This window comes from Trichosurus vulpecula, chromosome 4 (genome assembly GCF_011100635.1).
Source record: "Trichosurus vulpecula isolate mTriVul1 chromosome 4, mTriVul1.pri, whole genome shotgun sequence".
NCBI classification, from domain to species: domain Eukaryota; kingdom Metazoa; phylum Chordata; class Mammalia; order Diprotodontia; family Phalangeridae; genus Trichosurus; species Trichosurus vulpecula.
The window spans coordinates 363,079,297-363,151,385 of record NC_050576.1 but is presented as its reverse complement, the minus strand read 5'-3'; positions in this window follow the sequence as shown (position 1 = coordinate 363,151,385).

Sequence of the window (72,089 nt, the reverse complement as noted above, 5' to 3'; positions counted from 1 at the left end):
AGAAGAGTTAGACATGACTAAATCAGCACAACAACAACAAAGTAAGCTGCCATGGCAGAGATCCACTATGTGAAAAGGCAGCATGGTAGAGTAGAAGAAAGAGTAATAGTATTGGAGACAGAGAACCTGGGTTCAAACCCTGACTCTGTCATGTGGCATCAGTCTGACCTTAGACAAATTATTTAATGTTCTTGGGATTCAGTGTTCTAAATTAGTAAAATGAGAAGGTTGGATTAGGTGCTGTCTGAGGTCAATCATTTAATAAACATTTGTTAAGTGTGTGCCATGTGACAGGTACTGTGCTAAGTGCGAGGATGTAGAAAAAGGCAAAAGATAGTCCTATTTGTGTGTGTGTGTGTGTGTGTGTGTGTTTGTTTAGGATAAATAGGATAAAATTAAGAGAAAGAAGGCACTACGATTAAGAGGGATTGGAAAAGACTTCCTGTAAAAGATGAGATTATATTTAAGACTTAAAGGAGGGAGAGGATTTCAGGTATTGGAAAAACCAGAGAAAATGTCCAGAGCCAAAAGATGGAGTGCCTTGTTTGTGGAATAAAAGGGGGCCAATGTCATCTCATCCAAGGGTATGTGGTGGAGAGTGAGGAATAAGAAGACTGCAAAGTCAGGAAGGGGCTGGTTTGTGAAGGGTTTTGAATGCCAAACAGGGATTTGTATGTGATCCCAGGAGCAACTAGGAGCCATTGGAGATTACTGAGTTTGTGTAGGGGAGGAGGGAGAGAGAGGATGTGTGTGTGTGTGTGTGTGTGTGTGCATGCGTGACGTGGTTCGACCTTTGCTTTAGGAAAATCACTTTTGTGGCTGAATGTAGGATGGACTGGAGCAGTAGTAGACTTGAGCCTGGCAAACCCCACAGCAGGCTACTGTAACACTTCAGGCATTAGGGCCTGTGCTAGACTGGTAGCACTAGGAGAAAGAGGAGCATACTAGAGAAATGTTGTTATGGTAAGAAGGGTGGGACTTTTTTTTCCTGCTTTCTCTTTTGGAATGCTAAGGTAATCAAGTACCTTTGAGTCTTGCCTTTCAAATGTAATGGCAAGCAAAGTGGGACTTTTTGCTGTTTTTTGTTTGAATGCTTCTCAGCACTGAGGCAATCAAGTGCCTTTTATGAGTCTTGCTTTTGTTTCTTTGATTGTAACAAGAATCTTGGATGATCTGCTTAAGAAACAAGAAAGACTAGCTCACATGGATTTGAGTTGCATGTTTGTGATATCCTCTGACCCTGAGAAGTGTATATAAGATCTGAGGTTGGTGTTTTGTTTTAGGTCTCTCATTCACTGGAAGATTGTCAGGTGATTTGACCAGAGGAGATTCTAGGTAGCCATCATGGAGCTCCCCGAGCTTTAAAAAACACAAATATTGTTGCTTTTCTTTCTGGTAACTATGTGTGTATTGCTGTGGATAGACTGGTTTGTGTTATTTGTTCTGTTTATATAATTTCGAATTTTAATTTCTGGTTGTATTCTCTCTGAAGTTGAGGGTACTGGCTTTCCCCCCCTGTATTAAGTGAATAGTACGTACACATACATACACACACACACTCACACACATGCACATATATAAATACATACATATATGTGTATGTATGTATGTATACACACACACATATATATATACATATATATACACATATATTTAATTAAAGTGAGATTATAAACCCCTTAAAGTTGCTTTCCTTAAAAAGCAGATCAAAGGACATGTGCTAGCAGCTCTCCTGTGTGCTGGTGTTATTGGCTTTAGGCCTCCACAACAGCTGTTGTTACAAATGTTTCCAAGGTGAAAGTAACAGGCTGTGTCAACAGATTGGATGTGGAAGTCAAGTGATAGTGAGAAGTCATGGTTAAAACCTAGGTTTTAAGCCTGAGGGCCTAGGAGGATGGTGTTACCTCAAAGGTGGGGGAGGGTGGGGTTAAAGGAAAGTTAATGAATATGATTTTGGAAGTCCTGAGTTAAACATTCTACAGGACAAGTTCAAGATATGTGAAAGGTAGGTGCCGATGCGGAACTGGAAGTTGGCAGAGTAGCTGGGGCTTGATAGGTATATTTGAGAATTGTCTGCGTAGAGACGGTGATTAAATCCATGGGAGCTGATGGGATCACCAAGCGAAGTACTACATGGGGAGAAGAGAAGACCAGCCAAGATTGAACCCTGAAGGACACTTACAAATAGAGGGTATGATTTGGATGAGCAAAGAAGACTGAAGAGGAGTGGTCTGAGAGGTAGGAAGAGAACCAGGAGAAAGTAGTATCTGAAAACCTAGATAGAAAAGAGTATCAAGGAAGGCAGTGTGATCAACATTGTCAAAGGCTGCAAGAAAGGTCAAGGAAAATGAAGACTGTGAAAAGGCCATTGGATATGGCAACTAAGATATAACTGGTAACTCTGGAAAGAGCAGTTTCAATGGAATAACTTCAGAAGCTATATTATAAGGGGCTAAGAAGAGAGTAAGAACAGAGAAAGTGAAGGTGTCTATTGTAGATGGCCTTTTCAAGGAGTTTAGTTAGCCGCAAACGGGAAAAGAGAAGATGCTAGTGAGAAGGGATGGAAGAATCAAGTGAGGGTCTTTGTTTTTGTTCTTGTTTTTGGATGGAAGAGACAATGATATGATAGTAGGCAGTAAAGAATGAATAAGTAGAACAGGAAAGAATAAAAGTAAGTGATAGAGGAGTGGAGCCAAGACGGTAGAGAAAAGGCAGCCACTCACCTGAATTCACCTCAAACCCCCTCCAACAACTTTAAATAATGCCATAAAACAATTCCTAGAGCAGCAAAACTCACAAAAGTCAGCAGGAAAGGTCTGTCACACCTGGATGAAGTGTGTGAGCCCAATCTAGTGCAAACTGCACAAGGCAGACCCACCCTACCAAACTAGGAGAAGGCCTTGAAAGTCATGGATTCAGCAGTGGCAACAGCTGCTTCAGGAACTCTCAGCACATAGACAGTAAGGGGGTCAGAAGGAGATTATAGGGGTCTCTTTGCTAGGACTGAGGCAAGACTCCATTGCTTTGCATATACTCTGATATGGGTGGCAGATCTGGGTGGCAGTCTCAGGGCAAGGAGGAGCACTAGCACAACAGAACTTGCAGGAATGGTATAGCTTGGACCCTCATCCCAATTCTAGGGCTGAAAAGAGTGCTTGTGGTCACTCAGCCTACAGAATAAACCAGGACAACAGCAAATACATCTCTCCTTTGATCCTACCACCTTGGAAGAACTGAAAACTTACAGGTTCCTAAAAGTATCTCTGAAAATGGCTGCACAAAACCCCTCAAAGTTGGAACAGTGCAACCTCCACCCTGGAAGGAGAGCCCTACTTTAACAAAGACTTAAAAGTTGAGAAATTGGCTGGGAAAATAAGCAAACAACAAAAAAAACTGGATCATAGAAAGTTTTTGCAGTGTCAAGGAAGATCAAAGCACACAATAAGAAGATGACAAAGTTAAAGCTCCTGCATCCAAAGCCTCCAAGAAAAATATAAATTGGTCTCAAGCTATGGAAGAGCTCAAAAATGATTTTGAATATCAAGTGAGAGACATAGAGGAAAAATTGGGAAGAAAAATGAGAGTGATGCAGGAAAATCATGAAAAATGAGCCCACAGCTTGGTAAAAGAGACACAAAGAACACTGAAGAAAATAACACTTTAAAAAACAGATTAGGCCCAATAGTAAAAGAGGTACCAAAAAACCAATGAGTAGAAGAATGCAATGAAAGGCAGAATTAGCCAAATGGAAAAAAGGCACAAAAATTCACTGCAGGAAAGAAAATCCTTTAAAAAGTAGAATTGGCAAAATGGAAAAAGAGGTACAAAAGGTTACTGAAGAAAATAATTCCTTAAAAATTAGAATGGAGCAAATGGAAGTTAATGACTTTATGAGAAATCAAGTAACAACAAAATGAAACCAAAAGAATGAAAAAAATAGAAGACAATGTGAAATATCTTATTGGAAAAACAACTACCTGGAAGACAGATCGAGGAGAGATAATTTAAAAATTATTGGACTACTTGAAAGCCAGGGTGAAAAAAAGAAGATAGTCATCATATTTCAAGAAATTATCAAGGAAAACTGCCCTGATATTCTAGAACCAGAGGGTAAAATAGAAATTGAAAGAATCTACCAATCATCTCCTGAAAGAGATCTCAAAATGAAAACTGTCAGGAATATTATAGCCAAATTCCAGAGCTCCCAGGTCAAGGAGATGTTGCAAGCAGACAGAAAGAAGCAATTCAATATTATGGAGCCACAGTCAGGATAGCATGAGATTTAGCAGCCTCAACATTAAAGGACCAGAGGGCAAAGGATCTAGAAGTACAACCAAGAATCATGTACCTAGCAAAACTGAGTGTAATCCTTCAGGGAAAAACTGGATATCCAATGAGATAGAGGACTTTCAATTATTCTTGATGAGAAGACCAAAGCAGAATAGAAAATTTGACTTTCAAATACAAGACTCAAGAATAGCATAAAAAGGTAAACAGGAAAGGAGAATCATAAGGGATTTATTAAAGTTAAACTGTTTACATTCCTACATAGGAAGATGATACACATAACTCATAAGAACTTTCTCATTATTAGGGTAGCTAGAAGAAGTATATATAGACAGAGCACAGGTGTGAGTTGAATATGAAGGGATGATATCTGAATATACATATATATAATTAAGAGGTGAGAGGGAATGTATTGGGAGAAAGGGAAAGGAAAAAGTAGAATGGGGTAAATTATCTAATACAAAAGAAGAAAGAAAAAGCTTTTACAATGGAGGGGAAGAGGAGGGAGATAAGGGGGAGTGAACGAACCTTACACTCAACAGAATTGGCTCGATGAGGGAATAACAATTGGGTATAGAAATCTACCTTACACTACAGGAAAGCAGGAAGGAAAGAAGATGATGGAAGGGAGGACAGATAGGGGGAGGGGGTAGTCAGAAGGAAAACACTTTTGAGGAGGGACAGGGACAAATTATAGAGACAACAGAATAAACAGGGGAAGGGACAGGATGAAGGGAAATACAATTAGCAATAGCAACTGTGGAAAAAAATGAAGCAAGTTCCTCTGAGCCTCATTTCTCAAACGTAGAAGACTGAGTCAAATTTATAAAAATAGGAGCTATTCCTCAATTGATAAATGAGGAAGCAATATGAAGAGTTTTCAGATGAAGTAATCAAAGTTATCTATACCCATATGAAAAAATGTTTTAACTCAATATTGACTGGAGAAATGCAAATTAAAAAATTCTGAGATACTACCTCATACCCTTTATATTGGCTTAATAGCACAGAAAAGGAAAATGGCAAATGTTGGAGGGGATGTAGAAAAAATGAAACATTAATGCATTGTTGGTGGAGTTCTGAACTGATTTAACCATTCTGTAGAGCAATTTAGAATTATACCCAGAAAGCTATGAAACCATGCATAACCCTTTGACTTAGCAATACCACTACTAGTCTGTATCCCAAAAGAGATAAAAAACAAAAAGGAAAAGGTCCTATATGTACAAAAAATATTTATAGCTGTTCTTTCCTAGTGGCAAAAAACCTGGAATTTGAGGAGATGCCCATCAATTGGGGAATGACTGACCATATTGTGGTATGTGATTATGATGGAATACTATTGTAATATAAAAAATGATCAGCAGGGTGCTCTCAGAAAAACCTGGAAAGACTTACATGAACTGATGCAAAATGAAATATACTGTGTACAAAGAAACAGCAATACTGTGTGATGATCAACTGCAAATGGCTTAGCTATTCTCACCAATACAATGATCCAAGACAACTCTGAAGGACTTACAATGAAAAATGTTATCCATCCCCAGAGAAAGAACTGATAGTATCTGAATATAGATTGAAGCATGCTTTTTTTAACTTTATTTTTCTTGAGGTTTGTTTTGGCTCTTGCTTTGGTTTTTGGTCTATGTTTTCTTTCACATGACTAATATGGAAATGTTTTTCATGACTACACATGTATAACCTATATCAAATTGCTTGCCTTCTCAATGAGGGTGGTTGGGGATGGAGGAAGGGAGAGAATTTGCACCTCAAAGTTTTAAAAACAAAACTTAAAAGGTGTTTTTACATATAAATGTGGGAAAATAAAATACTAAGTTAAACTAAAAAGTCATAGAGTAGGAATGCCAGAGGGCAAATCTGGTGAAGGAGATAGAGGGTGAGATAGAGAGAATCAGATTGCTCCAGCAGGTTAGAGCAGTTAGCCTTGGTATATATATAAAAAAAAGACTACCTAACCAGGTGTGATAGGGGTAAAGGAGGACATAGTGGCACAAGGCATCTATCTGAAGGAAAGGTGATAAGCAAGAGAAGAGGGAGTTCCTTGTGAATGGTTTCTTCTAATTCCATATCTAAGGTTCTATTACTGTACTTGAGATCCTCCCAACTTCAGAACTTGATTCTGTAATGCCCTTTTTGCTTAGCCTTCTAAAGCAGTTATAATCACTCCTCCAACCCTGAATGACATTCTGAAAGATCTGGTGGCACATTCAGGAAGCCAGGTGTCACAGTGGATAGAGGTATGGACCTCTTTTCTGGAGACGGGAAGACTTCTCTTCAAATTCAGTTTCAGATACTTCCTAGCTATGTGATGCTGGTCAAGTTACTTTCTCTCTGTCTCACTCATTTTCCTCAACTGTAAAATGGGGATAATAATAGTAACTACCTTGTAAAGCTGTTGAGAGGACCATGGGAATAAATGAGATAATATCTGTAAAACACTGATCACAGTGCCTAGTAGATAGTATGTATTTAATAAATGCTTATTCTGTTCACCACTTCCCCTTTTTGGATGTCAAAGAATTATTTGTTTCTTATTGTAAAAGAAGATGTCTCAATAAAACATAATAAATACAACATGAGATACATACATAAATGAATATATATATATATATATCTGTGTATGTATATTTGTGTATATATATGAGTTACACATACATATATACATATATATACATACATATATATATACATATATATATGTATGTATATATATATATATAAAATTTAGGGGCAGCTAGGTAACACAATGCACAGAAGACGCTGGGCCTGAGTTCAAATCTGACCTCAGAGACTTTGTAGCTATTTAACCCTGGACAAGTCACTTAATCTTCTTTGCTTCAGTTTTCTTAACTAGAAAATGAACTGGAGAAGGAAATGGCAAACCACTCCAGTATCTTTGCTAAGAAAACCTCACATGAGGTCACAAAGAGTTGGACACAACTGGAATGACCAAACAGCATCAATATGTATACTTTATGGGTTCTAACTGAGGAAAAAAATAGATCCTATCCTTTCAAAAATAAACTAACAGGGCTGCTAAAAACATATTTTAATTCCAAATAAGGCATACAGAATCTTCCATTATGCTTGTTTGGAATTCAATTAATGTTTAAAAAAAATCTGAAGGATTCAGCTTCTTTGGATCTCCAACCAGATAGAACAGGCAAAGTTAAGTTTCACAGAGATGAAAAAAAATTTAAATTAGCTGGTATTTTGAACAAATGGTATCTGTGAGAAATTCATTATTGTAGCCTATTATTCACTAAGGCTTACATTTTGTTCACAGTTGGACTATATCTTAATGGGCAATCAAACCTCATTACTTGTCAAAGCTCAAAGCCAAGGATATTGTTATGCAGAACCTAACTGCTTCACATTTAGTGTTTAGTGATAACTAAAGCAAGTCACTCAAAACAAAGGCTGGGGGATTAATAGTATTAATGAGGAAGAAGATTTTGACCCTAGGCTGAGGTTATGTTGCATATGTAAATATGCATCAGGAATTCTATTCACCTCTACCAGTGCAGCATGTGACAACTATTTGCCTAATTTAAAGGCTCTTCTTTGAATGCAATCACTACGAATGGAGGAGAAAGGATCAAGAGAAGCAGGGCTCATGACTGTCTTCTAGAACAGAACTTGGGTCTACAGGCTTGAAAGCAAAGCCTTCACACATCAGTTCCGATCCTACTTGAAAACGAAGAAACTTCTGTGATCCAGTTTCAGAGTAACAAGATAGTTTCACAGAAAGCCATAATTGCTCATACTTGTGACTGGGTCAAATTTGGTTGGGGAGATAGACGGATGGTGGCTGTCACAGAGATAACCTCTAAAACAGTTATATGAAACCAGAAGATCATAGAAAAAGTAGTAAGTATCAAAGGGAGAATTCACAGCCAGGACTTCAGATTTCAGTGCCAATGTTCTTTCCACTGCACCATATTTCCTCAACCTAGAAGACAGGGGTGGTAGCCTAGGGGCAGTTGTATCATTCTAGCAGACCATGAGGCAGGAGATGAAGAGAGCAGTTGCCGTGGGAAAGACATTTTTAGTGCTTCCCTGATGAAATCATTAACCTGTGGCAAAGCCCTAATGTTACAAAACTAGTTGTAGCCCTGAAATGGTGGCTGAAGTGCTGGATCGGGTGTCAGGAAGACCTGATTCCAAGTCTAGCCTAGACACTTACTAGTTGTTTGACTCTGGCAAGAACTTAACCCCTGCCTATCTCAGTTGACTCAAGTGTAAAACAGAGCTAATAATAGCACCAACCTCTTGGGGTTGTTGTGAGAATCAAATGAGACAATATTCGTAAAGCACTTAGCATAGTGTTTGGCATATAGTAGGCACTTAATAAATGTTTATTCCCTTGACTTCCCTTTCCTCACCTGAACAACAGAAAATAATTATGAGAATTATCCGATGAGTCAGCTACCAGATATAAGTAACAGTGTTTGGGGAAAAAAATCCATAATGGGAAAAAATACTTTAAAAGATTGTTTAATTTCTCACAGTCCATTTATAGAAAGAAAAAGTATAAATGAAAAAATGAGTGAAAACTAAATTAGGAAAAGAGATGTGCTAATCAAACACCACAGAATCAAAGAACTGGAAGGAATCACTAAGTGACCATCTAGACCCCTCATCAGCTTCTAAGTAGGTCTGAAACAAAATTAACTTAGATAAATCAATCCCTGCCTCACATTCAAAAATCCTTAGGGGAGAATATTAATTAAATAACATTTTCATAAGTTCTCATGCCTAACCTAATAGATCTTGTTTCAATTTATACTTATTTCCTTTTGTAATCTTAGAAGATAAAATCTTCACCTGTGTCTCATAGGTACTGTTTCCTAATCCAGGAATCATTCTGTTGCATTCTTTTGACCTTCTCATGTCTTAAATAGATTTACCGAATGAATAAAGAAAGTTGGCAAAATAGGTGAGTTCAAATGTAATAAAAGGATTATCTATTAATTTCTATATAAAGTCACCCAGAATCACTGAAGAAGGTTGTATCCCATATAAGTGAACTTTCCAGATCATTGATTTTTACTTGTTTAAACAAGAAACTTATTTTAGTCATTTAGGATGAAAACATTTGCAAAGCATACTGCATGTTTTTCTGCTTTATTAAGCAAAATAGATTTTAAAAATTGAAAATTTTCATTATGCTCAAGTCTATCTTTATAATTGCCAATCATCTTAATTTGCTGCAAAAAAAAATGCTATTAATTTGTCCTAAGTTGGGAAACCATGTAATCATGTTTATAACAAATATTCAAAAGTAAGAGTAAATAGTCTCTGAGTGAGGTTCTGAAGGACTTTCCTGTAAGTAAAGTGCTGAGTGCACAAGGTGCACTCTAAGCCCTAGGTGTTTTAGAATATTGTTGGGAGGAAACTGTTTTTTAAACTTGAAGCACTATAAAAAGGTGATATTATTATTATTAGCAGCAGCAATAGCACAATGACTCTTGTCCTTACCTTAAGTTTGGAAGCTCACTTCCAAGGAAGAAGTAAAAATCATTTTTTCTTTACTTGTGTTGTACCAGAAGTGAGCGAGACACACCACAGAGTATAAGTTTTAAGTGGAGAATTTATTAGCCGGCGGCCATCGGGGTACGGCACCACAAATCAATGGCAAATGTGTTGGGGTGATGGCTTGGCTTATATAGGATATGGGGGTACAGAGTAGGTGGAAGAGGAACAAAGGTCCTGGCTGATCAAAAGATTCAGTCAGGTTATCGTACTAGTGGGATAATCTCATTTACATTCCTTGGTGGAGTCACAGAGTCCCAGGGATATCTCCCAGGAAGGGTCTGTCAAGTTATCTCTCAGTGGGATGGTCCTATCTATTGACATTCCAGGAAGGAACCAAGGAGTCTCAGGGATATCTGCTAGACAGGATCTGCCAGGTTATCTCTCAGTGGGATGGTCCTATCTATTGACATTCCAGGAAGGAGTCACCGGATCCTAGGGGGCTTGCTAAATGCCAAAGATAAGTCCATTCTTTCTGGGGGTACTTGTCAATAGCTAGGGGTTTCTCAGGGGTTCCTAATTTTCCTTGTATTACATTTGAATATATAATTCATAAAAATATTAAAAAATAAAACTATCATTTTAAGTTGCAAAAGGTTTAATATAACTTTATGTATAATAAATAATATTTATAAATGTAATTTATAATTGATATATTTTGTAACTTCATTTAAGGAAACAGAATTGTACTTGAGAAAGGAGAAAATAAACAAATGAATATTTAACAAAGCACTTTCAAGAATGAACTTAAAAGTATGGTCTAGAATAGCAATACATCATGGAAAATACAGTCTTCAATGCTCACCAACAAGTGCTTTGTTCTAATTGTCCTGCAAAATCTAAAATTCACTGAGTTGTACTCCAGACCTTTGATAACATGTTCTATAGCAGACATCCTGTGCAGCCACAAAATTAAATGTCTAGAGAATAGCAGAGTTGAGAGATGGCACTAAAAAAAATTTGAATAGTCTCTGTAATGGGACATACTGATGGCTAACAGCTTTGTAGATAACAGTGTCCCCTTTGGCACCATGGGAGGGAGAACCAAGGACAAAATTCAGCATAGCAAATCTCATTAAAGAGGTTTCTATTCTATTGAAAACATTGCATGTTGTAATGGAAAGAACCCTGGGTTGGAATTAGGGAGGCTAGAATTTACCAATAACTACCTGTATTGTCCAGGACAAGTTAATTAACACCACCTGAATTAAACATTGTCAAAGATTTTTTCCAACTCTAATATTCTCTAATGATGAATTATTCATTTAGTGCCACTCTAGTTAGGTCTCTTTTATGCTCTTATTTATAATTTATGATAATGTATGTACACATCTTATCTTCTTATTACTTTAAGGTACTATAATCTCTCCGTTCTCAAATTTATCAAAGTACTTTTCTTTGATTTTAATTCATCTCACCATTTCTTATATCATCAATCTATCTTTTTCTCCTTCTTTCTTTCTTCTTATCTATCTATTGACAATCCTTTCTGAATATTTGAACCCCAATAAGATCCAAAGCCTAAACTAATCATCCAAACTGCTTTGCTCTACTCTAAAAATGCCCTTTCTGTGTCAGCAACTTCAAAGACCAGGTAAGATTGACAAGGGGTATCTTTCTTGTTGGTGACAGGATGTCTGCAACCAGAATAGTGGGATTTCTCTTATCTTGATATTCTAGAGACATTTGCATCTCGGGATCACAATCTCTAAGTGACACTACCTTGTCAATTGTCTTGTTCAACTATGAAACTTCCTTTCTTATGATATGGAGACCATAAACTGGAGTCTCTTTTTTTGTCTCTTTTCTTTCAATCAGAAGTTTGCTTCTGATTCCATTATCATGTATCTGCTAGCTTTAAGGGAACAAACAATATGAATTATATATCACCTAACCTGTTTGCCTCCTTTAACCAAACTTTCAGGTCGACACTGTCTATACATATATACTTCTCCATCCCTCCTCTGATCATCATCAAACCATACGTTTCTTGAACAAGTACAGGGACATTTAATAGGTATATGAAAACGTCTTATGTAATTTATTTGAACTGATTTGAATTGCCCTTCTTGATGACAAGGATTGTGGCTTGTTAACCATTTGTTGTTCAAGATGCCAGAATAATTTTAAAGCACAAATTAGGAATAGAAATAGGGGCTAAAATTGTGATTTCATTGATATAGGGAACATCTCCATGAGAAAACCTTCCACCAATGAAGATCATGACTTTCTCTACAATTTATAATCTTAGTTTCCTAGAGCACTGAAAGATTAAATGACTTGCCCAGGGTCACATAGGATATGCCAGGGACAGGACTTGAACCTAGGTTTTCTCTACTCACTGCTTCACAAAGCACAGAGTAGGTGTCTAATAAATGTTGACTTGAAATGGACAGAGATATTTCAGCTACACAAGAAAAAGCATGGGATCAGTTTCACTATTTTATAATTAGACTCCAAGCAAGCAGCTAAGCGCAATGCTAGAGAGTAACATTTCCAAAAGTAGGTTGGGTGTCATACTTAGAATGCTTGTCCAGCATTCATTTTTATTAATTACTACATTAATGCAATAAATAAAATGAGATTGTAGAAATATTAATTCACAGGAATTTGGAATTGAAATATAAAATAAAAACGGGAACTCGGTAGCAGCAAGAGTCTGTTTATTTCAAGTTTACTTAGATCTTTAATCTAGAGCCCAAAGAACCACTTACATAAATGGCCCAGAGGCAGCTAGGTGGGTCAGTGGTTAGAGTACTTGGCCTGGAATCAGGAAGACCTGAGTTCAAATCAGGCCTCAGACACTTATTAGCTGTGTGACCCTGGGCAAGTCACTTAATCTCTGTTTGCCGCAATCCACAGGAGAAGAAAATGATCAACCACTCTAGTATCTTTGCCAAGAAAATCCCGTGGATAGTATTGATATGTGGTAGTCCATGGGGACCAAAAGAGTCAGACATGATTGAATGACTGAAATAACAGTTTTAGTTCCATAAAATCTCTTGTTGCTGAAACAAAACAGAAGAGCCATGAATTATCCTGTATCATTTCACAGGGGAACGGAATAAAAACTTACATTATTTTGATGTGCATCATGGAAATATTTACATAGAAATGTTATAGCTAGTAAGCATCTGTGTTGCCAATGGTTAATCTTCAAATCTTCAAAAATACCCTAGTTTTTACTGAGTCCTTCCTTGGTACTTTTTTGTGGAAGGGTAGTGATTGGTACATCAGAAATAGAAGACCCAGTTCCTCACTCAAGGAGCATATAGACTTTGAGTATGTTTATAAAGTAATGAGACAGTAGAAAAAAATGAAAAGACCATCAATAAAACATTAAAGAAACACACTGAATAGAAATAACTTTAGAAGGCAATCAAGACATACAGGGTAGGTTGGCTACTATCAGGTTAAATTTAATATAAACTTAAAAAAACCTGCGATAACAACTCAGGGGTTCCTATGCAATCTGATTTTCTGTTTTTTATCTGTAAATCTTCATTTGTTAGTATTTTAAGCTAAACAGAAAAAAAATTTAAATGGTATAGAGCCATTAGTAATTTGACTCTTATTCTATAACAATTAGTGCTGATAGATAAATGTAATGATACAAGTGTGAGCCTGCTATATATATTAATATCCCTGGCTTCGTTTGAAAAAACAGTACCAGGTGTTAGATGACTTTGGCTTACTATGTGTGGTTCCCACTTTGACATATTACTAGCTGAAAATGGCAGGAAAGGCCTCTGGCCACAATAAACTGCCTAGAGTACATCTTAAGATATACTTTTCTATTCAATAGAACATTGAAAATGATTTTTGGAATTCTACTCCTGTAGTGATTCCTTGGCTTTTCATGGACCATGGCTTTTCCCATCTGTTTAACTAAGGATTTTAGAAGAAATGATATCTTACTGGGTCTGCATAGCTTTATGTGGCCTCAGAAAAAATTGAGGAAATCACCCAGGGTAGTTATATAGATAGATACTCTATGGTTCATTACTCTACCCTAGCTAGAAACAGGATTATTTTATAGGGTTACAGTCACTCTAGTGTAAGGCCACAGTTGACTATGCCTGCTAAAGCTTAAGTGAGTCATTTGGGGATGACTTTATGGGTCTCTAAAAGTAGTGGTTTATGTTTTATTTCTTTCTATATGAAATTTTCCTATTTTATATATCGTATATGCCTGCAAATAGCACTACAGTACAATGTAAACAGTCCATTGGGTGTTTGAAGAGCCAAGTTCCAAAGCTGCTATAGTGGTCATAGTAGAAATATATTGGAAATTACTTACAAAACAATTTTATATTTAACTGGCTGGACAGTGGTGGGCCTCCACACGTACAGGATCCCTGGTGCTATTGTATTCAGTACAGGAGAAACATTGAATAATGCCTTGTGAATTGAAATAAGGAATGTTTGAGATACCCTGACTTGGAAGACTGTATAAGGAAGGATTAGGGGAGATCAAAAAGGGGGGGGCGGGTTGTAATGACATCGCTTGTGCATCTGTTTATCTTTTCCAATGGGGAAAAGGTAAACTAAAGAGAAGACCTCCTTCCTGGAAATTTCTGAAGAAAATGGTGATGGCAATGTCTCCACTGGTCCTGGTAAAACTGGCTTCCAAATCATGTTTAATTACTAGCAATTTCCATAGATTGTAATCCTTGGAGTACAAAGACCTCTAGGTTTGTAGACAGAGAATTGGGACTCTATACCTTATTCTGCTGCTTACTCCTTAGGTGACATTGAATAAGCCACTAAACTTCTCCAAATCTCAATTTGGTTTTCTGTAAAATGAGGATAGAAATGGTAATTTTTAATTTTGGTATTCCCTAAAACTAGAACAATGCCTTGCATATGGTAGAATGCACACACACATCCACATATATAATATACACAAATATATATATATATATATATACACATACATACATACACACATGTGTATAATATATAAATGTATATATGTATGCATATATATATATATATATATGGAGAGAGAGAGAGAGAGAGAGAGAGTGAGAGTATGAGAATTAATGAGAATTGAATGGCTAAATCTAAGAACTCAGAATCACTCAATCATCTAAATATTTGAAAGCACCATGGAGATCAAATCTTGTCCTAAGGAAACTAAGCACAAGAAAAGTTTAGTCACAATACCAGAGAATTTCAAGTTGGAAGGGATCTCAATGATTATCTTCTAGTCTAACCCATATGTGGGGGGGGACCCCACCAAAAATCTCTCTAAAACAAATGGAATGATAGCTCATCTAGGCTCTGAGGTAGTTGCTACACAGTTCAAATGTATACACACATATACACAGACACATACATACATGTGTATATGTGTGTATATGTTTGTGTGTATAGACAGATTTAGATGCAGAGAGAGATACAATATGTGTATATATATAAATATATACCTATTAATATAGAAATATATACACATACATACACATATGTACATATCTACACATGTGTTTTGTTCTTATATCACATAGATTTATATCTGTATCCCTTTTAATCATTCCTCTCAAAGAAACACACAGCCATATATGTATGTACGTACATGCAGTACTCCACATCCATGAACCCCCACCTCTGCAAAGGCGGAAAGGAAACATCTTCTCATATCTCCACTTTGGGGCCAAGCTTGCTCTTTATAATTTCAAAACATTCATCTTAAATTGTTTTGTGGATGGTGTTATTTAACAATTAAATTTAACAATTAATGTAGTCATTGCTTTTGTTGTTTTCTAGGCTCTATTTACTTCATTTTAAATTAGTTCCTGTACGTGTTTATATGCTTCCCTGTATTCATTATGTTCACTGTTTCTTACATTAAAATAATATTCCATTACATTTATGTGCCAGAGTTTGTTTAGTCATTCTCCAATAATATAGTGCTTTAAGGCAGAGTTGTCAAACTCAAGGTGCGGGCATATGTACAGCCTTTAAAACTCCAGAGTGCTGAACCAGATTAAAATGTAATTGGAAAGTGTTTAACAAAGTAAATGAAAATACAATACAACATGAATAATGGTGATTTGTGGTTTTGTAAGTCAATATATAGCTAGGGGATCTGTTTATATTTGAGCTTCAAACCATTCTTTTAAAGTTTGCAAGTCACTTTACATATTTAACTATCCTTACAACGCACATGTGAGGTAGGTGTTATCATCTGCTTGATACTAGAAGAAAGTGTGGGTAAAAGAGATTAGGTAACCTACTCAGGGTCACTACTTTTCCATTAGCGAATGACTTTTGGTCTTGTAAATTTCTGTGTTTGTGTGTGTGTTTGTCTATACATGTATCTTGCATACCAAATCTATAAGCAAGAAATTTAATATTTATTTTCCTCATTTGATTGCATCTCTATTTATCCTACATTATTAATTTTTGTGCAGAAGCTTTTCTCTTTCATGTAATAAAAATTATCTAATTTACCTTCTGTGACTGATTCAATTCTTGTTCGGTTAAGAATTCATTTACCTATAACTACAAAAGCTATAATATACTATAATATATATACACATACATATACATATATAATGTTATATTATACACATAGAATTCACATATAGAAATTATACATAACACACACATATGTATGCGTATAGGGAGTTTCTTGGAGGAACATGGCAGTCAGAGGAAGAGACCTTGTAGATTGAGGTACTTCCAATGTGAGAAATAATCTATGGGTAGGATGAACTTCCAGGGTGATGAAGGGGTTTCTAAGGCATGGTAGACAAGGTCATGTGGACTGTCAGTGGTACAACCTAAAGAGGAAAGAAAAACAGCTCTCATTGCCACAGGCGGGTTTGATCCCCAGAGGGTTGACTATTACTATTTGCATTGTTCTAGTGGTAACCCCATGGGTAACTATTCTCTTACAAGCCAGCTTAAGTTTCTCTGCCAGTATGTTCTCTCTTAGTTAATACATCTCAGTTCTCTAGCAAGATATTAACTCAAATGTCAGAAAAAATAGTGATTACAAAGCTTTTTTTCCTCCAACACCAGGGGTATACTTGCCAATAAAATCATGATGTGTTCAGCAGCAGCGAGGAATGGATACAAAGTACAATGACAGTGACAAACCGATGCAAATGCTACAAGTGACTCTTGTTCTTCTGGACAGGATGGGCCAATCTGCAGCTAGGCTGGTCCAAGCTAATCATTCATTGGCTTTATTGGCTGTTTACCAGCTTTCATTACCTTAGTCTGTGTAGCCACTAGGCAGAGCCTGTCCTGTGGGGCTGGGCAGGTTTCTAGGCTGCTGGACTCTTCTCAGAGCATGGCTTCTCTGATGAACTAATTGATCTGCTAATTCACTGGGCTTGCTCTTCAATGGGAAACAACACTCTTTTCCTACCTTAGGTCTCTGGCTTGTCTGAGTTGTTCTGACCCCGCTTTACTATGGCTGCTTTTTTTTTTGTGAAAAAGCCACAATGCTCTTTTAGCTAAGGTAAAAAGAAGATGAGGATTAGAAGAGGCTTCTTCTCCTTATCAACTCTACGCAGACGGAAGAAGGCTTGCTTCTGCTATAGAAAGTATCTTCCTGACTTAAAAGTCCCTTTGCCATAGTAATCCATTCTTTGTTTCCTTAGGGCAAGTAGATTCAATTCGGTCATTTTCACTACCATGTTCTTCTATCAATCTTATGGAGATGGCTAGGGACAAAGGTTTATATTTAAACTATGTCCCCTTGCTAAATTCAGTGTTTGGTTGCCCATTCACTGGTGCATGCTAGAACCAGTTTGCATCTGTTTTTGAGACTCACATTTTAGTGTGAATATTTACATCTCAGAAATCAACAATAGCTACAAAATATAGCTTGATTTAATGTTTTGCTGATCATCTAGACTTTAAAAAGTTAATAATGCAGATGCAGATAAAATATAAAAGTGTGTGCATTTGGTTTTATTTGGAGAGCCCAGTTGTTAAACATATACTAGTACATCCCTACATTGCTTTATAAATATAACTTGAGCTCAGCAGGAATGCAGTAGAAGGCTCAGAGAATGAAGCAATCACCAAACTGGAGTCCTTCTGACTGTATGCTAATTATAACAATGATGATGATTAAAAAGAGAACACCCAGGGATGGACTACACTTACACCACCACCTCCACCACCACCACCCACCACTGTTATTTATATAGTACTTTAAGTTTTGTAAAATTCTTTAAATTCATGACATCACTTAAGCCTTACATCCCTGCCCTTTCATACACAATTAAGGTTTTAAAGCCTCCTATCCTTTCTAGGGTAGAGAATATATATTTTACCTCTGAAGGCATTCCTCTTTATTTTTAATGTCTCTATCTTTTAGCCCTGTAGACCTCAGGTATATTCTGAAGACTGCTAGGGGCATCTCTTTTACGTTCATTTGAAATAAAAATCCCTGATACTATCACCTAAAAGTTAAATCAGGGATAGGTGCTGAAGCTATTTCCAAAGCAATAAAGTTTCCAAAAGGCACATTTAGGCTGGAGGTGAGGAAAACTTTTTCAACAATCACAGCTATTTAACAGTGGACTTGGCTCCTTCAGTAGATGAAGTGAATCTTCTTTTGTTTCTGGCCTATCCTTGTCTACACTTCATTGCTGCACTAATGATGACCACGACAGAAGTAAAGGTAGGAATCCCAATGAATGAACAGTGTTGTAAGAAACAGTCAACCAGAAGATTCATGACTGCTGCTTGGAACAGAACCATTCAAGCAAAAGCAGTAGCAACGAAATCAGTTTGGCTACTGACCTTTTTCCCCATGGCAATTCAGACATCAAATTCTCTCCTGCTCTCACCTGCTGTGAATTTAACAAAATATCCTTTCTTTGACCACTCCCATGAGGAGCAGCTAGAGCTGTGCTGGGGCTAACTGGACTACATTGTTTTTTTTTTCTCCCTAGAAGTGCTAGGTTGAGAGTAACCATGCACACACACACGCACACACACACACACACACACGCACACACACAAAACACACCATACCTTTTGAGGGAGGCCTGATTCCAAGATAAACCACAGTCCTGCTGCCACTTAGTACACATCTACTATGTGTTATTTATTTATTTTATTTATTACATAAGAGTAACACAGCAAATACAATATCCATGGATGACTATTCACCTGAAGGTCAACTCCATTATCTCAAAGTCCTATTATAAGGGTTCAGGGAAGAATAGCAGATTCAGGCAGGTAGGCTCAAGAGCTAATTTTGATGGGGTAAATGAAAAGTAACCAGACCCCTTAGACCACTAACTAGATGAGCAAAGCTACTATGAGGAACTAAGATTCTATAATTTTACGATCTATGATTCTCAGAGAGGAGAAGAGCCTTTTTTTTTAATCATGCCTCTCTTTGAATGGATCTGACCATTCAGCTAGTCTAAGGCAATAACTCGTAATCTAGAGTTTGTGAACTTTTTAATAATTATATTTCAATATAATTAATATCCTTTGTAATTCTAAGAATTGTACTTTATTTATTTAAACACATTATTCTGAAAAGGTGTTTATAGGTTTCACCAGATTTCCAAAAAGCTCTATGACACAGAGGCCAATAATCAGAATTAGGTCTTGAAGCCCCCGTTTCATTGAGTCTTCTATACATTATTGATATCCAGTAACAAGACTTTGACATACTGCAACTTATTCCCAGGTGAACATCTGTAGATATTATATAGCATTTTACTCTTTTTGCATATAAATTGTAAAAGTAATAAACAGTTGTTAACAGAAGAAGAACTGTGTGGCTGCATATATGCAGCTTCTCTGAAACAAGGCCTCTCTCAAGCATTACATAGGCATGCATTAGCATCTCCTCAGTGCTACCACACACTAGAAAAGAGCACACAGATGCCATGAATCTCTCCTGGGGTTTCTCCCCATCTTGCTAGGTTAGGGCCTTAGTGCTCAAGTCATGTCATTGTTGCAGTGCATTCCTAGGGGTGTCAGGCTTCAATGCCATCCTTTCCTGGTCATCTAAGGGTATAAATGAGGCCTATCTATGTGGAATACCTATCATTCACATTTGGGGAAAGGCCCCAGGCAACACAAGTCATGACACATTGCCTTGCTGATCAGGCTTTGGAAGTGAGTCCTTTGAAGATAAAGGACGGCATTTACAGAAGAAATGGATTTTATTCTTATTGATCATTCTTTTTTCCTACGGGTAATTGAAAACTCTAAAAAAAACTTTTAATAGCTTATAGGTCATATCAGAACTCTTTCTTCTATACTAGACCAAAACTATCAGAAGACAGCTCTGACTTAAGTTCAACCTATAAAAATGAATATAAGGCATTTGTCCACCTGGTTTCTTTCACTAAATGCAATCAGTTTGAATAGGAACCAGAAACATTTCCTAGTTAAAAATGCAAATGCTTTGCTATTATCCTCTTCTTCACCAAACTTTACATAGTAAAACTAACCCAAAGTCCCCTAGCAGAGCCAGGACTTGAATTTTCATCATTTGATGCAAATTCTAAAACTGCTTCCATGATGCTAATGGTTGGTTTAATGGCCATTTAAGGTTTAAAAACTAGCTATTGAGAAAGTATACAATGTACTTTTAAGTTTAATCTCACTGTTAACATTTCATCCATCAATTTCCTTAAGTCTAGAAAATCAGTAAAACTATAAGTCAAGTCTGATTTTTAACATTTGCAAATTTCCTAGGTGCAAATGCTCATACTGAAAATTTAATAATTGACTTTAGCAAGCTGGCTTCAGTATACCCCTGCCATTGTCATCTCATGGGATCAAATCCTGAGCAATGCCACTACTAGGTCTAATTCCAAAGATGGTTAGGGAAAAGGAAAAGAACCTACATGTTCTAAAATGTTTTAGCAGCTCTTTTTATGGTGGCAAAGAACTGGAAATTGTGGGGATGTCTATCAAATGGGAAATGTCTGAACGAGTTGTGGTATATAATTGTGATGGAGTACTACTGTGCTATAAGAACTGATGAGCTCAATGATCTTAGAAAAACATGGAAAAACTTGCATGAAATAATAAGGGTGAAATGAGCGCAACCACGAGAATATTGCATATAGTAACAGCAATATTGTGTTAGGAACAACTTTGAGCAAATAGGTCATTTTGGCTATTACAAATACAAAGGACATATGAAGGAAGACACTATCTGCATCCAGAGAAAAAACTGTTAAAAAGAAGTATGAATACAATGATTTTGCATACATACATATACACACACATTTGTGTCTAATGGTAGCCATCTCTAGGTAGGGTGGGAGAGGAAAAAAATGGAAGTTTACCTGATATCTTCATTATACACTTAAAAGGAAAAGCAAGTTGTACATAATAGATTTGCAGTTTAATGCACAAACATTTTTTATTACACTAGGTTATGGAAATGCTTGTTTTATTTCATAAATTAAAAAGAAAGAAAAGAAAAGAAAAGAAAAGATAAGAAAAGAAAACAAAGTACAAAAAGACCCCCTTTATATTACTTGACCAACTATGACTTTATAGTATGAACTTCATGGACAGGGCTCTAATGAGAATCTGGTATAAGAATGAAGAAAGAGTGAACATAGTTTTTAAGCCCTTAGAATAAAGCTTTGAATACTGAATAATTGACATAGCACATTTTGTAGGACTGAGCAACAAGCACTATATTTCACCTTGCTTCTCAAGTTCAGTTTTTATTACCATGTCTCTGTGATTCTCTCACTCTATTCTATCATTTTCTTGAGGTCAGGGACCATGCTTTACTCTTCTTTGTCATGGATCTGCATTGCATGGTGTTGTACAAGGAGGAGCTTTTCTATTTTATGACTTAAATTAGAAATTTTATCTTCTAAATGGTGGCTAGAGGAAAAAATTGTGTTATAAGCCTTAATTTCATCATATTGTTTCATCTACTGAAACTAACAATGAAGGAAACACATTCCAAGTTCAAGTCAAATGGGTACATTTCTAAAGAAACATTTATACGTGGTTACTTGTAATAGTCTCACTATTTGCATTAGGAAGACACTAAGTTCAAATTATCACTGAAAAAAATGCTTGCAGTGCACTTACATAAAAACATTTAATTCATATTTAAAGCAAATAGGTTACTGGAATATTACATTTAACTGCACAGCCAATATATGTATATTACAGGAATACACATTAACTGGAAAATAATTTTCTAAGAGTAAAGATAATATACAAGAACATTCAGTTCAATGACCTTAAAAATGACAATCTCTGCTTAATGTGTGTGACTATGTTTCTCTCAAAGTTCTACATGGCATTTCACTTTCCCTGGGAAAGCATTAATGTCCTCTTCCATTTCATAATTTTTTTGGCAGGGACGCTTAAGTGAAGTCTACATAGGAAATGCCACGGTATAGTAAATGGCCAAATCTTCTTTATTGGTGAAACTTTAGCCATCTAATATACCATGGCATTTCCTATGTAAGACTTCACTTAAATGCCCCTTGCAGAAATATTGGGCATGTACAGTCAAAGTAATTACTGGGGTTTAAACCATATGGTATATAATTTTCTTGCCCTCTGGTTAATACCTAATAGCATATAGCTATTGACTGGGAAGAGTCCCTCAAATATTGGTTCCTTGGCTCCAGTATTTGAGATCATAAATTAGTACATAGATTACAGGTAAAGGATAAGCAATGATAATATTCCATAAGTGGCAGAATCCCACATATGAGAAGGGAGAACAAACAAAAACATAGCAAAGCAGATCTACTTTCACTGAGAATATAACATGTACTTGAGAGAGAGATGAAAGAACATCAGGGAAAGCATGTCAAGTTCATGTGAGTTTAGTACATTAGGGCCAAGACTATTCTTAGTATAGTTTATATGCATAATTTAGTAATGTCAATAACTATCATAAAAGGAAGGAGAATACATGCCTGCTGGAAGAAAATGATTTTTCACTCTTCAAACTTTTTTAATACTTTTTCAAGATCTCTTTTTTTCATTTTATATTCTTCCTGTGACACTTCAGGCAACTACCTTCAGTTCTCTTGTCCTTCTTTTCTTCCTTTATGAAATGAGAGGCTGAATTTCAGAGATCTCTAAGGTCCCTGGCAGTTCTAGATCTATCTGCTAGAGGCTTTTCTTTGTGTCCCCAGCACTTAACACAATGCCTTGCATATTAGCAATTAATATATGGTAGTTTTTTTGACTGTGACTCAACTAATATCTTTCTGAGCCCATGCGACACCCTTTTATTAAACTGAAAGCTCTTTGAGGGCAGAACTTGTATTTTGTTGTTTTTAAACTTTTATGTTCCAAAGCCTTACTGAAATTCCTAGCATGTAATTAGGACTTAACAAATGTTTTTTAGAATTTAATTGTTGAATTTGTTCTCAATTCAACTTAACATTTATCAGTATTACAATTGTAACTGAAGGAATTGCAATTCTAAGGATACCTGGACCAACAGTACAAATGCTTATCAGAAGAAAGCAGGGATTCTATTTCTTATGAGTTCAGATGCTCAAAATGCAGTGTTTAATTGGTAAGAGGGGACACTGGGAAAGATGTAGACATGATGGACTCCTGACAACTCAGAGTAATGAAAATTATCAAGAATGGCCACTGAGTAGCTGGACTCAATACAGAGGGTCTTAACTAGAGTACTGTAAGGTGGTGAGACACATGTGGAAAAGTTAGCAAAGGTAGCCAAGGCCTAAAGTAACACAGATTGCCTGAGACAAGTTAAATCAAGCACTGTAAGGGCACCAGAAATGAGAAAGATAGGCTGTGGATACTAGCCAGGGCAATGTCATAAGCTGGGATACACAGGTTGTGAGTGCTGAAATTGCTAAATGAACTATCTTTACCTGTAGAGATTGTTTTTTCATTATTAAAATTATAGGTCTGGAGGGCCTAAGACTCAAATCATGCCACTGGAAGGAAGAAAATACTATTATATCAAGGGGATGTATGTGATAATTATGTTGTCATTTTATTAACAATTTCTACTGAAATGGAGAGTAATAGAGAGCTAGATCCAAGTTAACTTAAAAAAATGTTCAATTTTCTAGACAAATTAAGCAAGCCAGAAATATAACATTGAAAACACTGATAATTTAAAATATTTTAAGAGGGTCTAGAAGAAATCTAGTTGGATCAGCTTATTATAATGGACATTAGTCTTGAAGTTAGGAAGACATGGGTTCAAATCCTGCTTCAGACATTAGGAATGTAAACAAGGATTAATCTCTTAACCTTTCAGTCTTCATGCATATTATAAATGGGTATTATAATAGAACTTAAAAGACCATGTAGATAAAAAAGTTATGAAAACCTTAAAATACAATATGTTATCAGCTTTTGTAAGATTAATTGCTCAAAATGTGTCAAACTCTTCAGAATTATATAAGGATACAAAAAAAGGCAGTTCCTGATCTAAAAAGGGAACTTATAGTCTATTAGATTATTAGATAAACAGAATGTAAAATATCATGATCAGGGTCATTGCAATGGAGATTTCTATATGAGGTACTCTAGGAAAATTTAACAAAGGAGAATGTACCTTCACCTAAGGGTCAGTGAAGCTTAGTGGAGAGGGTAGCCTCAGAATTAGGAAGGCTTAGGTTCATATCTTGTATCTGCTAAAGAAAGAGTTACATGTAGTCACAAGTCATTCAACTTCTCTGCTCCTGGAAACCCTCAAAAATGTTATGTTGCATAACTGTTGCCTAGTTGAGATGGGAAGAGAGAGTTTTCTTACTGGGAATTCTATAAATGAATGAAATCACAGTGTCAGATCAAATATGTTTTTAAAATAATTGTAATTCCACCAAGAAATGGATTATAAATCACTAACAAAACATCCTTCTTATTTTAAGACTACCCAAAAAGATAGGAAGAAACGGATTGCTATTCAGAAGGATTTTTTAAATAATCTAAAACTATGAGCTAGTACTATTCGTAACAGAGAAACCCTAGGGGCTTTTGCACTATGGTATGGAGAAATATGACTGATATCCATTATATTTGCTAATAATAGGAAAAGAGGAGTCAAAGATATCTCTATTTACAGATAAATAAATGGTTTTCTTATTGAACTTCAGTGACACAATGAAACAAATTTAATTAAAATGCAGTCATTTCAATAAAATAGCAGTATGTAACACAAATCCATAAAATATTACCTTTATTTTTAAATTTAAGAAAAAGAGATAGAAAAATTCTTTTTGCTATAAACTCAAATACTTAAAATGATCTAAAATGAACCTACAAAAATAAATATCTTATATAAATATAATTATGAATATTCTTTACAGGAATAAATAGTCAGATAAATGGTTTTTAATCATTATACCATACTAATACTATAAAATAACTGTACTTCCTTAACTAATTTACAGATTTGGTGGTATACCAATAAAATTATCAAGACATTACTTTACAGAACTAAAAAAAATTCAAAAATCAGAATTCAAAAACAATATTTAAAAGTTATAAAGGGAGTTTTGGCCTTTCTCAAACAATATTATTAAGCATTAGTCATTAAAACTATTTGATACATTTTTTTAAAGAAAGAAAGTTTTCTTGGGAGAAACAAAAATACTTAAGTAAAATCATGAAGCAATTGAATATTGTAAACCCTAGGACACAAACCACTGGATAGGTAGATAAAAAGAACTAATTAGTTAAGCAAAACTCCAAAACTAGGGAAAAGGAAGGAGGAAGGGGTTTAGTATGAGAGGAAAAAAGATAGTAGAAATAGTGCATTCAGTGAAATTAACTGAACAGAGAAAGTACTATGTTTACAGAAGCAAAAAAAAAAAATCCTAATTTCTAAGAGACAGAGGTAGAACAAAAATGTAACCATATCTCCCAGAACTTTAAGCATGAATAGATCAAACAAGCCAATAAAATGGAAAAAGTGACAAATTGCAAAGGGAAAAAAATCTCACAATTGGCTGCTTACAATAAAAATACCTGAAAATAAAGATATACACAGAATAAAAGATGAAGGACTAGAGCAAAATTTAGTATGTATGAGGTGAATCATGAAAGGCAGGAGTTTCAATAATACTATTAGACAAAGCAGAAACAAACTTTCACAATATAAAAAGGGATAAAAAATAAACTACTTTATCCCAAAAGGAACTATAGACAGAAAAGTAATGCTAATACTAAAAGTATATCTTCCAAATCACTTTGCGTCTAAGTACATAAAGGAAAAATTGAGTGAACCAAAAGAATACCTAGACAATGATTTAATACTGGGAAGAGATTTCATTGTCCTCTCATTTTTGTAGAAGTCTAAAAGAAATGCCCTAATTATCAAAAGACCAACTAGGGATCTTTAAAAATGCATTTGCAAAAAGAAAACAGGACTAAGTATACAGGAACTGCCAAAAAGAAAGTGGGGGGAGGAAACTACTGTTTTAGATGGAGTGCCGTGATTGAGTCATCCTGAAACATCTAAAGAATAATTAGGATGAATATTACATAAATTATTCTCAAAATTTAAAAATAAAATCACCTTAGGGTCTAAAGGGAAGGATAAAATGTAGACATATATATTGACTATTGTTATTGAATACTGATAAAAATTTAAATAAAATACTTTCAAACTGACTACAAATCATCTAACAAATAATTCTTTATGGATTTTATGCCAGCTATATGATGATAGTTCAACATTAAGAAAACAATCAACATAATATTAAAAAAAACTTTCACAACCACATGTTGGCAAAATATAATTTGTTTTTGCTTTAAAAAAACCTATTATGTAGAGACCATAATAAAAGGGGATATTTTATTCCAAATAACTTCAAAATGCATAAAATATCCTGAGACCAATATATCAAAACATACAAAATATTTCTGTAGGTTCATTTAATAACATAAAGAATAATTTAAATAACTGGAGATATTTTCAGTGCTTGTGACTGTCATACCAATATAATAAAAATGACAATACTATTAAAGTTAATTTAAAATTTAATGATATGCTATTCAAATTATCAAAGGGATACTTTACAGAATTTTAAAAATCCCAAATTGCATTTGGAAAAATAAATACCCTAGAATACCAAGGGAAATAAGTGAAGTGGTAACAATAAAGAGTCTAAAAAAATACTATCTACCTCAAAGTATATTATAAAGCAACAGTCATCAAAGCCATCTGGTATTAGTTATAAAAGAGGGAGGTGGATCAATGAAACAAAGTATCCAAGGGATAATTAATAATAATAATAAACAATGGAATTCAATGTTCAGTAATCCAGAAAACATAAATTACTTATGAAAAATACTCTATGTGATAAAAAGAAATTATTGAGAGAACTGGAAAGTAGTCTGGCAGAAAGTAAGCTTAAAACAAATTCTCATTGCATTCTAAATGAATATGTGACCTTATTAAAGATAATACTACAAAATTAGAAGACAAGTACATTGTATACATCTGCCAACTATGAGTTAGAGATCTATTCTTAACAAAGGCAGAGATAATTACAGAAGATAAAAGAAATTATATGAAACTGAGAAATAAAACTTCGCAAAAATAAAATTAATGTATCCAGGATAAGAGAAGAATTCACAAGGGAAAAATAATATCTTTAGAAATGTTTCTCCAATAAAGGTTTAATATCCAGAATATATAAACAAATATGATATTGTAGTACATTATAAACACATCTATGTATCTATGTGTCTATGTACGTATGTATGTATTTATGTATGTATCTATCTGTCTATCCATCCATCCATCTTCAGTGTTTTAGGTCTTGAGGACAAATAAGTCTATTTACATTCACTGTTGGGGGAATTGTAAGCCAGTGCAACCATTCTGTAAAGCAGTTTGAAGTTATAGAAATAAAAAGGTAACTAAAATGTCCATACTCTTTAACCCAGAGATTCATTTAACTAGGCTAAAATTCAATACGGTCCTTTGTCAAAAAGGGAGCCCTTCCATGCCCCAAAATAATTATAGCGGCATTTTTTTTTTGCAGTAGCAAAGAAATGGATGTAAAATATACATCCATTGATTAAGGAATGGCTAAATAATTTTTATTATAAAATGTAATGGAATGTGCTCTTAAGATCATGAACTACTCAAGACGGTGGCTGGAAAACAGGGACTTGTATAAGCTCCCCACCACGTCCCTCCAAAAACCTATAAAAATGGCTCTGAACAAATTCTAGAACTGCAGAACCCACAAAATAGCAGAGGGAAGCAGGGATCCAGCCCAGGACAGCCTGGATGGTCGATGGATGAGGTCTATCCTGCACAGAGTGGGGGGAAGCAGAGCTCAGCGTGGGAGGCAGCAGGACCAACCAGACCAGGAGCTGGGCAGGACAGGCCCTAGCACCCTGAATCAGTGAGCTGTGGCAGTTACCAGACTTCTCAACCCACAAACACCAAAGACAACAGAGAAGGTTAGTGGGAAAAGCTGCAGGAGACAGAGTTCCCTGTTCGGCCACCACCCCTGGGGCAGCGGGGGAGGTGCAGCTACAGAACTACAGCTGCAGTTACTTCCAGCCCCAGGCCCACGTGGTGGGAGGAATTAAGTGGTGGATCAGAGCAGGAGTGCACAGCCTGCTGAAGATTTGCATCAGGTCCGGGTTGGCAGTTCTTGAGGAAGGAGGAGGGCTGGTGTGGCAGAGCTGGCTGTATAGAAATAGCTCTGAAATCAACAGTGCATTCCCTCAAGCTTGGAACAAAGTACTCTTTGCTCTACAAGCAGTCATACCCCGATGAAAAACTCAAGGGTCAAGTAAGTTGGCTGGGAACATGGCCAGGCAGTGAAAACGCACCCAGATTGAGTCCCAGACTTTGGAGTCTTTCTTTGGTGACAAAGAAGACCAAAACTTACGGCCTGAAGAAGTCAACAAAGTCCAAGAGCCTACACCAAAAGCCTCCAAGAAAAACATGAACTGGTCTCAGGCCATGGAAGAGCTCAAAAAGGAGTTGGAAAAGCAAGTTAGAGAAGTAGAGGAAAAATTGGGACGAGAATTGAGAAGGATGCAAGAAAACCATGAAAAACAAGTCAATGACTTGCTAAAGGAGACCCCAAAAAATACTGAAAAATATAGTGAAGAAAACAACACTTTAAAAAATAGACTAACTCAAATGTCAAAAAAGCTTCAAAAAGCCAATGAGGAGAAGAATGCCTTGAAAGGCAGAATTAGCCAAATGGAAAAGGAGGTCCAAAAGACCACTGAAGAAAATACTACCTTAAAAATGAGACTGGAGCAAGTGGAAGCTAGTGACATGATGAGAAATCAAGATACCATAAAACACAACCAAAAGATTGAAAAAATGGAAGACAATGTCAAATATCTCATTGGAAAAACCACTGACCTGGAAAATAGATACAAGAGAGATAATTTAAAAATTATTGGACTACCTGAAAGCCATAATCGAAAAAAGAGCCTAGATATCTTCTTTCAAGAAATTATCAAGGAGAACTGCCCTGATATTCTAGAGCCAGAGGGTAAAATAAAAATTGAAAGAATCCACATATTGCCTCCTCAAATAGATCCCAAAAAGAAAACTCCTAGGAACATTGTCGCCAAATTCCAGAGCTCCCAGGTCAAGGAGAAAATACTGCAAGCAGCCAGAAAGAAATAATTTGAATATCGTGGAAAAACAATCAGGATAACACAGTATCTGGCAGCTTCCACATTAAGGGACCGAAGGGCTTAGAATATGATATTCCGGAGGTCAATGGAGCTAGGATTAAAACCAAGAATCACCTACCCAGCAAAACTGAGTATCATGCTCTAAGGCAAAATATGGATTTTCAATAAAATAGAGGACTTTCAAGCTTTCTCAGTGAAAAGACCAGAGCTGAATAGGAAATTTGACTCTCAAACACAAGAATCAAGAGAAGCATGAAAAGGTGAACAAGAAAGAGAAATCATAAGGGACTTAGTAAAGTTGAACTGTTTTCTTTAATTCCTACATAGAAAGATGATGTGTATGATTCATGAGACCTCAATATCATAGTAGCTGAAAGGAATATGCATATTTATATATGTATATACATATATATATACATATGTGTGTGTCCATGTAAGTATATATGTAGGCATATATATGTATGTATGTATGTATGTATATATATATGTATATACACAAAGGGAATAGGGTGAGTTGAATATGAAGGGACGATATCTAAAAAAATAAAATCAATTTCAGGGATAAGAGAAGAATATATTGAGAGAGGGAGAAAGGGAGAGATAGAATGAGGTAAATTATCTCACATAAAAGTGGCAAGAAAAAAGTGGTTCTGTAGGAAGGGAAGACGGGGCAGGTGAGGGAGAATGAGTAAATCTTGCTCTCATCGGATTTGACCTGAGGAGGGAATACCATACACACTCAACTGTGTATCTTACCCCACAGGAAAGAAGGAGGAAGAAGATAAAAAAGGGGGGATGATAGAAGGGAAGGCAGATGGGGAGAGGAGGTAATCAAAAACAAACACTTTTAAAAAAGGACAGGGTCAATGGAGAAAATTCAATAAAGGGGGATAGGTTAGGAAGGAGCAAAACATAGTTAATCTTTCACAACATGCGTATTGTGGAAGGGTTTTACATAATGATTCGCATGTGGCCTATGTTGCATTGCTTGCCTTCTTAGGGAGGGTGGGTGGGGAGGGAAGAGGGGAGAGAATTTGGAACTCAAAGTTTTAAAAACAGACATTCAAAAACAACAACAAAAAATTTTTTTTGAAGCAACTAGGAAATAAGATACACAGGCAATGGGGCACAGAAATTTATCTTGCCCTACAAGAGAAGAATGGAAAGGGGGATGGGAGGTGAGTGGGGTGACAGATGGGAGGGCTGACTGGGGAATGGGGCAACCAGAATATACGCCATCTTGGAGTGGGGGGAGGGTAGAAATGGGGAAAAAATTTGTAATTCAAACTTTTGTGAAAATCAGTGCTGAAAACTAAGTATATTTAATAAATTTAAAAAATAAAGATCATGAACTACTCATAAAGTAAGTAGAGCCACTATTTTTAGTGAAAGAAGTACCACTAAAAATGTGAATATGGCAAAATAATAAAGAAAAAGCATGGCTAGAAAGAAGAGATAGGAGAAGACACTCTCTCATTCCTTTGCAAAGGTGGGAGGTTTATAAGTATTGCATATTGAACATATTTTCACAATTTTTCAATATCATATGTAGTTACATTATCTTTTACCTCTTTTTGTCTTTAGAATATAATTTATTTTGCATATGAACAGGTAGTTTCAGATGAAGAAATCAAAGAAGCTATCTATCGTCATATAAAAATGCTCTAAATCACTACAGATTAGAGAGATGTAAATGAAAACAACTCTGAGTTATCACCTCCTAACTATCAGATTGGTTAATATTACAGAAAAGGAATATGATAAATGTCAGAAGGCATGAGAGAAAATTGGAACATTAATACATTGTCAGTGAAATTGTGAATTGATCCAACCATTCTGGAGAGCAATTTGGAACTATGCACAAAAGGGTATAAAGCTGTGCAGATTAATTGTTCTGGTAATACCACTACTAGATCTATACCCCAAAGAGATTTTTTAAATGGTGGGGGGAGAAGAACCTATTTATACAAAAATATCTTTTTTTGTGGTAGCAAAGAATTGGAAATTGAGGGGACGCCCATCTATTGGGGAATAGCTGAACAAGTTGTATTATATGATTGTAATGAAATACTATGGAGCTATAAGAAATGAGGAGCAGGGAAATTTTGGACAAACCTGGAAAGACTTACACAAACATGGAAAATAAAGTGAACAGAATGAGAATATTGTAAACAGTAACAGCAATATTGTATAATGATCAACTATGAATGACTTAGTATTCTCAGTAATATAATGATCCGAAAGACTTATGATGAAAACTGCTATCCACCTCTAGAGAGAGAACATCGATGAACTTTAAGTACAGATCCAAGCATGAATATAACCTAATATAAAACAAACCTTTCAAATCTATAGTGAAGGGAAGAATTCTTAACAACATATGAGATAGAAGTTACCATAAGAGTGAAATAATTTCAATTACATAAAATTATGAAGATTTTGCTATAAATAATTAATACAGCTTTGAGGAGGAAAACTTATTTAAGGGAGAGACTATTTTCATAAAATACATCTGATACTTCAAGTATACAGGGAGTCAACATAACTATGATACATCAAGATCTATTCCCCAATAAATAAGCAATCAAAAGACATACACATTTTTCTCAGAAGAATAAAGAATGATTAATAACTATTGAAATAATCTAAATCACAATAACAAAAGAAACACAAATTTAGAAAAAATTATTAGTTTTACCTTACATTCCTCAAACTATCAAAGATGTTACAAATTACAAACATTCAATATTGGATGAGTTGTGGAAATATAAGATATTGATACTATGCTTGAAAAGTTATAAATCAGTCCAACTATTCTGTAAAGCAATTTAGAACAATATGAAAAGTAGTTAAACTGTTCAAACTATTTGACATACTTACTACACTACCATATATATATATATATATATATATATATATATATATATATATATATATATATCACAAGGATATTAGTGACATAAAGAAAGTGGCACTTAGAATATTCAAAGCAATGGCTTTGTGGACACTACAAATTTGAAAAAAAATACTTTCTTGATAAGTGAGTGGCTGATAAATTATTATATATGACTATAATAAAATAGTATTTTAATGTAAGCAATGAGAAATGTAAATAATTCCAGTGAGAATATATGAACTTATAGAGTATATTAAACTTAACCAGGATATGAATTACACAATTGATCACAAAAATTTAAAGAAAATGAGTACTAAATGACCTCAGAACTCACGATATAACAATAACTATGAAATAACAGTAAAACATGCCTCAGTCCTTTCAATGGAGACATAGTGGTATCAAGGTATGAGATGTAACTTAGGGTGTCAGGCATAGTCTATGTGTCAGTTTCCTTTGATTTAGAGAGATGAAAAAAACTGCACAACATGTATTAATAAAGCATTTTTAAAAGATAGCTTGAGTAGATGGTGGAGTCAAGGTAAGGAATTTTGCATGTGTTGTTTTTAAAGATGGGAGGCTGATCTGTAATACTTGTTGGCAGTGAGGAAGGACCTCACAGATAAGGAAAGACTGAAGATAAGAGAAAGTGAATGATCAATAGGGAATGCTACCAAGAATTGGGATATCTTTGATAAAAGGGGACATGTGGAAGAGTGAGTCTTGACTGCAATGTCTATATCATAATGGAAAGGGAATAAAATAATTAGAAAAGCAATCCCTGAGATAGAAAATTTGCTGTGTTTAAAAGTAGCACAGTACCATAGCTTGTGTTGCATTAAATGGCCATCACATTTATAAAGCATCTCTAATCTTGGTGGAATTCTGGAGCTATTTATATTTGACAATTCTTTGTAGTATAAAGCATTTTTATAATTTCTAAGTATTCAGTTTAAATTACACTGAAACTATAATCCTTAGGTTTCTTTTGTACCTTGTTCATATTTTCCCATATATTTTTTAGCTTCCTTCCATATACTCATGTTTGCATTGAAATCACTGGATATTAAAGTATATTCTGACTTAAAAAAAATAAATTACACTGAAAATGTTAAAAATGAATTGAGAAACATGAAGAATTATGGAAAATGTCAGCAAGGTAGAAATTATACAAGACTAAGATATAATTCATAATCTTATCTATTTGAAGTAATGATAGCTAATAATAGCTGCATTTACATATCACTTTAAAATTTACAAAATGAATTGCCTATGTTATCTCACTCAATCCTCAAAGCAACTCTTTTAGGTAGGTGCTATAATTTTCTCTATTTTCCAGATTTTCCAGGATGGCCATATAGCTATTTAGCTTTGAAGCTTATGAGGAGACAAAGTACAATGAAAAATAGGGAATCATCAATGTACTGTTCTTAAGGGCCAAAACTTTGATGTGACATTAAATACATGGATAATAGTAAGATGGCAATATTATACAACTGCCAACCAATCACAATGTTGGTTGAGCTATCTATATACAATGAGATGACTGATCTGGAAAACAATTTGGAATTATGTGGATATACTATTCACCCTCCTTGACCTTGTGATTTTACTATATCCCCCAAGGATGTCAAAGATAGAAGGAGAGGTTCTATTGAAACCAAAATATTTATAGTAGTACTTTTTCAGAAGAACAAAGAATGGCAAACTGACTGAAGAAAGAAAGGAGAATGTCTTCCAGGGATGAGGAACCTGTGGCCATTTAGGTCCTTGGGTATGGCCTTTTACCTGAGTCCAAGTTTTACAGAACAAATCCTTTTATTAGGAGGATTTGTTTTGTGAAATTTGGAGTCAGTCAAAGGGCACACCCAAGGACCTAGAAACAAACGCTGTTATGTGAATGTAGTATTTTTGAGAAAAAAAAGGAAATAAAGAACTGAGGAATTTAGAGACATATGGAAAGAATTTGATAAACAGATCAAAAGATAACATAGAACCAACTGAACAAAACACGACTACAAAATTATAAGGGAAAATAGCACCAAAAGGTAGCTAAACTTAAAGCAACTATAATAATAATCTAGGTTCTACAGAACAGAGAATGAAATGCATGTTTCTCATTTTAGTTGAGAGGTGAGGCCCTATGAGCGCGAAGTGTTGTATATACTATGGAATGTTTAGTTTTTGGTTTTGCTTGTTTTTCTTTGTTACTACAAAGGATTCAGTCATTTAAGAAAGGTATTTATAGGAAAATGATTGGGATGTAAACAAACAAAACAAAATACATTCTTGTTTTAATTGTGAAAAAAGAAATAAAGAGAAAACAATATTACTGCTAAACTTTCTTATCTTTTCTAGTTTGGTCACCATATTTTAAAAGTAGAATGGAGAAATTCCTATACTGTCTAGGATTTATAGAAATATATATACATACATACATATATATATATATATATATTCTACAATGGAAAGGTAGAGTTGGGCTGTTAAATGAACCAGCAGAGATCTGTATCTACAATGATAAGATCATAAAATAACTTAAGTATTTAATTATCCCAAAACTAAAGAAAGTCCAAAGCTCATAGCAAAAAGTGACTAATACAGTTGATAGAAAAAAATATCTTCTGTGCTGGACCTAAGATGGCAGAGTAGAAGAAACATTAAAAATAACACCTCAAACTTAATTATGTATTGACAGAGAAAACAAAAGGGCAAGATTGGAAAATCTTCTAGAACAAGGACACTTAAGGGTTTGGAAAGAGATATCATGACCAAGGGGTAAAGACTGGCCTATGTGGATGAAACACAAGTGGGACTAGGTATTAACAACAGAAGCAGCAGCAGCTTCTGAGACTATGAAGCCAGAGACTATAAAAGACCCAGGCAATTGGTCAAAAAGGGATTAGAGGGGACCTCTGTACTAACACTGGTCAGAGGACTAGACAATGTTTGGCAAACCCATTGACTATAACTACTTGTAGGTTAGATATGATTCAATGGTTGAAGGAAGCACCTTTGATAAAGAAGGAGCAGAAGCCCTGAGGAGTAGCAGCTTTAGTAAAAAGGAAGTAGGGACCCTGAGGAACAGTATCATTTCCAGTCTAAAGGGAACAGGACTCCTGAGGAGTAGTATCACTTTTGGTACCAAAGGATCAGGGGCCTTTCTTAACTAAGGACCAGAATGACCACTCCTCATCTCAAATCACATTATCTTGGAAGTACTGAAAACTTCCAAACCTCCAGAACTAGCTCTGAAAACAGCAGTGTGATAATATATGATGTTGGAGAGAGTGCCTCTTGCTCACCACCCTGAACAGAAACAGAGCAAAACTCCAACATAAATTTCAAAATCAAGAAATAGGGTGGAAATATGAGCTAAAGTAAAAAGGAACAAAAAGCTACTATGATGACAAAAAAGATCAAGACACAAACTGAAAAGTAAAGTAAAAATGTAAATTGGACACAAACCCAACAAGAATTTGTGGAACAATGAAAAAAATGATTTTCAAAATCAAATAAGAGTTGTAGAGCAAAATTGTACAAGTAAATAAGAGCAAGGCTAGAAAATTATGAAAAGACAATTAACAGCTTGGTAAAAGAAGCACAAAAAATTCTGAAAAAAATACAACAAAGCAGAATTATCCAAATAGAAAAAAGGGTAGAAATTAAAAACAAAAAGTTCCAGGAGAAAATATTTTAAAAAATAGAATTGGACAAGTAGAAGCTAATGATTTCATGAGACATCCAGAAACAATAAAACAAAGTCAAAAGAATGAAAAAAATGGAAGAAAATGCGGAACATTTTCTCAGAAAAAAAAATTGACCTAGAACATAGTTCAAGGCAAGCTAACATAAGAATTATTGGACTGACTAAAAACCAGGATAAAAAAGCCTATATATCATCTTTCAAGAAATTATCAAGGAAAAATGCCCTGATATTCTAGAACCACAAATCAAAACAATCCACTGCTCACCTTCTGAAAGACATCCTAAAATTAAAACTCCCAGGACTATTACAGCCAAACTCCAGGCCTCCCAGGTCAAAGGGAAGATATTTCAAGCAGCCAAGAAGAAACTCTCCAAATATTGTAGAGCTATAATCAGGATCACATAAAATTTTGCAATACCATGTTAAAGGATCAGAGGGCTTGGAATATGATATTCTGGAAGGCAAAAGATCAGGTATTAAAACCAAGAATAACCAACCTAAGAAAATGGAGTAGAAGATATCAAGGGGAAAAAAGAATATTTAGTGAATAAAGGACTTTCACAATTATTCCTAATAAAAATACCAGAGCTGAATAGAAAAGTTGACTTTCAAATGAAAGACTCAAGAAGAATAAAAAGTTAAACATAAAAAAGAAGTCAATTATATGTCTATTATAAAACAGGAATCATCAAAACTATCTGGTACTGATAAAGAAATACAATAGTGGATCAGTGGAATAGATGGAGTACACAGTACACAGTATTAATTGACTATAGTAATTTAGTATTAGATAATCCAAAGATCCCAGCTTTGGGGAAAAAAAAATTGGCCAAAAATTGCTGGGAAAACTGGAAAGTAGTTTGTGGGAAAAAAATGAAGCATAGACCAAATACAAACCATATGCCATAATAGGGTGGAAATTGAAAAAAAAAAGTGATATAGACATTTAGGATGATACTATAAGTAAATTAGGGGAGCATGGAAAAATGTATCTGTCAGATAAACAGAGAAGGGAAGAAGAGTTTATGACCAAACAGGCAATAAAATGTATAATTTTGATTATATAAAACTAAAACAAAAAAAAAAACTTTTTGCACATACAAAAAAACCACCCAAAACTAATGTAGCCAAAATTAAAAGGAAAATCAGAAACTGGTGAAAGAGTTTCATAAATAAATAAATGTTTCATTTCTCAATATATAGGGAATTGAACCAAATTTGTTTTAAAAAAGTTGACTCATTCCCCAATTGGTAAATGGTCAAAAGATATGAACAGGCAGTTTTCAGTAAATCACCACTAATTTTAGATATGCAAATTAAAACAACTCTGAGGTACCACCTCATACCTGTCAGATTAGCTAACATGAGAGAAAGAAGAAATGACAAATTTTGGAGGCAGTGTGGAAAGACTGGGATACTAATACACTGTTGATGGAGTTGTGAACTACTCTGATCATTCTGGAGAATAATTTGGAACTATACCCAAAGAGCTATAAAACTGCATGCCCTTTGACCCAGCAATACCAGTACTATGTATCTCAAAGAGATCAAGGAAAATGGAAGTATCTGTACAAAAATACTGAGAGCACCTCCTCTTGTGGTAACAAAGCAGTGGAAATCAAAGGGATTCTCATTAATTGGGAAATGTGTGAACAAGTTGTGGTACATGATTGTTATGGAATACTTTTGTACTATAAGAAATGATGAATAATGTGATTTTAAAAAAATCTCAGAATTCTTATACGAGCTGATAAAAAATGAAGCTTGCAGAAGCAGATTTCATGCAATAACAGTAACATTGCAAAGATGATCAACTTACACTACTTCTCTCTCCTTGAGAAAGCAAGCCATTTAATACTGATATTTTAAGTCATGAAAAACATATTTCCAAATTAGAAAAACTTAGATATTCTGAACAAGACAATTATCCAAGACAATTCCAAAGGACTCTTCTTAAAAATTCTATCTACCTCAAGAGAGAGAACTGATGAATTCTGAATGCAAACTGAAACATTCTTTTTTCATTTTCTTTCTTTTTTCTTTTTTTTTTGCTTATTTTGCAACAATATGGAAATGTTTCGCATGACTTCACATTTATAATCAATACTAAACTGCTTGCTTTACTAATGAGGGAAGAGCTTAAATAGGGAGGGAAAGGATTTGGAATTCAAAATTATTTTTAAAAATGAATGTTAAAACAATTTTACATAGAATTGAGACATATGTGATGAAATAAATTTTAAAAAAATTTAAAAGAAAAAATATCTTCAGCTTTAGACTACATACAAGAAATTTAAAGCATGTCTATTCCAGGGTATTTCTTGCAAAAGCAGGCCCATTTATCAACTCAGGAAGCAAATAGGAGCTTTCAAGATATTCTTTAATTTCAATTAGTTCAGTATCCTCATCTTAAAATAAAATAAGTGGTCATATCTGTTATGGTTTTAAATGAACATAATCAATATTTTGTAGTTTTGTAGAGGGTATAGAAATTCAATGTGGTATAATGAAAAGACTCTTAAATATGTAGTTAAAAGATTTATATTCAAATGTCAGCTTCTAGATTTAGGATCATATAATCAACAAGTTGGCAGAATACTGATAGGGTTTTTCTTTTTACAAATGTCTATAGATTAAAAATCTCAAATAAACAGAAATTAAAGCTGAACACAGTAAGAAAAAAAGAATATCAGCATGAGATAAAAACCTTATCAATCAAACAACTATAATAATTAGAACTGCCATTCTGTGAGCTCATTCCTAACACAGAATTTGTGAGAGATCCAGCTTGAGCAGATGTACTCTTAGACACATCTCAAGATATGTTTGGAAGAGTTGTTAGCTGGTCTGCTCAAAGCAAAACCTCAGTTTGAACCCTCTGTAATCAATAAGAGATATAGAAGTGTGACTCTGGTGAACAGTGGGAAGGAAAGATATACATCTTGGCAGGGATGGGAGTGGGGGGTACATGGTTGACTGTACAAAGCAATGGAGAGTAGGCTAACAGATTCCTAAGGGGAAGGGTACTAAAAACCCAGTTGTGGTTCAGTTCCTTGTCAGTGTGATTTATTCTGTGTGAGACTCATCTCTTCTCTTGTACCCTTAAACTGAAAGAGAATGAGTGTGGTTAGCCTGGTGATCTAATATAAACATTGAAGGTGTATAGGTGAAAGAGTGAGAAGAAAGGCCTTAAAAATGCTACTGAAAATACAAGAAGATTAAATGACACAATGATTAAAAGACAAAAGCTACATATAAGCCAACTTCCTGAATAGATAAACCAATTTTGAAAATCACAAAATTAGAAGGAAAATTTAACCCTTTTAATTTAAAAAAATACATCGAACCATTATTTTACAGTAAAGGAAAATTAATCAAAATATTCAATACAAAAAATAAATCTATAGACTCCCCACAGTTCACAGAACAGCATCAAGAAACAATGGAATGATTCAAAGAGAAAAAAAAACTGTTTAAAGAAGATAGTATCATAGAAATGAGGTTGATCTGCATGGATCTCAATGTAAAATTGAAGAAGACAAGTAACAGGGTAAAAGAATTATAACATATGGTAAGTCAATCCAAAACACCAGAAGTTTTGAAGAAAAGATTGACATATCTGAAAGTCAAAAAATACAAAGGAGAAAGAAAATGTGTGTGTGTGTGTGTGTGTGTGTGTGTGTGTGTGTGTGTGTGATATCTTTAAAAGAATATACGCATTATATATCACGCAGTGCTTATACATACTCTGTTGCTAGAGATTTCTCTAGGATCATAAGTCTCCTTTAGAAATGAGCATCTGAGACAAGACATTCATAGGAATTTTGTTTACCAAAGTAAGAACATAAATTTAAGTAATAAAAATACAGTGAAAGGGTAGATTTCTGAGAGATTATGGAAAACAAATTATACATTTTGTGTCTGACACAAATTTTGGCCTTAATTGTATAAATTTTAAACTCATCTAAACTCTTCTTATATATTATTTAAAACATCAATATAATGATTTTATTACATTTCAAAGTAATTATAATTCTCTAAATTACATTTATCTATGAGTTCAATTGTATTTCCCTTTCTATTTAAAGTCATTTTATTCTCTATATTTAATCTCATTTCAGTTTTATCTCAGTCTTTTTGGAATTTGAATGTTTTTACATAATATAACAAAATTGCATGTCTATTACAAGATGAATCTTATCATTGCAAATTAGAACCATGAACATTTCATAGTTGTAAAGAATATATATAGTCTTTTGAATGATTTAAAAATATCATTTTTATTAATACATTCTCTTTTTAGTCACATTATATGCATTACAATGTGGTCAACTTCACCAAATCACGGAGATATTTAGGTATTATTTTGTTATTACGGCTATAAAAAGGAGGTTGCAAAGTTATTGATATATTGGTACTGGATTCATGGGGGAAATGTATTTAGTTTTGACTTCAGAAGAGGATGCCCTAATGAATTCTAAATAATAATAATAATAACATTTTTATAACATTTAAAACTTGCCAGGCAGTGTGCTAAGCATTTTCCAAATATTATCTCATTTGATCCTCACAATAGCTCTGGAAGGTAGGTTCCACTTTTATCCTCATTTTACAGATAACAAAAAAACACACTGAGGCAAACAAAGGTTACATTTTTGCCCACTGTCTAATACCTAATAAGTGTCTCAGGACAGATTTGAACTTAAGTCTTCCTGACTCCTAACCCAGGATTCTAATAACCGTGTAATCCTGCTGCCCCATAGTAACTTTTCCACATTACATGGTGCGACTTCCCTACATTACAAATATCCTCCTCTAATCATAAACCCTTACAAAATAAATTTTCTTTAAAGCATTAGGCTTATAGAAACATTGAGAATACAATCCATTAAGCATTGTATTAAGCCTTAAGAATACAAAGAACATCCCAAACAAGCCCTGCCTTACTGAAGCTTACAGTCTGCTGAAGGAGATGATATATGTGTGTGTGTGTGTGTGCGCGTGTGTTTGTGTGTGTGTGTGTGTAAAGATAGATAGATAGATATAGAACAAAGAGAATGAGAAAGAAAAAGAAAAGGAGAGGGAGAAGGATAGCTGGAAGGAGAGAAAGAGAGAAAGAGAGAGAGAGAGAGAGAGCAATGCAGAGACAGAGATGGTTAGCCTAAGCTTATATGGGAAATCAATAGCAGCATTGTAACTGAAGGGAAAGGAAAGACCTCAATAGAAGGTAACTTTTGTCAGTCAACAAGCAAATTTTAGCATGCACTTATTTTTTCCAGAAACTGTGCTAAAAGTTTGGTTATATAAGGAGGCAAAAAATAGTCCTAAGAGGTTTCTGTTCTTTTCTGCTCCTCAAAGAAAAAATCTCTAGTTAAGATCCCTAAGTATAATACCTCCTCACACATGTCTTTCCATCTCCTATAATGCCCTCCCCACAGTTATTAAGGAAATATCTGGAATTCTTAATAATAATTCTTGGATGCCTGAAAGTTTCTGGGCTGTTTATGTGGATTTAAAGAGAAGCCATGATTCCAATTCCACTTCCAGGGATTTCACCAAGTACCAATTGTAAACTCTTCTTAATGAGCTGTCAATGAGATGTCACAGATCAGTCAGTGTTCTGGCTCAACCATACTCCTCCTTTTCCACATTCTTTAATGTTTTCCAGGAGTCAGCACTGGTTGGGCATGTGATAAGCCTGGCACTTCCTCAGAGTTCAAGTGTAAAATGATTGTTTCCAGTGGGTCCTATTGCCCTTCCAGCTGGTGCTTGAATATGTATTATAAAGCTCTTCTGGGTGATGTCTTGCACATATTTTGGAAGGTGAGGAGGAAAGGGATAGTAGGGATCTGGTTTAAAATTTAGGTTACCTTTAAGTTGTTTTTTAAAATGTAGAATAAAAATGTCTGCAATCCAAATTCTGCTAGTTTGTATTAAATACCTTAAAACTGCTATTCCTTTTCTTGATTAATTCACGAGACAAATTTGGATCTTACATATATTTCTCATATATGAATAGAAATGCATCATGATGTAGTAATAAATGAATTTAACTTCAAGCCAGGAAAATATACCAAAGTTTTCATCATGCAGCTAACTAAATCCTTTGAGGAAAATATTTATTTCAAAAGCATTTCCAATAACAATGACAAAATGAACAGATGAGTGAACTGAGCATGTGACTAAACAAAACAGTTATAAAGGACATCTATTATCACCACTATTAGTTGGTATCATGCTAACAAATGCTATAGCAGTAACATGAGAAAAAAAGATATTGAGGGACTAATAGTTAAATAAAAATAACACCTTTTAACACAATGGTCTTTTTAGAGAATCTCATAGTGTCATCTAAAATTAACTGAAATTTTTTCAGCTAAATTGCAGGATGTAAAAAAATACATATAAATCATCAGTACATTATCAACAAAACTCAGAGGGAAGTGAAAGAATGATAAATTGTACTCACAATGATTACAGAATGTATAAAACACACGGGAATCAATCTAATAAGCCAAACTCAGGAATGAGATAAATATAATAAAAAACATTCTTTACAGAACTAAGGACTGAAATAGACTAAAATAAATGTGATAATACTAACAGCCCATGGTTAGGCTGTGCCAATATGATTGAAATGAAATTACCTAAAATTTATTTATCTATTCTATGACATACTGATCAAACAACCAAAAACTTATTTTATGGACCTAGGAAAAAATAAAAATCCATATGGAGTTGTAAAAGGTCAAGAATCTCAAGGGAATTAAAGGGAAAAAGCATAGAGAAGGAAACCTAGCAGTAGTTGATCTCAGAATATATTACAAAGAACTAATCATTAAAATTATTTCCTACTGGCTCATAAGTAATAAAAAGTAAAACAGTGAAAAAGATTACATACGCTATGTATAAATGAACAATTACAGTTTAGTGTTGGACTCCAATTACCAGAGTAATGAACATTATTTGACAAAACAAACAAAAAAAACAAGAAAAACTGCTGGAAAACATAGAAAGAAAAATTCTAGAAATTAGATGTAGACCACATGCATATCAAAGTAATCTCCAAAGATGTATGTGAAAGATATAAAAAGTTACATCTTGAGTTAGAAGACAAAAGAAATTTTTTTGTAGCTATCAATAAGAAATAATTAATGACCATTAAATGAATAGAGAGTATCAAAGGAAAAAATGGACAATTCTGATTATACAAAATTTAAAAGTTTTACACATAAAACAGATGCACCTGAAATTAAATGGGAAACAGCTAATCTGAAAAAGGTCTGATGTAAAAACAAGAGACAAATAGTCAAAGGATGTGAGCAGTCAAAGCTCTAAGGAAGATAGCTAAGCTTTAAAGAGCCATATGAAAGAAAGAAGTGCTAAATCACTAATAATTCAAAAATTCATATTAAAATAATTCCAATTATACCTCAAACTCATCATATTGGCACAAAAGATTTAAAAGTACGATAATTTTTGGAAGAATTGTACAAAAAAAATAGGTTGACAGAAGCATTATGAGTAAAGTTGTGAAGTGGTCTAGAGATTTTTGGAAAGTATTTTGAAACTATTGCCCAAAAGTCATTAAATTTTGCATGCCCGTTGACTCAGAAATACTACTATTAAAGCTACATGCCAAAGGAATCAAAGGGAAAATCACTCTCACATATAAAAAAAAATTATAACATCTCATTTTTATAATGGCAAAGAACTGGAAATTAAGGAGGTGTCCATCAATTTGCTGAGGGTTGAACAAATTAAATTAACAAATTTAACGGATATTACATGAATTGAATAAAATACTACTTCACGGTAAGAAATTACAGAAGGAACAATTTCATAGAAACTTGGGTAGACATGTTTAAGTTAATGCATAGTGAGGTGAGCTCAATGAAAAGGATAATGCATATATTATAAACAAGTGTATTGTAAAGAAAAACAACTTTAAAGATGGGATACAATTGACACTTAAAGAAAGATAGGGTAGGCTATGGGTGGAGATGAGGAAGGAGAGCATTTTAGGCAGGAGGGATCGCCAGAGAAAATGCCTGGAGCTGAGAGATGGATTCTTTTGTTCAGGGAACAGCCAGAAGGCCACTATCACTGGATCAAACAGTGTATAGCAGAGAGTAAAGTATAGGAAGACTGGAAAGACAGAGGGTGCTAGGCTATAAAGGGCTTTGAATGCCAAACAGGAAATACTGTATTTGATCCTAGAGACAATTGGGAGCCACCGGAGTTTGCTGAGTGGGACAGTGACATGATTGGTTCCATGCTTTAAGGAAAATTACCCTGGTGGCTGACCCATCAACAAAGTATTGCAATAGTCCAGACATGAAGTAATGAAAGCCTTCACTAGAGTGGTGGCATTGTAGAAAGAAGCAGGGGTGGGGAGTATTGTAGAGATGTTGCAAAGGTGAAATTGACAGACCGTGGCAACAGATTGGGCATAGGACTGAGGGAGTGAGGAGTACAGGATGACAGCACGGGAGGGTTGATATTGCCCTCCGAAGTAACTGGGAAGATGGGAGAGGAGGGCTTAGGGGGAAAGATACTGAGGTCAGTTGTGGACACAAGTTTAAGATGTCTACTGAACATGTAGTTTAAGATATCTGAAAAGAAGTTGGAAATGGGAAATTGAAGGACAACAGAGAGGTTGGGGGCAGGGGCATGCATATATGTGAATCTTCAATATAGAGAGGACGATTAAATTAATTTAGCACTTACAAGATTACCAAGAGGAGTAGTAAAAAGTGAGAAAAGAAGGCCCAGCATAGAATCTAGTAAGACACCTATGGTGAGAGTGTGTGATAGAGGAGGATGCAACAAAGAAAGCTGAGAAGGAATAGTCAGAGAAGTAGGGGGAAAATGAGGAAGAAGTGGTGTCCTGAAAGCCTAGAGAGAAGAGAGTATCAAGGAGAATAAAGTGATCGATATTGTCAAAGGCTACAGAAAGGTCAAAGAGAGTGAGAATTGAGAAAAGGCCATTGGATTGAGCAACTAAGAGATCCTTAGGTCACTTATTCCATTCCAGCTTGAAGGAAAGGCTCCAATAACGGAAACTACAGGGAGCTCCATCAATTGGGAAATGGCTGAACAAGTTGTGGTACATGATTGTGATGGAATACTACTATGCTATAAGAAATGGTGAGCTCAATAATATTAGAGAAACTATGGATAGATTTGCACAAAATAAAGAAATAAAAAATGAGCAAAACTAAGACAATGCTTTGTACAGTAACAATAACATTCTTTTAAGAACGACTCTGAGCAAATAAGTCACTTTGACTATTATAAATGCCCAAATTAATTACAAAGGACAGAAAGAAATGATAAATAGAAGTGTGAATAGAATGCTTCTTTTCTATTCTAGGAATAGTGTGTGTGTGTGTGTGTGTGTGTGTGCATGAGTATTTGTGCTTAGCAGTAGCCATCTCTACAGTGGGTGGGGGGGAGAAGGGAAATAAAATGGAAAAAATTGACACGATAACTTTATTATACATTTAAAAGGACTAGCAAACTGTAAAATAATAGATTTGCAGTTTGATGTGCAATTATCTTTTTTATTATACTATGTTATGGAAATGCTAGTTTTATTCCATGAATTAAAAATAAAATAAATAAAACATTTTTAAAAAGAGATCACTAGTAACTTTGGAGAGAGTAGTTAGTTTTGCTGAAATGAAGAGATGGAAAGTCGTATTGTATGGGTTAAGAAGAAAGTAGAGGCACCTACTATAGCAAGTCTTTTCAAGGAGTTTAGCCACAAAGGGCAAAATAGACATATAACAAAAATACTTAACTAGGAATGTAGGGATTAAGTGAAGTTTCTTTTTTTCACAACAGTGGAGATATGGTCATGTTTGTAAGGAGAAATTGAATTAAATGAAAGAGTGGGGATGACAGAGGGGGTAATCAACTGGAGGAACTAGGATGGGATGGGATTGCTTGAGCACATACAGATTTTAGTCCTGGTAAGGATTTAAGTCATCATACTATGTGAGACTAGTGAAGGAGGAAGTAGTGGCAGAAGGCATATGAGTGTCATGAGATAGAGAAGAGGGAGCTCATGTAGCCTAGAGTTGACTAGTAGCAGTTAGGGCTCAGTTGAGGTTGTTTAACATAAATTTATAGAAGACTAAGAATGGTTATATGATTTTTCTCCAACTTTTTTTCAGCCCCACATGTATAGGAATGAAGGGGGCAAATGGTGGGAGTGATAGAAAGCTTGTGATTAGCAAGATGCAATTAACAAAAATGACAAGGGAGCTAGGAATTCAAGAGGAAGACAGTAAAGAGTTTAATTGGTTCATCTAGGGGTCAAAATGGGGGGAAAGAGGTTAAAGTGCCTAATGCATGTGAGACTGCCTGGAGTTCCTGATGTGGATGGAGAGCAGGGTTTGGAAAGAAAAGCTAGAGGATGAGATAAAAGAAAAAAACCAATAGATTTTGGTCAGGTAGAGGGATTTCAAAATTCTTGAACATGGAAGTGCTGTATTTGGTGAGTGGTGGTAATATCAATAGGATGACCATTTTTGTGTCTGACACAAAAGATAGAAGAACATATCATAGGAAGTATGTAGATTGAACAACTTAGTTGTTAGGGTATTACAGGAGAGTCAACATGTATTTTGAAATGTGAGGGTAAGAATTGGGGAGGAGAGAAAATTGTAAGCCATTGACCAAACTCATTGAGTATTAAAGGGGAGTGATTTGATGGTCTGAAGATGACAGCTACCAGGATTTTGATTAGGTTGGTTGTAGATATGAGTGGCATGAATCCCAAAGAAGGAGAGGTTACTGAATGAAGGAGGTATGGAGAGAAAAATGGAAGAGACAATGTGGGACAAGGAGTAATCTAACTCTCCTGCCTCAACCAATAAACTGAAGGGAAAGAGAGAAAGTGTTACCAGTACTGGAAAGGGTGGGCAGGAAGGCTATTTTATCAGGGAGGAGTCAAGTTTCACTAAGAGATTGTCAACGGAAAGAGTGGGAGAGGAAATGACTTAGTAAGAATGGAAGTCTATGGCCTATGTAACAGGCATTCCAGAGGGTACAGGGGAAGGGGTGGTTAGTGTTGCCTTGAACGTTGTGATGAGGAAGTTGAGGAGGATGAGAACAATCAGTGGTGAGATGCAGGGAATGGGTTTTGGATGATGATCTATAGGGATCTGAATCACTTTGATGTAAATAGTGTGACCAGGCATGAGAATGTTCATCCAAGCTGGAAGCAAGTACACTATGAGATGGGAGGTACCTGGTCAAATGAAAGACCCTGCCTCAATATTTCTCTTCCCTCTGAAGGTTGGAGATGAGACAGAAAAAGGTGCAGCAGGGGAAGGAAGTCCAGATCCCCACCATCTTTCTTTTCATCTTCCCTGGAGGGAGAGGCATAGCAGGAGATAGAAGGCCTGAAGTCAAAGGAAAGGTTGCTCCTCTGTACATTAGAGGTTCTCCATATCTTGGTTAGGAGGTAGAAATTATCCTGGGCTGACAAAAATGAAAGCTGTCACTTTGGGGAAAATGGGAACTGCTCATCCTATTCCATTGCTTGGAAAAAGGGCTAGTTGTCTTGGCTCTCCCAGGGTTAACAATAATAACATCTGCCGAGGCAAAGACTTTATTCCTGCTAGCTAGTTCTACCAAGGTTATTCTGGCAGCAAGTTCCAGGTTTCTTAACACTCACATGACTAATCCCAACCTCCTAAGTCACAGCCACAGAATCCTCAAAAATATTTTAACAACATCTATATCCACCAGACTTTGTCTTTTCTCTTTAATAGATAAGTCAACACTTATTCTTCATGGTACATTTGCAGAGATTTCTCCCTAACTCCCAGTGTGGCTGCACTTACTTTACAAATTTCCTCAGCTATATAGTTTATCCTTCCATCTCTCCTTCCCTCCCTCTCTCTCTCTCTCTCTCTCTCTCTCTCTGTGTGTGTGTGTGTGTGTCTGTGTGTGTGTGTGTGTGTGTGTGTACAGATCACTGGATTATAGAATTATAACGTAATAGGCAAATATCATCTAGTCCAAAACTATCACTTAATGAATGAGAAAACTGAGGCCTAGAGAAGGGAAGAGATTTATCTAAGTTGGCCCAAGCAATCAGGATTCAAAACTAAGTCTTCTGACTCTAAATCTAGGTATTTACACACACACACACACACACACACACACACACACACACACACACACTCTCACACACACCTATATAAATGAATTTGGTTGTATTTTTTTATTGTTTCTGTTATCTATATTTAAATATATTATTTGAATACGGTCAGAGTCCTCTTATAAAGCAAGGTCATTCTCAAGTTTAAGGACAATGTTTTCTATTGATACTGCCCTTTCTCATAAGATATGGCACAGTATATGGGGCTCAAATTATACTACTGATAGGGTTTATTCAATACAATTAATCTCCAGAATTATTTTAACTCCTATTTTACAAAATAAAACATAATGTACTATTGCTATATTAATGGAGTTATTTAAAGATACCAATAAAGGTAAGGATAATATATTTGGTAAAAATTAAATTAGCAGCATCAAAATACCAAAAGAATTACATAGCCATCCTATGGATTTAACCATCTTAACTTCTTACTGTCATTGAAGATGAAAATCTGTTACTCTGACATTTTTTAGCTGTTTTGGGATTTGTGTATTGCAGAAAGAGTCCAATACAGGCAGCTGAGTCTGTACTCTGGTTCACAGTAGTGAAAGTTTCATTAGGATAGACTTTGTAATATTTGGAATTTCACCCCCATAACCTTCATGCTGGGATTTAAAAGAATCTTTTTATGAGATATGTTCAACCATGGGATAACATCAGGAATATAAAAGCCTATGAGGTATAAAGAAAAGAAATTCATAATCACAGTGTATGATTAATAAAGCATATACCACAAAGAGATGATCAAGATCAAACTTCCTAAGAATTGGGGACTCATAGATGTAACAGTTTGCCCTCTGGCTTCCCACATGGGGCTTTCTCAACCTATTGGAGGTGAGCTTGTATTTATTTCCAAAAGGTATTGGATTCAGGATCTGGTATTATTTTCCACTAAAGGATGAGATAGATACTTGGGAGAAAACATAAAATTCAATTTCATGATAGGCAAATGAGACAAGATAGAAAATACAGTGCTCATTTGGTCAAATAGAGTATGAAACAGGAACCATGAGTTTTTCTATTTTTTTCTCTTTAAAGCAGTGATGCATATTTATCTCCTTCAAAAGTTTGTAAAAAATGTTAAACAAAATTTACAATCCAAAGGTTGACTTAGTTCATTGGTTGTATCTGCAGTGACACCACCCATGAGGTATAGGACCAATTGGGCAATACCATTGCTGTACTCAAGTTCTGTAAATGAAAATCAAGTCACTTTGTAACTGGTTTAAATCCTGTGTCACTTGCTGTTGTGTGATCTTGGACGAGTTATTTAATTTCTCTGCTCCTTCATGATGTCTGTTTCTGGTTTTTATACACACAAGATGCACATACACACACGTACACACAAACACACAATTTTTAAACTTAAGTGGCATAATCAACATAGTACTAGACTGGGAGTCAGGAAGATCTGAGCTGTAACCCTGGTTTAAACACTTAAGAAGCTGGGTGATCTTATGTAAATCATTTAATCTATCTATGCATCGAGTTTCTTATCTGTAAAACAGTTAGAGTAGCACCTAGCCCACAGGGTTGTTGTTAGGATCCAATCTGCTTTGCAAAATAAAGCATTTTATAAATACTAGCTACTATTATTATTAATCACATTTCATTTTGCTAGCTTAGAAAGTCACATTTTCTATCCTGCACAGCAAAATGGGGAACATAGATTTCTTCTTCTTCCCTACTTCCTGAAGTCCTCCAAATCACATATACCCCCTCACAAACACACATAGCATTTTAATGTAGAGCTAAAGCACACAAAATTCCACAAGGAAGATATTTTGATGGTTTGTGGTCAATAAGTAAAGAATTTAGTGTGGAAACACCCTTTGCCTGAGGCAGATCCCAACCCATCTCTCACTTATAGTCCTAGAGAATTAGTTTCCTGATACCCTGACAGGATAACCCATTGGTCACACAGCTAATGAATATCTGAAGTAGGATTTAAATCTGTGTCTTCCTAAATCCTAATCCAGCACTGTATCTAGAAGCCACTGCCCTGTGATTTGTGGTAACACTAGTTTAACTAACTGATTCCTGGTATGTTTTCAAAATGAACACTTTTTTAGTCATTAGTTGATTTGATTGATATTAAAGATTCCCAAGAAAGCAACAAAAATATACAATAGGGAAAAAATAAATCAGGTTAACAACTAATTGAGAAATTTCTTCCTAAACAGTGTCAAGTATTTGGAGATTGACTTTATTTTAAAAGGAACATTGGATATGGAGTCAAATGATTGAATCCCACCTCTCACTTGACCCTGGAGAAGTTGATTCCTTTCTCTGGGTCTCAGTTTCCTCATTTGTAAAATTAGGGAGTCTGGAGTATATAACACCTGACTTTTCTTCCAGCTCTTCACTTTTGATATTGTGAAATAGTCAATAACATCTAATGGAAGATTTTCATTTAGTGGAAATTTTTAGACTAAGACTATCAAAAATTAAAGATGTACAGATCCTATCAATAAATAGAAGATTAATCAATTTGTAACTGTGGCACAGAGGATATAACTTGTTTTGATGGACTTATTAAAGGTAGAAAACAAATGGTAAATAAGAATTTGATTGGTTTCATGAAGTTTTGATGACTAGGAAAAATCAAGACTGTCTAATTAAACAATTAGGTATGATTAAGCAATTAATAAATTAATAATTAATTAATTAAACTAATAAATTAAACAATTAGCTATTCAACTCTATATGCTTCGTACCATCTAGGATGATACTTTCTATAAAATATTCAAAGTAATCTATGATCTTATTTTTTTGGATGTTTCCTCCAGGGATGCAAATAGAAACTCATTCATGCCTTCCTATGTGACCCTTAGTCATACTTTCCTATAAGATGTCCACAGGACAGCCACCAAAATGTAGGAAACCATTTTCCTTTTCTCCTGACAATTATGAGGATACCAGTGGAACACTTGGGCAGTCTACTTGCCATCCCTAGTTTTTTCTGCAAAGCCAGTTCACTTTCCTTTCCTATAACACATATGTCCAATGATGTCCCTTTTCTCCTATTTTCCTTCTAAGTTCCTCATTTATTATATGTTGCATCCTATTCATATCATGAGTCTCTTCCCTGACCTCTGCATAATATTCATTTTCAGTTTTTCAGGGATTGTTGTACACAATTCCTCCTGTCTTACAGGAACATTGGTAGAATACTCCCCAAAAAAGAACTGGATATTAATGAAAGAAATTAATGAAATTTTTGAATGAATGAATTAAAAAAAAGGTAAAAACCTATTCCCTAGTAAAGACTAAGAGGTCAGAAAGTACACTCATCGACAGACATTCACAACTAGATTCATATATAAGGCTTCTCTTTCCCTTGTGATCACTTTTCCTGTAGTTGACAGAAAGCATTCATCAGCAGAGGCAGGTATATACCCAGCCAATAATTCACTTTGGGACTGCTGACACCACTTGTTTAGCTCTTCTCTATCCAAAGCCAAAGGGAGTAATTCAAGAGTGAATAATGTCACCTTGACTTGGTTTGTCTAACTGACCACATTTTTAATCATCAGAATTTTGAAAGAGAATCTAATGCCAACAAATTTCCTTTCAGGTAATTTAAATTGTGAGGGTTTTAACTCATAGCCAAGTGATTTGTGTCAACACCAGTGTTATTTCCCCACTGTAGCCTCAAAGAGGAAAATTCAACTTATTTCCAAATATAGACTTCCAGGATTCCACTTACATTCCATTACAGTTCTCTGTCTCTTAAGATTTGGGCACAGCTTTCAGCTCTGGGGTGATAATGGGAGTCCTTTACTCTGGGAGTGTGAACCCATTAAAACTAAATCAATCTCATACTCTTCAATGATTTGTATACTCCTGAGGCAGGGAGGTCCTGGAACTACATTCCTATGCACTGCCCCCGATTTCTACTGCTAGTTAAAACCCAAGATTTGGCTATTTTTCACATTCCATTCCAGGTCAAAGAAACCCTTGGAGAAATTGTGTTCTTTATGAGAAGGCCTTCCCAGAAAGGGAGGTGAATAGAAAAGCACTTTTAAGCCTTCATCTCACTTCTTTGTATCAAATGAGGTTTGTTTGCCCTATTAGCTAAAGTCATCAATCTAGTACTCTGGGTTCACTTCATGCCTGGAGTACACCTCTGCACCACAATGTCAAAAGTAAAATAGAATTAAAATGGATTTTGGGTAGTCGAGCAGTGCAATATACTTGGGACAAAACCCAGACCTATGATTGGTATTTGAGAGAGGTAGATAATAGCAGGAATTCAAACTGGAAAAACAACAACACGATTTAACTCTTTGGAGATGACAAGTAGCCAGTTAATTTCTCACTTCTCTGAATGGAAATCCTATAAGAGAAAATACCTGAGAAAGTTGTTTTTTACTGTGGAGTATTAATGAGGGACCATGGTCAAGTTTTATGTACTTTCAGAGAGATGTGACTTTGTTTAGTGTGTTTCATTATATCTCCTTTGGGAGAGTGCAAATATATCCATAAATGCCTCTTTCAGAGGACTGAACATTTCCTGAGCCTGGGCAAGACCCACTGTGAACCCATTCATATCTCACTAAGAGACACATCCATGTCTCAACAATTGGGGATGACTTGAAGGCCTTTGGACTATGTAAATCAGAACAAATTCCTTTGTAGTAGACTTACAAAAGGGCAGATTTAGGATTGGGGGTGATGCCAATGTAACTAAACATAGACCAGAAAATTAAAGCAGATCTAAGAATGAATCTTGGTCTAATGGAGTAAATAGGGAGAAGGCAGCAAAGAGAGGAAAGAAAGACTGTATGTACTACACAGCCTCTTCCATGAAATTGCCAAAGGCAAAAATGCTTTGCAATTGTACATAGTCTTACCCAAGTGATATGAGATGAGGCAGAGACAGATCATTTTAATGAGATGGCTGCTGGTGATGAAGGAGGCATCTAATCTAGTCTATATAAAGAGAACAGGGATTTTCTCCTAATGCTAAGTTCTTGTATACAATTACGTAGAGAAAAGAGTACAGAGAGAAAACTGAGAATTTGGGGACACAGCCTAAGAGGAGAGGAAGAGTGTACAAATTCTGGCAACATTTTGGAGACTACTATAAGTTAGTCAGATGGCACAGGTTCAATAGGAAGAGGACTGACTCTCTAGAATCCTTCTAAGTTTGTCTCCTTCTAGGAAAGTTCCAAATTCTTGAGGAGGCACCTTAAGACCGGAGGATTATGTAAGTCCCTGGGGTTTAAGTCAAACTCACCAGAGCTTTGAGCAGTTGTCTTTCTAACAATCTCAAATTTGTTTCCCTTCAGAGACAAGAAAACAAAACAAACAAAAAAAAAACCTCAGAGTGGTCCTATAAACTTGGAAAGTTATAAAGGTCCTTGTGAAAAAAAAAAAAGGTAGGCCTCCCGAGAGAGAGAGAGAGAAGAATTGTATTAATTGTATATTTGTATATGTCCTTTTTATTTTTTCTTTTGCACTTGACTTTAAAAAATTAAGTAAAAGCTGTCCTATTCTGTATATGCACTGATACCTTGAGTGCTCACGCAAAGCATAAGACTCTTCCTCACATTGGTGAAGACTAATATTTTGAGATTTGTAGAAGAGACTCTGAGTCAGGGCAAACCAAATACATATTATGGATATCATTTCTGAGTCCTCTGTGATTAAAGCAGCTTTATCAATGTCCAGGTCTTGGGCATTGGAAACATAACTATTAAAAGTGCTCATTACATTCAAACCACTGAATTAGCCATTAAAAATCGAAAGATAGTCTCTGCATTAAAAAAAAGTTTAATAATCTATACTGGAAGGTTAGAATGAATGTGTGTACTTATATATGTATATACGTACATACATGTGTATTATGTATGTACATGTGTAATACTGGAAAAATCAGGAGACCCCTGAGAAACCCCAGTTTGCATGATGAGGAATGGACTTAGACTTTCTGGCATTTAGCAGATATCCCTGAGGCTCCGTGACTCCACCAAGGAATGTCAATAAGATTATCCCACTTAACAATAACCTGTCAGAATCTTTTGATCAGTCAGGACCTTTGTTCCTGTTTCCCCCACCCTGTGACCTGGCCTGTAGGTTCCAGGAGATAATTAACCACTGTACCCTGTATGTCCTATATAAGCCACATCTTCATCCCAACATGGGGCCATTTGACCTGGGTAGCATACCCCTAATGGCCGCCGGCTAATAAATTCTCCATTTAAAACTTACACTCTGTGGCGTGTCTCACTCACATCTGTTACAACATTTTGGAGGCCCCAGCGAGATTAGGCGGTATTTCGTGTTACCGCCCTGGAGACACACACAGAATTTCAGACCTCAATAGGGAGTCTCTGCCCCCAATCCACCTTCTCTCACTTCAGAGGGCCGACTCCTGGGGATTTCTTGTCCTAGGACTCTGATGTGGGGTAACAGTCTCGGAGAATGGGCTCTTTGCTGACTTGTCCCTTTTCGGCCTACGGAGAATTCTGGTTTTCAGACCTCTAGTGGTAAGGTTTCGGTTTTGGGGCTAGCCGTTTGGTCTCTGTTAACACGATAACCCTAACAAGGGGTGTTTTCAGATTTGGGGGAAAATTTGGGACGCCATCTTTTCCCATTTGGGGTGTGGGAAGATTGGGGGTCGTATCCCTAAGGAGGAAACCTGGTTTACTTTCTTTCCTCTGAGGGCACTTGTTTAGTCTTCAATTGACCCATGCTATTGGTTTTCTGTTTTGTGTTGAGGTGTGGGAAGATTGGGGGTCGTATCCTTTAGGAGGAAACCTGGTGTACTTTCTTTCCTCTGAGGGGACCTGTTTAGCCTTCAATTGACCCATGCTATTGGTATATGCAAAGGTAAGGTAATTTTGAGAAAGAAGTGATTAATAATTGAGGTAGAGGATAGGGAAAGGGAAAAAGGCTTCCCATAGAAAGTGGCACAAGATTTGGGCAGGGAAAGAAGATAAGGATTCTAAGAGTTAAAGCTGAGGAAAGAGTAAATTCCATGCAAAATGAATAGCTAATACAAGGCACAAAGACATTAAATGGAATGTCAAGTTCAAGAAACAGCAAAGAGATGAGTTTAGTTGAAATATATCAAGTATGTATACAAGAGGACCGAATTTCATCATATGGTCATCATAGATTTTATGCCAAATTTTTTGGTAAAAAAGTGGGGTGCTATCATTATGTGAAGCTTTAAAAAACTTGTGCCAGTATTACTTAAAAATCATTTATTATTAAACTGTCTTTGGTGCAAGATTAGGAAGCATGGAATACTCATGAATATATGCTAAAATTGAATACTAACAATGCTGGAGAGCTGAGAATTGTAGGCTGGCACTGTGCAAGAGATAAATATGTATGCATGTGCCTGTGAGGAATACATTGTTTCTCTGTTTACCTTTTAAGTGGAGTGATGAATAGAATTATACCATGCAGCGATTATGAGATAAAAGGTTACAAACAAATTTTTGGATTGAAAAAAAACCAGGATGTGATGATTGTGCAGTGAAATATGGTGCTGTATTTAGCATGGGAAGAGGAAATATTTTTCAGGGGTGAGCACACTGGACTTGGAGTGAGAAAGATCAGGGTCCTAAGGTAATATGTTTTGAGAGGGAAGTCAAGAGGTGGTTTTGGTTGCTTGAAGAGAAGATTGAGGTCATCTGCCCTGAGCTTCCTTATTATCCGTCTTGGCATTTTAACCAATCTTCTTGCCTGTTGCTTCTAGCTTATAGGATGAAGAAGTTCATCCCCTTCCTTGCCAAAACTAACCCTTCTGTCTATGTCCTTGGTCCCATTCCTTTCAATCTCAAACATTTTTACAAAATAAAAAAGACTCTGTGAGAGTTCCACACAACTCACTGAGATTATAATTTGCAGAGCAAATGACAACGTGCATTTCTAGAAGTAAACTCCTCATAGGAAGTTCCTGATATCAGTGAAATTACATTTTCTGGTTCTCCAAATACAGATGTAAGTGTACAAAACTACTATCTGCTATTTGCTAAAACAGGAAAGTTGAATGTTTTATCTCTTAATAGTTTGTCTACTGTATGTCTCCTGAATTTTGTTATGTTTTCATATTGCCTTAATTTACATAGTTTAAGTCAGTATTATAGGGTTTTGGGGGCTCTACTTGCTTTTCTTTCTTTAACTTCATATATGGTTTCCTATATTCCTTGGGGATCTTTCATCTGTCATTCCTTACTATGCAGTAACATTCAATTAAATAATCTACAATTTATACAACTATTTCCCAATAATTGTACTCATTGCTGGTTTTTAGCTCTTTGTTACTATCAATATTGTTGCTATGAAGATTTTGGGATAGATAGGTCTTTGCTTTTTGTGAGTTACTATTTTAGGATATAAAACTAAGAGTGGGATTTCTGGGTCCAAAGGTATGAACACTTCTGTAACCGTCACTGTATTATTCCACATAGAGCTTTCCAAGATGTTTGGAATGACATCAACAGTGAAATGGCCTGCCTGTTTCCTTCAAGCTTTTTCATCTTTTACTATGTCTGCCAATTTTATGGGTGCAAAATGAGACATCAGCATTGCTTTGATTTGCATTTGCATTTCTGGGTTAGTGATTTTGAACACTTTTTCAAACGGATGACAAGTTGACAGTTCTTTTGAAAATTGTTCATAATCACTGGAAATTGATTCATTGGGGAATGGCTCTTAAATGAATATAAAGTTGTATCATTTTCCTATAACTTTTAGGTGACAGGAGAGGCGACTTTGCATAATGAATTAAGAGCTGTCCTTGGAGCCAAGAATAGTTCAAGTTCTATTTCTAACACATATTGGCTGTGTTAATCTCTTAGTGCTCTAGGCAACCCTCAAAAAAGTGTTGCAAAGAAGGTAGCAATCTGAAGTCACAGAAGATGTTTCTCACCAGAAGCTCTCTCCATCAATGAAATCACAAATTCAGACTAACTCTATGATCACTTTTGATATCATACTTTTAACAGAAATGTTCAATGCAAAAACAACAACAGCAACAAAACAACAATTTAAAAAAAGAACTACTTCAGTGGATAAATTGATTTTCAGAGCTATAATTGTTTGCTTTTCCCTTCATCATACTCTTTCATATTATTTTTAGGACTCACAAAAATCAATTTAATCCTAGTTGCTTTGCACTCGTAGACATGTCTACCAACTTTCCACACACACACAAATCATAGGTGAAATGAACATCTTAGGGATCATATACTTTACCCCATAGCTCTCACCTCCAGGTAGGCCTATAGCCTTTCTTCACCGAAGGTACCTGCACTCACAAGTCAAAATGAAAAGTATTACCTATCCCTTTTTTAAGTCTGGTATGCTTCCTTTTGACCGCCTTTTAATTAGGTATGCCTATGAAACCCTAGCTACTGATTCTTTGAAGTTCTTTTTAAAAGCTGGAACCTCTTAGCTCCAATATCGTCCTGGTTCTATGCAAATGTAAATAGATTGAGTCATGTTTTCACCATTCATTGTCTGTAAATCCAATTTACCTTGTTCTAACAAGGTTGTACTTCAAAAGCCTAAGCAAAGGCTGGTTTTGTTGTAATGTCTAGAAGGTCCTGGGTGAACTTCTTAGACATCTTTTCTGATGAAAAATATATGCTTAGACTTCTGGATAGAAAATTTGCGGCTACAGGTCCATTCTTTGGCACATTCATGAATTGCATGTGGTCTCTTGGTTTCTTTCCTTGCTACAGACTTGACATTCTGTACAATTATACTTGGACATTTTTGATATGTGATTTACATAATCTTGATGGCTTTGAAAACCCCCTCTTTGTTGTTGAAGCTCTGGAACTTGAGTACATTTCTGGATGAGATGAATTTAGGGCACCTCTCTGCAGGCAGTCTGTGTGATCTCTTGATATTCTCTTCAATACCTTCTGTGAAATATTGCCTTCAGACTGTTTCTTTATAATTTTTTCTTTCTGGAAGAGACATAATGCTCAGGTTGTCCATCCTCTAGTTCTATTATACTTTTAGTTTTCTCAAAAGTCTTTCTACTTGTGTTGATTTCACAAATCAGAAATTTTATTTAGCTATATATTCTTTCAACTAGATCATTTTTTTTTCATTAAAATCATCTATGCTTCAGAACAGAAATAATTTTTGTTGATAATCACCTACAAATTATCCATGATGTTACAATTCTCATTCATTTATCATTGCTCTTCCCTCACTGACTATAGCTCTCTATCTACAGGCAACCTTCCTTCATCTGTTCTACCAAGACAGTTAACCAACCTGAAGATTCTTGTGATCAATTGAATTTTCCTTCTCTGGTTTTCCCCTCCTCCCTTCTAAGATGCAGTAGAGTGTCATTTACTCCATAATGTTTACTCATTTTGTTGTTCTTCTCCCTCCTTTTTGCTTACTTGTTTCTTTAATCATTTATACACACACACACACACACACACACACGTGTACATTCTTTAATCATTCTTATAATCATATATATATATATACACACACATACATACACTTACATACACACATTCATATATATGCACACACATATACAACATATATATCCTTTGCTATTAGACTAGTATTTGGCAAGGGTTTGTGCTTGTGTAGCATGTTCTTTTATCTTGGCACATTTGTTAGTTTTTAGGCGACACAGAGCAACTGAATTCATTTCTACTTATTGTGATATCTTCTATCAAGGCCCCTATCTCTCTTACATTTTGCATCTTTGATGAAGCCTTCTCTTTCTGTCTCTCTCCCTTTCTCTCTGTATGTGTGTGTGTGTGTGTGTGTGTGTGTGTGTGTGTGTGTGTATCTGTCTGTCTGTCTGTCTCTCTCACACAGACACACAGACACACACACACACACACACACACAGACATGCCTATATTCAATTCCTTCCCATTTACTGGCATTTTTCCTTCCACAAAAAAGAAAAAAAAACACTCAGGTTTCAGTGTCCTTACAAATAGTGCCCTCAGCCTTGACATCAAAACAGAGTCTTATGTATCATCTCTCCCAGAAATAATAGTAGATACTACTAGCTCTTTTTCCCTCTCTCTCCATTCATTCTTCCTTCCTGTGCTAGCTGGCTTTTAGCTAAACCACTTTCCTTAAAGATCAAATCATAGCTGCTAAATTTGAGGGCCTTAGTTCTGCAGCTTTTGACATCATTGAAAATCCCCCTTTTCCGGACAAATTCTCTCCCCTTAGCTTTTAGGACATTGTTTAGCTTCTTTCCTCCTTCTCTCCCAATATCCAGCATTCACCAAAATGCCAAGATCTGTCTGTTCAGGCTGCACAATACATTTCATATTCTTCCCTTGCTCTCCACTCACACAACCATTACTTTAGTTCAGGGGCTTGCCTATTATTATAATAGCCTTCTAAGTGGTTTTCCTCACTCAAACCTGTATTTTCTCCAAGCCATCCTTCATGTAGCTACTGAAGATAATTCATTTCTCTGCTGAAAAAAATTTTGTGCTTCCCGGTTGTTTACAGTATAAAATACAAACTCCCTTATTCTGGAATCAAACATGATATACAATCTGATGATGCCTACATTTACAGCACATTACTCTCCTTCACATGCTCAGTACTCCAGCCAAACCAGAAGCTTTCCTAAATCTGATAATTACCTAATATGAAGAGTCTCATGTCAAATAATTCTCATGAGCTCTTTGCAAAACCTACAATGTAGCACTTTATTTTTTTTCTAATTAGGCTCTAGTTAGGTGGACACTGTTAAATAACCTGCCCTGAATCCCCTTGCTATAAATGATCTCTCCCTCTACAAACTTTCCTAGATCTCTCCTTAACTCCCACCATACTCTAAATCCCCTGTCTCAAACTTGTCTGTATTTATGTTGTAACTTCCAAGGAGAATATAACACCCCTAGGGGCAGGGTCTGAGACTGTTTTTAATTGAGAAAGGGTATCCATAGCACTTAATGTGTCTCACACTTAGTGGCTTAGAATTATTTTGGATGAATATAGTTTGCTAGCATGCCTAGAGTGAATGAATGAATAAAAAAGTATTAAAAAGTGATCACTATGTAAAAACACTGCTATATGAATACAGATTTTAACTTGAAAGGTTGTATATCCAGTGAATAGTCTCACAAAGACTTGGGTTCAACCTCTGCTCTGACAAATAGTGGCTGCATGACTTTGGGTATGCAATTCAGGACTTAGGAGGATTAGCTCTTACTCCATTTTCAATATTTATCACTCATGTGTCTTAGACAAGTCACTGAACCTCTATACGACTTGATTTCTTTAAAAATCAGTGAGTAGTATAAGATAACCTATGGGATCTATTCCAGCTTTAAATGTATGATCTTCTGAACTAACACAGTGTCAGAAAATAAGTAGATTTATAGCTGGCTAAAGGATGTCAAGTGTGGTTTAAAACCAAGAGATCAATGCTTGACAAAATATTTGCCAAGGTGATAGAGGAGCTCCAATGCAGAATTCAGATAAAAGAATGATCGTGTGTGGATGGAAAAGGTCTTTAGATTTTTCACTTTGCTAATAACATTGGATTGATTACTTCAATCCTGAAGACATTACAGACATCTATAATCATTCAAAGTACTTTAGTTACCTATCCACAAAGGAAAGGCCAAATGGACTAAAAATGTCTATAGCCCAGATTTCCACATGCACTTGAATGGATAACCCATTAGGCTAGTTCAGCAGCCTATATATCTGAGATAAACAATGCAGACAGAAAATGAGATTGGCTTAGAATTGAAAATGAGAAGAACTCTGTGCTGAGTAGCTTCATGGAAATTGTGAAGCACTTTTACTAACTCCAAGCTCCCAAAACAACAAAGGCCTTTCCTCTCAACATTTTACTGTTGTTGTTGCACGCCAGGGATACCTGGAACATTAATCGCTTCGAGCAATTAAGTATTAGCACCACATAATAGTTTATTGAAAGAGGAATGATGGGTATGAACATATAGGTATACATGCGTAATCAGCAATCAACAGCAAAGAATAGGAGTAAAGGATGCCAATAGGGAATGGTGGAATAGAAAGAGAAAAGCTAGTCATATGGACAGAGTGAGGGGTGTGGGGGGGGAAATGAATAAAGTCTCTGGAACTGAAACTTTCAGGGCAGAGGCAAGATGGCACAGTAGAGAAAGCACTCAGCTGACCTCTCCCAACATACCCTTCCAAACAACTGTAAAATAATGCTTTAAATAAAACTCTGGAATGGAGAGTCAAGGTGAAACATTTTTCCAGTCTTAGGAAGTTGGAAAGAAAGATCTGTGGTGTGAAGGTGGAGGGGTAGAGACTGGCTTGTGGATCATGTGGATGTAACACCAGTGGGGGGACTAGATGGTGGTGACAGAAGGAGCAGCAGCTTTAGGAACTGTCAAACCAGAGATAGTAAGGTGACCTGGCAACTGCTCTGAAAGAGATTATAGGGGACCCTCTGTGCTAGCACAGCATGAGGGACTGGAAGTTGTTTGGTAACTCTGATGAGGTTTAGGGAACCATATGATGAGGTTTAGGGGTGCTTAAGACCCCAAAATACTGATGCACTGAGTCCAGGTCGAATGAATTCCACTCAAGCCTTCTCAGTTGAAGAAAAACAGAGTTTATTAAGGATTCGCTATAATGGGTAGTCTTAAGAAATCTCGCCATTTGTGATGCTTGTCTGACAAGCAGGCCAGATTCAATCTAAATTGAATCTGAGCACTTTCATGGAGGCAAGATGAGACATATACAGAAAGATTGTGGTAGGGATCTAGTGTGGTCCTGGGATGATGGGAGGAGGGGTTTAGGAAGGGTACTGAGGAGGAGTCTAAGGAAGATCTTGATGGCACTGATGTGTGGTCAGACTGCAGGAATCAAGAGAATGGGATTAAGGGTGGGAAGTAGCTGAAGACTACCTGGAGGGATAGGGTAACAGACTTGGGTATAGATATTTTGATAGGATTAGGGTGGGAAGTAGCTGGACCAGGGAGAGCTAGGCTAGGTAGAGATTTGGGCCTAGAGATAATGAAAAGCTTATGGTCTCAGGCAAAGGCTAGATCAAGTGAGAAAATTCAACTAGAGTTGAAGGTCAGTTCCCAGATTCTAAACCCCATCAACTCCATTGTCTATACTCAGTTCAGGCTTGCAGTCCAAGAGCCCAGAAAAGCCAGTCCAAGAACCCTGAATTCATATTGATTTTGGTCACAAGATCAAGGGCCACTTCTGGTCCCAAGGGAGCAGGTGTTTATAGGAGCAATATCAATGGCACTCCCAAGAAATCAGAGGCCTTCCCAGGAAGAAACCAGAATGGGGAAAATTATCTCATGTCAAAAGGGTGCACAATGAAGTGTTTTTAGGTTTCTGTGTTTTGTTATGTTTTTCTATCTAAAGTTACTTTATTTTTCCTCAGTTTACTTTAATTTTATTTTTTTGTTTGTTTAGTATTTTATTTTCCTCCAGTTGCATATAAAAACGACTTTCTTCCTTCTCCAGAACCCCTCATTGAGAAGGCAAGCAATTTTATACTGGTTATACATGTGTAGTCATGTAAAATATTTCTATAATTGTCACGTTGTAAAAGACTAACTATATTTCCCTCCAACCTATCCCCCCATTCTATTCTCTCTCTCCTTTCACTCAGTCCCTCCTCAAAAGTATTTTGCTTCTGACTATCCTATCCCCCAATCTGCCCTCTCTTCTATCACCACCACCTTCTCTTATCCCCTTTCCCCCTACTTTCCTGTAGGGTAAGATAAATTTCTATACCCAACTGAGTGTGTATGTTATTGCTTATTTGAGCCAATTATGATGAAAGTAAGGTTCACTCACTCACTCCCTCTCACCTTCCCCCTCTTTCCCTCTAAAGTAAAAAGTTTTTCTTGCCTCTTTTATGTGAAATAATTTACCCTATTCAACCTCTCCCTTTCTCTTTCTCCCAATACATTTCTCTCTCACCCTTTAATTTTATTTTTTAAATATCATCCCTTGATATTCCACTCATACCTGTGCCTTCTGTCTCTATGTACTCCTACTAACTATCCAAATAATGAGAAAGGTCTTATGAGTTACAAATATTTTTCCATGTAGGAATGTAAACAGTTTAACTTTAATAAGTCCCTTATGATGACTCTTTTCTGTTTACCTTTTCATGCTTTTCTTGAGTCTTGTATTTGAAAGTCAAATTTTCTATTCAGCTCTGGTCTTTTTTCAAGAATGCATTAAATTCTTCTATCTCATTAAATATCCATTTTTTTCCTTGGAAGGATTATACTCAGTTTTGCTAGGTAGGTGATTCTTGGTTATAATCCTAGCTCTTTAGCCTCTGAAATATCATATTTCAGGCCCTCTGATTTGTTAAAGTAGAAGTATTATCCTGACTGTGGCTCCACAATACATACACTGTTTCTTTCTGGCTGTTTACAATGTTTTGTCCTTGACCTGGGAACTCTGGAATTTGGCTAAAATATTTCTGGAAGTTTTCATTTTGGGATCTCTTTTAGGAGGTGATTGGTGGATTCTTTCAACTTCTATTTTACCCTGTGATTCTAGACTATCAGGGTAGTTTTCCTTGATAACTTCTTGAAAAATGATGTCTAGTCCCTTTTTCTGATCATGGTTTTCAGAGTCCAATAACTTTTAAATTATCTCTATTTTCCAAGCCAGTGGTTTTGCCAATGAAATACTTCACATTTTCTTCTATTTTTTATTCTTCTGGTTTCATTTTATAATTTCTTGATTTCTCATAAAGTCATTAGCTTCCATTTGCTCCATTCTAATTTTTAAAGAATTATTTTCTTCAGTGAGCTTTTGAATCTCCTTTTCCATTAGGCCAATTCTGCTTTTTAAGGCATTCTTGTCCTCATTGGTTTTTTTTTTTTGGACTTCTTTTGCCCTTTGGTCTATTCCATTTTTAAGGTCTTATTTTCTTCAGCATTTTTGCCAAGCTGCTGAATTGTTTTCATGATCTTTTTAGCCTCACCCTCATTTCTATTCCCAGTTTTTCTTTACTTCTCTTTCTTTTTGAGCTCTTCTTGGAGGCTTTGGATATAGGAGCTGTGACTTTGCTATCTTCTTCTGAGGGTGTGTTTTGATCTTCCTTGTCACCCAGGTATGTCAGAGGATTTTTCCCCCATTGTTTGCTCATTTTACCATCCTATTTCTTTACTTTTAAACTCTTTGTTAAGTTAGGGCTCTGCAGCTTTTTTCAGAGATACTTCTAGGGACTTGTAACTTTTCAGTTCTTCCAAGGTGATATGATCTAAGGAGAGGTGCTTACCCCTTTCCTGGCCTGTGCTCTGGTCTACCAGCAAACACAAATACGTTTTTCTGTCTTGGAACTGTGAGGAGTGTCCCCTCTCCTCTGCTGCCACAAGATCTGCTGTGCTAGTGCTCCTCCTTGCCCTCAAACTGCTACCCAGGACTGTGTCCAGATTAAGATAAGAGGAAATAGAATAATTAAATAGCCTAATTTTAGAACAGAAGACTGAACAAGACATCAATAAGCTCCCTGTGAAAAATATCCCCAGGACAAAATGAATCTAAAAGTGGATTCTACTAAACATTTTAGGAATAATTAATTCCAATACTATATAAAGCACTTTAAAAAATAGGTAAAGAACAAGTATTACAAATGGTTTTGATACCTAAACTAGGGAAAGCAAAAAGAGAGAAAGAAAACTATCAGCCAATATTGTTAAGTAATATCAAAGCAAAAATATTAAATAAAATACCAGCAAGGGGGTTACAGCAATATATCACAAATATCCACTATGTCCAGGTGGAATTTATACCAGGAATGCAGGTCTGGTTCAGTATTAAAGAAATTATCAGCATAACTGACCATATCAATAGCCAAAATATAAAAAACACAAAAAATCCTGTAATTGTATATCAATAGAAGCAGAAAAAGCTTTTGATAATATATACCATCCATTCCTATTAAAAACACTGGAAAGCATAGGAATCAGTGGAACCTTTTTTTTTTTTTTTTGAAATGACAAAACCCAGAGTAAGCATTATCAGCAATGGGAATACATTTCAATCCTAACTGATAGGATCAGAGGTGAGTCAAGGATGTCCATTATCACTACTATTATTCAATATCATATTAGAAATACTAGCCATAGTAATAAGAGAAGAAAAAGAAATTAAAGGATTAGAACAGGCAATAAGGAAACAAAACTATGACTTTTTGCAATAGATATGATAGTTTACTTAGAGAACTTGAAAAAAAAAACTAGTTGAAACAATTAACTTAAACAATGTTGCAGGACATAAAATAAGACATCTAAATAATCAGCAGTTCTTTATACTACCAACAACCCAGCAGGAAGAGATAGAGACTTCAATTCCCTTTAAAATAATTTCAGATGATATTAAATACTTGGGAGTCTACCTGCCAAGACAAACCCAGGGACTATAAGAACACAATTACAAAGTGCCTTTCATACAAATAAAGATCCAAACAATTGGAGAAATGTCAATTCATCATGGGTAGGCTGAGCTAATATAATAAAACTTGGAATTCTACCTGTTAATTTACTTATTCTATGCCATACCCATAAATTATCAAAGAATTGTATTACAGATCTAGAAAAAAAACATCTAAAAGAACAAAAGGTCAAGAATATTAAAGGACTCAATGAAAAATAAGTGAAGGAAGGTGCCTAATAGTAACTGATTTTAAACTATATTAAAAAGTGGCAAACATGAAAACAATGTGGAATTCAATAAGAAATAAAGTGGTAGGTCAGTGGAGTAGGTTCAGTAAACACTACACAGTAGTAAATGACCATGGCAATCTAGTATTTGGTAAACCCAAAGATCCAAGCTTTGGGGATAAGAACTCACCCTTTGACAAAAATGCTTGGAATACTGGAAAGCAGTTTAGAAGAAACTAGGCATAGTCCCACATCTCACACTGTATAGCAACATAAGGTCAAAATGGATAAATGATTTAGGCATAAAAGGTGATATCATAAATAAATTAGAGAAGCAAGGAAAAATGTACTTGTCAGATCTACGGATAAGGGAAGAGTTTATGACCAAACAAGAGATAGAGAGTGTCACAGGAAGTCAAATAGTTAGTTTTGATTACATGAAATTAAACAGTTTTTGCAAAAATAAATCTAATACAGGAAAAACTAGAAAGAAAAAAAGGAAAATTCAGATAAATATTTATACCATGTTTCTCCAATGAAAGCCTATGTCTTAAATATATAGAGTACTAAGTTAAATTTATAAAAAAAAAATCTGAACCTGTCACGGGCTTCGGAAGCCTCGTAACTACGCTCAGGGTTCCCCCCAAGCCCCAGGCCTCTGCCTAAGCAAAGGGCCTGATCTCGTGGACAATGTACGGGGCGGGAGCCGAACAAGATGGTGAATGACTCCGTTTATTATTTCAGCAAGCAGCACATTTATACCTTTAGTGACGTAGGTACACTCTTTGGTTACGTGGGTGAAAGACAGGTAAAGCTAATACACCTGGATCCTAGGACCGCCCTGACTCCGCCTACTCTCCTCCCCTTCTCTTCCCGCACTACCCAAAGCTCCCTGCGGGCAGGCAGTCCAGGCAAAGACCGGAAACTCCACGTGGTCAGGCAGCCAGAAGTTCCACATGCTCTGCCAGAGAGCCGGAAGTTCCACGTGGTCAGGCAGGTCCGACCTGGAATCGCTAGGGAGGCAACAAAGGCGAGACCCCTCCTCCTGGCTCCACCCACATCCCAAAGCCCTGAGTTTATCTCAGCAGGCCCCTGGGCCTGGAGGTCTGAGGAGAGCAGGGCTCAGCTCTAACTCAGCCCGTAACATGAACCATTTCCCAATTGACTGATGGTCAAAGGATATGAACAAGAAATTTTCATAAGAAGAAATCAAAGTTTTCAATAATCACATAAAAATGTTCTAAATCACCACTAGTTAGAGGAATGCAAATTAAAACAACTCTGAGATACCACCTTATACTTGTCAGACTGACTAATCTGACAGAAAATGATAAATGCTGGAGTGAATATGGAAAAACTGAAACACTAATGCACTCTTGTGAAGTTGTGCATTGATCCAACCATTCTGGAGAGCAATTTGGAACTATGTCCAAAGGGCTAAAAAACTGTGCACAACCTTTGACCCAACAGTACCACTACTAGGAAAAAAAAAGATCTACTTTTTCATTTGTTTGCAAATGAAAATCTATATTTAACTATAATATATAAAGAAACTACATCCTGCTAAAGGTTACCATAGACAATTAAGTAATATCAAAACCAAACATACATGCACCAAGTGGTTTAGGATCCACATTTTTAGAGGAGAAGTTGAGTGAGTTACAGGAAGCAATAGATAAGAAAACTATACAATAACCTCCCCCTCTCAGAACTAGATAATTTTAAGTACAAAATAAACAAGAAAGAAGTTGAAGTGAATAGAATTTTAGAAAAATTAGAAAGGATAGACCTCTGGAGAAAACTGAATGGGGATAGAAAGGAATATATCTTTTTCGCTGTGGTACATGGCACCTACATAAAAATTGACCATGTATTAGGTCATAAAAACCTCACAATCCAACACAGAAAGGCAGAAATATTAAATGCATCCTTTTTAAATCATGATGCGATAAATATTACGTGTAATAAAGGGCTACACAGAAAGATAGACGAAAATTAATTGGAAACTAAACAATCTAATACTACAGAATGAATGGGCCAGATAAATCATAGAAACAATCAATAACTTCATCCAACAGAATGACAATAATGAGACAATATACCAGAACTTATGAGATATGGCCAAAGCACTTCTTGCAGGAAATTATATATCTCCAAATGCTTACATGAATAAAATAGAGAAAGAAGAGATCAATGAATTGGCTATGCACCTAAAAAAAAGCTAGAAAAAAAAACAAATTAAAAATCCCCAATTAAACACCAAATTAGAAATCCTGAAAACCAAAGCAGAGATTAATAAAACTAAAATTATCTATTGAACTAATAAATAAAACTAAAAGCTGGTTTTATGAGGAAAAAAAAGGAAATTGATTAACCTTTGGTTAATTTGATTAAAAAAGAGAAAAACAAATTACCAGTATCAAAATGAAAAGGGCGAATTTGCCAATCAATGAAGAGGATAGCAAAACAATAATCAGGAGCTATTTTGCCCAACTGTATGCCAATAAATCTAACAATCTAAGTGGAAAGGACTAATATTTACAAAAATATGAATTTCCTAGATTAACAGAAGGGGAAATAAAATGCTTAAATTACCCCATTTTAGAAAAATAAATTGAACAAGCCATCAACGAATTCCCTAAGAAAAAAATCTCTAGGGCCAGATGGATTTACAAGTGAATTCTACCAAACATTTAAAGAACTATTAATTCCAATACTATACAAACTATTTGGAAAAAAAGGCAAAGAAGAGGTCCTGCCAAATTCTTTTTATGATATCTAAACCAGGTAGAGCCAAAGCAGAGAAAGAAAATTATTGACCAATTTCCCTAATGAATATAGATGCAAAAACGTAAAATAAAATATTAGCAAAGAGATTACAGCAACTTATTATGGGGGTAACACACTAACACCAGGTGAGATTTATACCAGGAATGTAGGACTGGTTCAATATTAGGAAACTATCAGCTAAACTGACCATATCACTAACGAAATTAAAAGAAATCATATGATTATCTCAATAGATGCAGAAAAAAAGCTTTTGACAAAATACAACACCTATTCTTATTCAAAAAATTAGAGATCAAAAAAAAGTTTTCCTTAAAATGTTAAATAGTATCTGTATAAAAACACAAACAAGCATAATATTTAATGGAAATAACCTAGAAGCATTCCAATAAGATCAGGGGTGAAACAAGGATGTCCATTATCACCACTGTTTTTCAATATTATATTATAATGTTGGATTTGGTGATAAGAGAAGAAAAAGAGGTTGACAAAATTAGAATAGGCAATGAAGAAACAAAGCTATCATTCTTTGCAGATGATAGGATGATATACTCAGAGAATCCTAGATAATCAACTAAAAATTAATTAAGTAATTAACAACTTTAGCAAGGGTGAAGGATATAGAATAAACCCGCATAAATCATCAGCATTTCTACATATTACTAGCAAAGCCCAGCAATAAGAAAAAGAGAAATTCCATTTAAATTAACTGTACATAATACAAATATTTGGGAGTCTACTGCCAAGGCAAACCCAGGAACTATAAGAACACAATTACAAAACACTTTTCACACAAATAAAATCAGATCTAAACAACTGGAAAAATATCAATTGCTCATGGGTAGGCCAAGCTAATATAAGAAAAATGACAATTCTACCTAAATTGATTTAATTATTCAGTGCCATACCAGTTAAAATAACAAAAAAGAAAAGAGAAAACAAAAAAACAAAAAAAGAATATCAAGAGAATTAATGAAAAATAATGCAAAGATGGCTTAGTCATACCAGATCTAAAACTATATTATAAAACAGCAATCTTCAAAACTACTTGGTACTAGCTAAGAAATAGAGTTGTGGATCAGTTTAATAGGTTAAGTATACAAGACACAGTAGTCAATGACTATAGTAATCTACTGTTTGATAAACTGAAACACTCCATCTTCTGGGATAAGAATTCACTCTTTGACAAAAACTGCTGGTAAAACTAGAAAATAGTATGGCAGAAACTAGGCAGAGACCAACTTCTCATACCATATACCAAGATAAGGTCAAAATAGATCCATGATTTAGACATAAGTGGTGAAATTATAAACATATTAGGAGAGCAAGGAATAGTTTATCTGTCAGACATGTAGAGAAGGGAAGAATTTATTTTCAAACAAGAGAGAGAGAACATTATGAAATACAAAATGGATAATTTTAATTACCTTAAATTAAAAAGGTTTTGCACAAATAAAGCCAATGCAACGAAGATTAAAAGGAAAGCAGAGAGCAGGGAAACTTTTTTTTAATAGCCAGTGTCTGAGGTAAATGCCTCCTTTCTAAAATATATAGAGAAAAGAATCACATTTATAAGAATACAAGCCATTCCCCAACATATAGTCATAGAGTATGAACAGTCGGTTTTCAGAGGAAGAAATTAAAATTATCTATAGTCATATAAAAACATGCTCTAAATCACTATTAATTAGAGAAATGCAAATCAAAACAACTCTGAGATACCACATTGCACCTATCAGATTGGCTAATGTGACAAAACAGGAAAATTTTAAAGATTGGAGAAGATGTGGGAAAATTAGAACACTAATGCATTATTGGTGGAGTTGTAAACTGATCCAAACATTCTAAAGAGCAATTTGAAACTACGATCAAGGGCTATAAAACTGTGCATACCTTTTGATCCAGCAATACCACCACTAGGTCTGTATCCCAAAGAGATCATAATAAAAGGAGAAAGGACCCACGTACAAGAATTTATAGCAACTCTTTTTGTGGTGGCTACAATTGAGGGGATGCCCATCAATTGGGGAACGACTGAACAAGTTGTGGTATATGAAGAAAAAGAATACTATTGTTCCATAAGAAATGATGAGCAGGTGGATTTCAGAAAAACCTGGAAAGACTTACATGAACTGATGCTGAGTGCAGTGAGCACAACCGGGAGAACATTGTACCCAGTAATTCCCACATTGCGTGATGACCAGCTTTGATAGATTTAGCTCTTCTTAGCAATTCAACAACCTAAGACAATGGCAAAAGACTCATAATGGAAAATGCTGTCCACATCCACATCCAGAGAAAGAACTATGGAGTCTGAATGCAGATCTAAGCCTACTATTTTCTATTTTTTTTCTTTCTCATGTGTTTTTACCCCTTTTTCTTCTGATTCTTATTTCATGACATGACTAATGTGGAAATATGTTTAATTTGGTTGAACACGTATAACCTATATTACATTGCAAGCCATCTTGGGGAAGGGGGAGGTAAGGAAGGGTGAAAAAATTAGAAATCAAAATCTTGTAAAAGTGAATGTTGAAAACTCAAAATTAATTAATTAAAAACAATTTTTTTTAAAATGAAAAAAATAGTCACAGCACTTAGTATGTTGTCTGGTACATAGAAAATGCTTAATAAACACTTGCTGAGGAATAAGGAAACTGAAGAATCGGGAGACTTGTCCAAAGTCAAATGGCCTATAAATTGCAGTTAAGACTGAAGTCTGAGATTTCTGGTTCCAAAGCCTATTCTTTCCACTAACCACATGGTCTAGTCTGGTAGTTTACAACATGGAAAAGGAATTAGACTGATACGTATGGCTCTATAAGGACAGAACTAGGACAAACAGGGAAAGACAGCTTCCTAAATAATCAGAGCCATCTGAAAATTGAATTGGCAGTCTCATGAGGTAGTGACATCTGATATAAGAAGTGTTCAAACAGTCCCACTTGCTGGGAATACTGCAGATAGTATGCTGACAGAAAGTTGGAATAAATGACCTCTAAGACCCCTGCTATGTCAAAGATTTTTCAATTCTATGAGATTGTACTTCAAAAGTTTAATAGATGATAAAAGTCTAGACAATAATAATGTTAGAAATAAACTTCAAAAACATCCTTCTCCCCACCCCCCCCCCAACATATGTCTGTCTCTAACTCCTCTACTTTTTTCAAATTAGGACAGAACAGCATCCCTTGCTCTGATATATATTTTTTTCTTAAAGTGCTAATGCCAATATCTCCCTTTTTTATACTATCATATTTTCAATCAGGGAAATGAAATTTTTGCTGATGTTTAACTGACATTTTATCTCAGGTGTGGTGCAACAAGTACTAGTTATATTAAAAAAGTAATCCTCAGTCTGACAAATATTTAATAGAATAGCAGTAGCTGTAAATGCTGGTGGCCTTAACTTTGAATTGAAATGTCACAAGTACCACTGTA